The following is a 72,089-nucleotide window of genomic DNA, read 5'->3' on the forward strand; positions in this document are numbered from 1 at the left end:
CCACAGTATTCATTCAATTAATTTTTCAATTACTCTTGTCCAATAGGGAGCAAATTCATTATACAAAGACCAAAGAAACTGAAAATAAAAGGGTTGCAGAGGAGAGCTTCTTTGACGACATTGTTTTTCGAACGGAACAAACACAATTGTACTGTTTTTGCAATTGAAGCAGAACTCCAGCCAACTTTTCTTGCCTTTCAGATTTCTTACTCGACTTCTCAAGGCTGCAATTATTTCACCAGGATAAAGGCTCTGAAGCTTCCGAAGGGCCCAAATTAAATCAATCTTCCCAAATAAAGGGTGACAAAAACGCTACATATTCCTCATTATTTATTTTGTACACAATATACATGTCACAAAGTTAAACAATAATAAATTAACACAGACCAAATTGTTTCATTAACACAACTGTACACCTTGAAATTATAATTTGTCTCTTTCGAAAGACTGAGGTTTCTGAAGATTTTTAGCAATTGTAAATTATCTTGAATATAAGTGGCGCGAAGACAATTATGTAATTTATTCGTATAAATGCTTGGTATATTAATGAATAAGTTACTTATACTAAATATTTACAAAAATCAGTCATAATTTACAATCACAGAAAATATAATTAGAAGTAAAACTACAGTGTTTTCAGCCTTGCAATCGCGATTGCACTAGAGCACGTAACATTTTTATACAAATTTATACAATAAATAATCTCGAAGAATTGATTCAACAGACTTACTTAATACATAACCGGGACCGGCCTGCGGATCTCCAGGTCTGCCGAAGCCGGACTGGACGCCGGACTCGAATGCGTCGAGTACATCATAGGCGAGGTGGGTATGGTGGAGAACATCCCCATGGAGGTGGGTGGAAACGGTTTCGGCGTAGTGGGATAGAGCGACGAGTACAAGGACGAATGAAGAGAAGAGTGCAACGAGGAAACCATGGCCGGCTGGTGCGAAGTCTGCGTCTTGACGTCGAAGGTGTTGAAGTAGGGATAGGGCGAGCCGAGTGCCTCCATCGGGGGTAGATACGAGAGCGGCAAGTTCGGGAAGGAGATGGCGGTTTTGGGGTAGCCGGACAAGGCGCCCTTGGGCTTCCTCCTGGGCCGGTACTTGTAGTCCGGGTGCTCCTTCATGTGCTCCGCTCGCAGCCTCTTCGCCTCGTCGATGAAGGGCCGCTTGTCAGCCTCCGACAACAGCTTCCACTCGGCTCCCAGTCTCTTGGAAATCTCCGAGTTGTGCATTTTGGGGTTGTCGACGGCGATTTTGCGGCGCTGGATTCTGGACCACACCATGAAGGCGTTCATCGGCCGCTTGATGTGGCCGTCGGATTGCGTCGTCGGGGGTTGTTGGTGGTTGCCGAACTCTTCCATCATTCCGTTGAAGTATAGATTGGTCATCACTACGCACATGTACTACTTGGAGGTTGGTGAACGACTGGTGTTAGGTGTCGCTTGTTAAAATAGTTGTGTTTCAGAGGAAGGCGGAGTTTGAGGATAAGAGAATCGGGAATGGGCAAACCCCGCCTGCTTTTTTCTCTATTGGCTGCCGCCACCCCACTATTTCACGGGGTAAAACCGCACTTCATTATTTCTTTGTTTTGCTTTTTGCTTTTTCCTGTTACCACTGTGCTCTTGCCGAATACTTGTTTACTGATTTTCGCATTCGTTATGCGATTTTCTTCTTCGAGTGGAAAATATCCCCCCAAGTGTAAACACGCAATAATGGTTCTCGATACAACTGCAACCGACAGGTGGCGTCGTTGAGCTTTGCGTTTACGTTAACGTTAACTATTGTCATTCGTTATTTTTAGGTCTCATCCTTCACATAATCAACAATAAACAGAATAATTGTGAGCACGTTCTATGGCACCGCGCAAGGTTTCACCACCTAAATAAAAATATGTTTGGCAGGAAAGACATATGTACTTAAAATAAATTTAAATACAATTTATTCACTTTTCAATAGACAGGTATCCCATTTACAACTAGCAAATAAAAAAAAATGTTAGTCATAATTGCTTGATTTGTTTGGACAAATAAACAAGAATAAAAAATAATCTTTCTTTACTCGTACACTTTAAAGTGATGGTTTAAACGATATTTTCAATAGAGTTTTACTGGAAGTGCGATAACATTTATAATTCTATTTAAAAAAATAGTTACATGAGCTGGTGTTGCTCCGGTTTCACGAGTCGTATCATCAGGTGTTTATATTTGACGAGAAAACATATTGAAAAAAAGAGGAAAATTTAAATCTAACGGAACAGATGTGTTGATGACATTAAGGAACCGTAAGAAACTATCCAGGATGCCCTTCCATAATCATGACATCTTAAATAAGGAGGTTTATTTTTATTTATATATTTATCGGTATTGTACAACAATTGTTTAAGCGGTAATACACCTGTGTAAGTTCTTTCTTTTTTGACAATCCTTGGGTTGAACCTTCTGAGAAGTGAGAAAGAAGCCTTGTCGGCAGATTTATGACAGCACGGAGTCCCTTGCGACAGTTTATGATCAGAAAATGTCTTCTTATTGTAAGGACAAACAGTGGTGCCCAAATAAAGTGAAGTATGTCGAATGCATTTGTGCTGGAGGGATTCATTTCGGCTAGTTCGAAGCGAAAAGTTTTGTTTTTTGGTCGGAAAAAACGTCTGATTGGAACGATTGTGCTTGGAAAGAGTTATTTTTTGGGCGCGATGCGCCCTCAAGGAAACCTGTTCCGATATGAAATTTGAATAAATCGATGTCGCTTGTGCCGTCACGAACTAAAAACGAATTAAATTCGACCGAAAACGTAAACTTCCCAACTCTCGTCGACAAAACATTTTCTAACACACAAGCGAATGTGCCTTGGAGTGCACAAGTGTAAATTTTCATCATAATAGTGAATCGTCGGCTTTTCAATCGAATTCTGTACACAAATATCTGCAACATACAAGCGCCCACAGTGGATATATTGAAATCTTTTCAATTGCTTTGTAAATTCAGACCGCACAATGCACCATTTGTGTATTTTATTTGTAGCAGTCCACGTTTCTTATGCCGGGGAAATGGGTTACATTTGTTGGATTAAAGATTTTCTGTATGGGAAAAATCATTCAGTTGTACAACACACAACAAAATTCACTCTGCAAAATAAAAATCACTTCTTCCCTTAACAGCCAGAAACGTCACAACCACGTCGCCGAAGCGCACACCCACCCGCCTAATTTGGCCACCCGTTGGCCGCAAACGCCACCCCATCGCTTGCACCGTCTATAATTTGGGACATCAAGTCGAAAAAATTATTTTACACCCCTTGATGGAAATGTCAGCTCTTGTACTGAACTCGGTGGACGGTTGATGTAGCAAGGACACAGGACTTTTGTGACCCCAATGTGCCTATTACATTGTTAACTGTAACGGTCACAATACCCTTTTGTTTTCGCACAGTTCGGGTTTATTGTAAACAGGGCCGGAATTACAATGGCCTTCACTCACACACACTAGGACAATTCTCTACTCATGGACTGATATTGCGGTTAAGTTATGTAGATAAGAAGTTAATTAGTTACGAATTTGTAACAACTACAAAATTGCAAACGCCGTATCTTAACCAATAATTAGCTACTTTTTGTATACCTAATTAAATTTTACAGGGTATTTTAATTAATAAATAGAAACATAATTTACGTCCGACTTGTAGATACATATATGTACCTAATAACACTTACCTACATACCTAATGATCTTAAAATCATTTTAAAGGTAGGCAACCAACTTTACAACGAAATTACCCTGTACCTGGTTGTAAAGAAATAACTCATTTTTAGGACTGAAAATGTATTAAAATATAACATAAAAAATTAATTACTTAACTATTATATTACGATTTAGGATATTTAAATTGTTTATATCAAAATTTTCATTTTCTTTACATATTTTGTTTTTGAGAGTTAAACTGTACCTACCTTGAAATTTTGTGGCAGAACTAGATGGAATTTTCCTTACTTTAATGTCGCTATAAATTATTTAAAAAAATTTGTGAGCATCAGTGTTGAAGAAAAATGGTGGAAATAAGGTTCAACTTAAATACTGCAAGAAAGTAAAATTTATTCATCAGATGTTTTTTGTGAAAGGGCTTATGTTGAATAAAAAACTAATACTTTAGTAAAGTTTTTTTCTTATTCACATTTTAAAATAGATTTCAACGGAATTTCTGTGTATTCTTATGGAAAAAAACTTTAACAACACGTCAACGAAATAAGTTTTCAATGCCTTCAAGTAAATTATTACTCGCAATACTATTTAAATAACGTAGATACTAAACGTTAATACGCAAAACTTTACAATAATATCGACGAACTGTAAAAAACTGAAATATTCTAAAGAAAAGTATAACGTAAGCTCAGACATGTGCCGATAGAATTTTAAGATTACTAGAAGCGATTGCTTCACTGGTAACAAAGGTAACGTAAAAGTCTTTGAAACTTTTTTTTTTATATTAATTCTGTTGACGGGCTGCGATTTATAATTTTTAGAATTTAAGGGTTCTGTCTACGTTTTTGAAGTTTTTTTGATGATGAAATCCTGAATAACAATCGGTGATATTGAAACTTTCATGCTCTTAGACGTGTGAACCAAGTGTGAACAAGCAGTGTTGTGAATTGCTGCTTGTGGTTTTCTTGATGTTACATGATGGTTTTATTGTGTCAAATTATAAAAAAAATGACGATTAAAGTAACGTTATACGAGTATATCTGAAGAAAATACCAAAGCACATGAACTGATAAGACGATCCGCGTTTGTAAAAGAAAGAGAAAACGGCCTGCTCAAAAATTTTTTTCCAAACGGTAGGTTTCTGAAAAAATTAAAGAAACAAAATATTACATCTTGAGGAGACGAATACTGTAGTTAAATCTAATTTCCTTATGGAATTCTTTATAATGCCAAACGTTAGAAAAAAAATTTAAAATGTTCAACTAGGATGTCATCATTTCTCGTTCTCAACAATAAGAGAAAGATAAGGAAATTTCAATCAATTTTACTAATTTTAGGTAGTTCTCAACAAAATTAATCATCATGCAGCAAATTGAAAAAACGCAAAAACTGCTATAGTCGGAATCACGAAACAATGCGTGTACGTCATTATACGGGGTCATTATAAATTATTGTCTCATCGCAGTAGGCATTGGTCACGTAGTTGAATGTGCCGCAAGCTTTATAACATGAGACTAGCATCGCCGATAGGTAGCGCTGCTGGCGGTAGTGTAAATTTGTCTACTAGTTTGTCTAACGTTGCGAAGCTAGCGGCACATCCCAAATTTGTGTGGGTTTTCAACGCCAACTGCGATGGGACAATCATTTATAATGACCCTGTACATCCATGACGTCACGATATTACTACGTTTATCTGCGTTAGTCAACGCGAATATTCGGCATCTTCGAATGTTTTCAAACTTGCAGGGATCGTAAAAAACACAGGCAAAAGTTAGCTCTGAAAAGAATTGTTTTATTACACGGAGGAAAGCAATGAAACGAGGATCTCAAAAGGAACGTAAACACTAAACAACAGCGACGACTTCTTCTAACCTCACAATTTGCTTTAAACGTTATCGATCAACAAGATGATGTAGATTGACTTAAAACTGGTTCCTCGGCATGCCAATCCTCAGGGATAAAAATTACCAACAATTGAACGATATAATTCGCAGTTTTACAGTTTTAAGTTGGTATTGAAAAACCTTCATCGATGACGTACACGCATTGCTTCGTGATTCTAACTATACCTACCATAATTTCATTTGCTAAGTTGGTGGCCTGAAATTTTTGAGGAGCTGGTTTTCTATCAGAAACCGACATCAAGGTATTTAATACAAAATATTACCCATTGCAATCAATCACCCAAGAATTTTACTGAATATGATTCAAAAAGTCAAAAAGAGAAAGTTTTTGCACTAATGTTATGTCATTCTTTTATCGTGATCGTTTTTTTACGTTATCCTGAAAACAAGCACAAAAGAGGTAATTTGCCATCATCACCAATGCGAAACTTTCGCCGCGAATCCGTGACGGAAAATTCGCAACGGAATCCGGAGGAGACTTCACACCGTAGCAAAATTTCGTGGAGTGAAGAAGAAGCACTTTTGTTGTTTGCACATTTCCCCCTAATTCTTTTCCTATTTCAGCCTAAATCTTGTCCTTTTTCCTAATATTTTTGTAATGTTCATGTGACAGGTCGTAATTTCCTATAATCTCAATAAGTGTGTCCGTTTTATTCGTTTTCCCTTTTGCTACCGTCGCGAAACCAAAGGAAAAACGTGTCTGATCGCGAATCAGCGTCCGCTGCGAATAAAAACGATGTTAAAATCGTTGTCCAGGCCCTCTTACGTTTGGGCATAGTCCTCTTTGTTCCATTTCCTCCAATGAGTTATTATCCTGCGATAATGACGTTCAACTATCGTATTAAAACATACCTACCAACGTTTATGCAGTGTTTCTGGGAGTCGTTTTGTGTCTGGTTTCTATATTTGAACTTTCTTTGCCAACCTTTGTGTCTTCTTCTTGATCTTGTCCATTTGACTACATTCTGTACTTCCCATGTCTCGCGAGTATAATCCTTACATCAATTTATATTTATTCCCGCAGAATTTAATGCACTCAAAATATCATTTACTTTTGAAGTAGATGAACTGAGTTGAAAATTTGAATGTGAAACTTTGGAGTGCATCTGAATTTGTATTAATGGATATAGTAAAACATTTGTGTGTACCACGTGCCCAAATGATTTTGCTGCACTCGCATGTTTTATTGACTCGTCTCCGCCTCATTAAAAAACTTTCATTTTCATGCAGTAAAGTGTCATTTCACGCTCTAGGAATAGGGGCACAATTAACTATTACGCCATCTACAGAAATCCCACAACTTACTCGTACTAAGCATAAATTTCACTGTGATTCGTTTATAATTTGAATAAAAAATCATCAGTTAGGCTCACGATTTATCGTAGGTGAGCACTTTAGGTAATAAATAACTTTTTTATATAAAATGGTAAGGCTTTTATTTATTTATACAATAATAAATGTTCTTCAGTACCTACTACTCCTACTGAAGAATTTTGTGTTAATGAATTTAAAGGATGAACATTGTAAAGAGCGTCATACACATTTACGGTGAATTTGAAGTTGAGCTTGTGCACTGCACTCCAGATTTTGCATTTCTTTGAAAAGCGTGTAAATTTTCGACGTGTTCGCGATCCTGAAGTGGATTCTGTTTCGAGCGCCACTCCGCACATCAAAAAACTATTTGGACGGTCGGTCGATGGGGTTGTAAGCGAATTGGGAAATATGTTTTTCCTCTTGGATGATTATCTGTGAAAACACCGCCTCCTCGTATCTTATGCAAACTGTCGACACAAATCAATTTCCATATCATTTCCAACTCGTCGCTGGCTGACACTCTTTCAAATGCAGATGTGTATCATTGTAACTAGACACACTTCCACCACGGGCGTAGATTGAGATGTCCACAAAAGCCCCCATTGTGATACTCCCTCGCTCTCTCTCATTCTCGCTCACTCCTCGCCGTGTGTATATCACTCACGGCCCATTGTCGCTTTCTCTGCTTATTGAAATTTAAATTAGGTGTGCGAATTCATACTCACACCCCCGAACCTGGGACGTAGGTTTTTACAAATTGCCCAAGATTAATATTAATAACGAGACGGAAAGTGTGTGGGCGCCTGCCACGCTAAAACTCCGGTTAACTCCGGCATACCTATTTAAATGGCCACAAAGGACCTAATGAAATATATCGGGGCCATTAAGAGCCGCCTCATTGATGTAAGTGTAAGCGTCGACGAAAGCTCGACTTACGGCGAATTACAATGGTAAACTGGGCTTTGAACGAGGTCCTCGACTTGAGTGGACTGTGGGAACCCCGCTGGTCTCACCGTTGCAAAAAACCACAAACCACCAAACAACAGACATTAATTTCTAATTACTGGTCTGCGAGGGGTCGCCGTTCCGAGAAATTAATAAACAAAAATCATTATCCTTTCCCCGGGGAGGACGTAGGAAGATGTTCCGTCGCCGACAATCAGGATAATAGGGGCGAGGTTGTTTGTGCGGTAAGAATCTTTCTTCAATTTAATCGAATAATAAGCCATTCACGTCACAAGAATAAGATGGAAACTGAGTGTGAGTAATGAAAGCTAATAAGATAAATTACTGTGCGACATTTTCAAGTGATGACACTTTCCATTATCCTTTCGCTACTCATCCTGTACGGTAAAAAAGGGTCTCACGGTTCTGCGCCATTGGCGTAGGCAAGTCTTCAGAAAGCTTTGACCGGTCGTTATGCGTAGGTTCAATTGCAAAGCATTCAAAGTTTCTATTTTTTCATCAGAAAGCTGGAATAAAGAAAACTCAAAGGATACCTTACAGTAAATATAATATGACAATTTCTTACAGTGCTTCAAGAACAATTTAATTAGCTAATTTAAAAGATTTCGGATTTCTAAAGAAAAGTCAAGTAGAGAACGATTAATTTATTTTGAATTATATTTTCTACACAGTATGAATTGTATATCTATTCCTAGCTTGGGATGCATATTACAACTTCAAAATGAATGTCTAGATAAAAATTGTTACTTGGTGAGTTCTTCCAAGAGCTCCGACTTCCTTGTACCATTATGCAACAACTCATAAAACCGGCATAATAGAATTGTCTTGAGTAATAATGGCAAAAATTTTTGCGGCGACGCCACTGCTTTTACGATATTTTAAGCGATGAAACGGATCGTTAGTTTGCATTCTCTAACATCATTGTGGCCTGTACGAATCATTAGATTGCATTGTGTACATGCGAGACGAAATCTCGAGACATTTTTGTCAAGGGTTAATGATTAATTATTTTTACAACTTTCGTAATCCTTTTTTAATCAATTAAATTGTTCCTGAATAGGACCCTGATGGCGTAGTGTCAGGGGCTGATTGTTGGCGCCAATGTTCAATAGACCTTGATGGTTCTGGCCTACCATTCTCGCCCTTCACTCTTCTATCATGTGTCGTACAAAGTGGAATAACCAACAACCGCTCCACAAGAATACCAGTTTCTAATTGTCACCCAGCCCTTTTAAATATTGTATACCTATTGTAAAAATTTTAAAAATTCCACTGAAGTAAATTTTATAATGTAGTTCTCTCCAGTAATGTAGGTATATTTTATACTGAATTTTAAAAAAGATCAAAGAAGCCAAAGAAAATGTTCTCCAAAATTATTTCTCTCATAGGGATAACCAAATAGTTATTTACATTAGAATACGGGAGGGGTAGCGAGGCGAAGCCGAGTGCCTGATTAGTTGGAGCGCTGTCACAATCATTAAAAAAAATGTAGGTATTTAAAATATTTATTATGCAAGAAGTATATAAAGTGGTACTTTTCCTCACGAATGAGAGCTTTGAGCGCACGAGCTGTAGGCAAGTGTGGCAATCCCATGAGTGACAAAAAGACAATTGACATGACTGATACAATATTTTTTCCAGAATCGCGAGACAAGTGCAATTAATTATTTTCAATGCACAAATATACCTACATAGTTGTTTTTAATTGAAGCACAATGCTTTCAGTGTCGTGTTGAATGAATCGGAGAGTTGGATCCGGAGCTTCTTGCGGACCCGATGGTGATGGTGACGAGTGGGTTTGTACGACAAAGCCTTGGAAGAATCCGTGAGACGGCCCCGCCTTCAGCGCCATCTTGCGGCCGGCAAACACATCAATCTAATTGATAAAGATCATTACTCATTGGGAGCATCTGCTCGTTCCTCTTCAATAGTCAATCAGAGGAGGAAACGAACGCTAATGGTGGGCCCGATTGTAAAAATTACGGCCCTAAACCTGAATGCCCCGACTTGATTATGATGGTGTGGAGCATGTTTGCCAACACCTCAATGATAATTATATGTCGGAGTTTTGTTTGAAATGTGTGTTGAATGGTTATTTTCTATTATTTGTCGATGCTATCAGGTATGATTGCGGGGCCGGGCGTTGTTTGATTGATGTAATGAGAAAATAAATTAGTTTGTCCATTGAGCCGGACGTGTTTGTTTAAATAAATCAATTCGATGTGGGACAGGGCCGGATCGGTTCGGCTGGTATTTTTTTGAGGGAATAAATGGCAAGCAACAAACAACTTACTGCTACATAATGGACATTATATTCGCTCGGCTGCAAATCCACTTAGGGTCCCTTTTGTAAAAATCGAACATTTGACCGGCACACAAACAAATCGGCGAACGTCCCGCCCTTTTATAATACGGCTAATAGCCGCCGGAAGCGGGTGGCGCTGCGGGGATATATAGCGGCAGCCCTGCGCTGCGGCCATTTAGAAAAGTTCCGGAGGTACCGGAAACATTAGCCGTTTGTTGTAAGGTTATGTCGGCCCATTAATCATATCTTGTTCTCGACCATAAAGCTCCTTTGTTGCCAATATTATTATTGATATTCTTGTTTGCTATTTCGGTTCCATTTTCGTGTTATAAATGATATTTGTTGGCACGAAATAAAGATATGTTTCTTTCCGGGCCTTTGTTGACTCATAACTGCGCTAAAAGTTTGACAATAATGGGGTTGTGTTTTCAAAATAATGATAAACAGCACCGGTCGCGACGACGGAAAGCTTTCTTTGTTGCTGTTTTCAGTAATTTAGATGTCTAAGAATATCTAAAAATACAATATGTATGTTATTATTCAAAAATGAAACAAACTCTACTCCAATTATATTTAATTTAATAAAAATGGAACATGGCACCGGGGCCAGATTTATTTATGATTACGAATATTTCTATGGAGTCATGTTATTTCCTTGAAAGATCTATTTTACATTATCATTCATTTTTGCTATACGGTCACATTTTGTACATTATACGACGTCCACATCAGAGCTTATTCATTCGACATTACGGATTACAGACTATACTGAAGTAAAGAAATGAAGTTATGAGTTATTGAAGTTATAACGGAACGTACTTTTCTCCGGCGGTCACCTATCCAAACACTGACCGCGCCCGAGACTGCTTAATTTATTGGCAGAATGGTTATAGTGCTTTCATAGTAGTGCGGCCGGCGTAAGGACATTACTGTTTAATTATTATTTTATATTTTTTGGTTAATTATTTTTATTATTATTTGTCATTTACACATTTTATTCTCTTTACATTTATTAGAGAAAAATGCATATTCAAAATTTAAGCGCTTTTCTTGTACAAGAAAAATATTTCAAACACGCCGCTATTTGGATAATGTTCGGCAAATCTTTTGTTATGATTCCACGAAAATGTTGTTTTATTTGTTCAGTGATAACAAATAAAAGGGCTAAATATTTACTCGCTTTTACCCGATGTACCTATCATGGCTTTGAACTGTAATAGACGACTAATCATTAATGGGAAATGTTTTTATGTTTCTACTAATCATTTGTATATTAAGGCCGCGAAATCATTCTTTAACGTACCGAGAGAAAAATTGTCTCCGAGGCCGCTTGCGGCCGAGGCAGAACAATCCCGAGGACGTTAAAGTATTTCCCGGTCAAGGTGTACACCACATTTTTAAATTCATTTTGTAAGACATCAACTCTTTTTAATCTTGCATTTTAAAAAACCTGACAATAATAACAGTCATTAGATGTTGACGTTGCTGTGTTGTTTTTTATTATTTATTATTATTGATAGTTTAGTGATTGTGAGAGCGTCAGTGGAGCCGTGCTTTATGTCTGAGAAGCATAGACAAACAGTCATTAAGTTTGTCAGTGGCAGTTTAGGAGTCACTTTGGTCTATGCAAATGATGTTTTTTGTGTAGGTTGATCGCATGTCGTCGAGCAATTTGGTTTGTTCCGGAAGTTCCGGAGCCTTCGTCAGGACGTTTCCAGAGCAATATCGGGCAAGTCTTTGCCCGGCAGACAATCAATACAACGGCGCGTTGTCAAATTTGAAAGCCATTGCATTTAAAATCACAAAAGTTGAAAGCGAGAAAAATCCATTACCAATATCAGCTTTATTTCTGGAGCTCCTCCAACGCCAACTTACATAATGAAAACTGTGCGCCATGACGTCGACAATGGTTCCGGCGAGACACTCCAACAAAAGCTCCGGTTGCCGTGCGTCTGACAGATTTTAAAAAAGAATGCGGATAGTGTGTGAGCTTCCCACTGCAAACACATCTCGTTTATGCTAAAAATTTTCGATTTTAATATCCGGCAGATAATCCGCGTAAGGCAACCGTATCGGAATCGATCAAACGGGTGAAAAAAAGCAAAACCAATTTTAGATTCAATCAATCACAAATACATCTATTGACAAAGAACATTCTTGATTAGACGGACCTGCTCCTCGCAGGGCCGGCGCAGGGGAAGGAGGTCCATTGTTGGCGCACAGATTCGTGATTTTAATCAAGGGTACCCTCTTCTCTCTGATATGTGGAATTAAACGTCATTCAGACGATATTGTGCCCTCACAAACAGATTTGCAGCGCGACTATGCAGCTTTTTTCCAAAAAAAACCCCAACGCATTTTTGTCGGTTTTTTGTTTTATTCCGGTGTATTGGACGCGAAATCGAGTGAGACTTTCCAGCTTTTGTAATTGGCGCATGATTGACGCGTCCATTTAATGTGTTTGAGTTGGTTTCTTTTTTCATTCTTGTTTCAATTTTTGAATAAGAATGTAATTTAACGGTCACATCCCATGCTACTTGTGTCTTTGTCACACCTTATTATTCGATAAATTGGAGATACACTGTGCTAAATGCAATGTCAGGTTGACAATGGAATCAATTAAAGTTCGATCCGTGAGTTTCTAAACGCTCTCTTCGGTCCAAAACACACACAGCTCTTCCTCTGTTCGAGACCATCTCGAAACTAATTTTAACGCCAGCGAATATTTTAATTATTAGGGATGATTGCGCCCATTATTCCTTCCGGAATTAACGAAACTGCAAGCACTAGTTGTCATTGTCATTTTTTGTACCTTTTATCAAACACTACAATACCACTTAGCGCTCCCCCACGCATAAGGGTTAAATCTTCGATTAAACCCTGGAAGGCGTTAGAAATCGGGGCTGCGCCCTAGACACGGTCTTTGTTGCCGCAATCAGGCTCTCCTGCCGCTGATCTGCCCCTAATAACTCTCAAATAACGTCAGTTTTAAAATCAGTTCAACCATTCATAAATATTTTGTCGTCGAAATTATAACGTGGCGTGAGATTAAGTTCTTTACGCAAGTGAAACATGAATTTTTACATAAGTTAGAGTTAGGTAAATTTATGTTCGTGCGTTTTTCCTGCTGAACTTTGATACGTTTTTTATGGTAAAGCTCTTACTTACTATTTTATGTTGACGACATTTGCAAATTAAATTATACTCATGAAACCACGGTTTTTTGTTTAACAACAATCCACCCAGACATGTTCGTTGTGATATATGTACTTTATTTGTTTAATATGCGTAATTAATTTTTTTTCATTTATGTATTTCTTTCGCAAAAAATTCGGATGATATTATCCCAAATTAATAACTCATAAAAGTAAAAATAAACTTTTTATGGGGCTTAAATGCAAGTCTTAAATAGATATGTAGGTAAACTCGAATTTTTTTCTTTTTTGTCAATTACTTCAACTCAGTAGCGTACCTACTAGAAATTTCAAGCAATGATTTATATCTCAAAAACAAAAGGACTTTTACAAACGAAAAATTGTATTTAACCTCTATTCATCGTCACCAACTACCGATTTTCTTTTGACATGCATTTCGAGGACACCCTGTATAATGTTTTTAAAAATATATTTTAATTTTACTTTGATATTTCTTCAAATTATTATAGTTAGTCTACTTTTTAGCTCATCATAACTTTTCCGTTGTAATATTTAATCCACTTTTCTTGAAAAAGTTCCTAAATGTGTAAAATGGAGTGCTTGTGAAAAACTATGTCGTCCTCTTTCGTTTCAATTAATATACCTGACGAGTGGTTTGCTTAGAACCCTCTGTGTCTGAGATAATTAAGGGGGTGCACACCCGTCTCTAATTTCTCCCAATCGAGTGTTTTCTCCCCCGCTAGTCGACTGTTTTCATTGGAAACGATTCAATTTACCGAAGCGAATTGTGTTTGAAATTCATCATTTGCATTAACGGTATTTTTGCGAGCAGGAGAGCCCTATCGCCGACGAGATATATTTTCTTGCAACACAATGCCGACTCCTGTGCATTTCAATCAACACAATTTCCCTGGCTCAAGTTTATTTGTCATTGTGTGAAGTTTTATACTGCACTCACAGATGGCCCTGCCTCCATTAAACGAACACAATGAGGCTTTCATCTGGATTAGCGCGACTCTCCAGAGACGAGCTTCGGCTATTTGTTTTAATGTCTCGACCCTAAACCTAAAAAATAAATTTAAAAAAATCACAGGGTTGATGATTTTTTCGCATGTCTGGAATCAAATTAGGAGCGGGGACATTTTTAGGAACAAACCGTAATACGAGATGATTTCAATACGACCGTGACATAAAACGACTATTATTGTCATCAGTATCGGAACTGAATAACGTAAAAGCTTCCAGAATGAGCTTTGTTCTTTGGAGCTATAGGAAGAAACGTAAAAGTCATACAACAGCGAGCTTTCGTTAGAAAAGGTCTATTGTTGCGAGCGCGCGTTCTCTAGAGATTCAAAATAAGAAAGCACTGTGGCTGCTATTTTCTGAAAAGAATGTCGACGCATTCATGACGACTATTTGTCTCCGTCTTAATAGAAAATTATCCTAAAATAATGCTCGCACCAAACAATCTTTTCTATGAGACGGCTACGTACTCGTGCTTTTCAGCACCAACCGCAAAAATATTATAATGAGGGAATTTAGTTGTTGACGCTGCAGCCAAGACTTTACATCATTAATGTACTTGAAAATGAAAATATATTTTTCTTGGCTAATAAATCAACACAAAGAGTTGACATATTTCCAACTACTTCAACATGCTTGATATACATTACTTAGTACGCATGTGCAGTTTGTACAACGAGTTGTGTAATCATCAACTAATCACACAAGTGTGGTAATAATATAGTATCCACGTGTTTTATATAAAATTTGATCTTCGAGCACTGGGCTCGTGTATGTAAACCTCCCACTTGTAAAAAAATATACATTTTGGATGCTTTTTTAATTTGTTATTTTAGTGTGTTGATATGAAAATTGCTTTGTTGATATCGAAATATCGAAATTCAGGCATGAGTGTATTTCCTCATTGGAGATTTAATTTTTTGGAAAATAATGTCTCAGGAACAATTAGTCCAAAGCGAGAAATAAGAAGTACGGAAACATTTTTCCTTCAAAAAAATTAAATTGACCTGTTTTAGTTCTTTTTGAAAAACTCAACGACAGAGAAAATATTTCCATTATTCTTTCAGCCCAGCGAAGAGTTAAAACACTTACTCAGAAATAAAGTGCCAAAATTAAATTTCTTTGTCTTATTTTAAATTATACATTATTAAATTAAATTATTATTTTTTCGTATTAGGTTAGCTTCATCCATTTACATAACGCATCTCACTGACTGATGTTTTAAACATAAGCTTGAAACTGGAAATCTCACTTGTTAATAGATGTCACTCGATCGTAACTACACCAGGTAGAGGTGTTGGATTCTCTCATGGGCTGTGACCTTGGAAATATCTGCGAGAAGGCGGAGCAATAAACCAGTGAAAAATCTGTAAATGAAAACTGAAAACGTCGACTTCTTTACATGCAAATAGACGACAAATAGACGAGACGAAGAGGGCACTAGCGTAAATAATGACGATGTTATCGGGTCGGTTTGCAGCGCCTACTTGAGACCGATATTCGTTGTTTGCGCAGATATGACTCATAGTCCATGAGAAAATCCAATACCTCGAAGAATCAAGCTACGAACCGAGTTTTATTTGTCACAGGTTGCTGGTACTCCAGTTTTTTGATGATATGGTAGTTCTGTATTTTTTTTTGTAGGATTGTCAGCGCGGACAGGTAATATTCATTATCGGGCGTTTACGTAACGGAGAGATAATACATAGTCTCTGCAATTGCTAATAACAATCAATTTACATAGGTAATGGGTGTATCGTTTACTGAATAGTTAATCTATAGTTGTTACACCCCGAGTGTATCAATAGTTCGATTGTGCGTAACCCAATAGACACAATAGTGAACAATGCTGCCACACATGCAATTGTATGCATTGTTGGTCGCGCCATCTATCTATAACAATGAAGGGAAATGACAACCTGCTGCAGGAAATGGCACCGTGGGCACATCGAAATATCGACGTGTATATCGCGCCGGTACTCTGGAAATTTTTGTTCGGAAAGATTGGATTTTTACGTAAGCTAATGTTACCGGGGGCGGCTTTAGGGCTTCGGCAATTATAAAATTAAATCGGTTCTTGCAATCTGCGGCAAGATTTAATCTGTATCGTTTGATCTGTCGTATCGTTGGTTACCTGAAAGGTTTCCGATTTGTCCGGAGAAATTGAAACTCCAAGTTTTAATTTCGTTGAAGGGATTAATTGTCGTTTCCAGACGATGTTTTCGTGTTCGCTATCGATTATGTGCTGAAGGAAATTTGCACAAAACCCCCATTTTATGCCAACAATAAAATTCTTGCGAGTTTAATATCTTAATGAAAAGCCATTATGTTTTATTGTGGCCGGGATTGTGTGGCGTGTTAAACAAACAACGCGTTAAATATCTGATCAAGAGGACATATTTGCCCACTGATTAGACGAGATATGATAAATTTATGGCCGATTTTTACGGCCGGATCGCTTATGCAATTAAGATACTGCGTTACCATCTTTCTTCGTATCCTCTGGGCCGATTCCTCTTTTCGGAGACAGAAAAAGATAAATATTTGTATAAATTATGTCGCGTGACCCCGATGTCGGCTTTATGGCCTTAAAAACTCCCAGCTAAGTCTTAATTAATTTGAGCAGTGCGTGCTCGCTTCGCATTCGTACGGATGAATAAATTTAAATCCTCAACTATGTTTCGACCCATTATGAATATAAATGGCGTTTGTATTATATAAATCAGATTTAACATAAGTTTTGCAGTGCCACTCATACCGTAATAAAGCTATTTACAACCCAGAACCTAACCCTTAATCCGAACTTATTATATTATGGGCTCATTTCAAAAATTTACTGCGCAATACTGGAAATGGCACGAAAGCTCTGTCCCTGAAGAGACGTAATCAGAGTAATGCATTGCTAAGTAATAAAAGCATAATTGAAGAGGTTTATCTCGTCTATGCAAATGTTACGGCCTCTTTACCTCGTACAATGTAACTAAACACACGGTCGCTACGGAATTTGCATTCGTAATAATTTTAAAGAAATTATTATTTTTACACACGGTTAATTTCAATTAAAACACATTTTTAAGAAGTCCATTTTGCGCTTCTCTTCAAGAGTGTTCAAATATGATATTTTTTAATAAACGCGTTACTGTGTTTTTACTACCTATTAAAAAGTCTCCAAAGAAGCGAAATTATTACCCAATATGCGCGGATAACAAATGTTAAAATCAAAAATTGTAAGATGGCCGTTCAACGTAAAAAAGTAAACTTGAGACTTTAGTAGACTTTACTAATATTATTGAACCATAATATTCCAACAAGAGAACTAGGAATTACTGCTGCCTTAAAAGTTGAAAATTGTAAGTTTGAAAATTGTCATTTTACTGTAACTGCAGCAAAAGAAAATAAAATAGTATAGGTATATCATTCAGAGTAGAAGGTCTTTTTGTGCTTCGCCCAGTTGCAGACCTCGACTTTGTCTCGGTCTTCAATCTCTGGGCTTAGCACAGAAAGACTCACTTCTACTCTTAATTCTATAATCTACTATTCCCAGTTCATTTTCCCCTTAGAGCAATTAAACTTTCAAAAACTTATTTCAGTCGATTGTTTTAATATTGTTACTAGTACAGGGTGTTTCCGAAGTTGAGGGGTTCCTTGTAACACGAGACACTATACATTATTCTTAAGAATTTTAGCCTAAATCTTCTTAGTAAAATGTTTGTATTAAGGGAGATAATTGATTGTATATTTTTATTGTTTTCTAAAATTTTGAGTCCGGTCCTGTCTATTTTTCCGCTGTCCTAGATTAATAACTGACGTGGCCCAGGATGGTGTCTTTCTGGAAATCGCTCTGCGTACTCTCTGGACGCCGCAGCTGCATTCTGATAACGTGATAACATTGCCCATACATTAGCAACATATCTGTGAGCTCATTATTTTCGTAATGATAAAGCCATTCCGACTAATTAGATGACAACTCTGACAGTATTTTTGATTAACGTCCATGCTCATTTGATTTTTTTTTGTCAATTCTAATTTCTAACAAATCAGCGCAAATTTGAGCAGGACCGGTTTCAAAAATTTAAAAAATATCAACTTATTGTATCTTCATTGCTGTACACATTTTACTAAGGTGACTTTGCCTAAAACTGTTTAGAACAACGCATCCTATCACAGGTTAAAAGGAACACCTCAACTTCGAAAACACCCTGTATATCACCTCCAGGGTGTCTCAAAATTGGGGTGGGGAGGGACCCAGTGAAGCTCGAAAAATACTTTGAAAAAAAAATCGCTCTTCCTGAAGAAGATATAAGCACTTTAATTTTGTTTAATACATAGCAGCCTTCATATCCACAGTGACAAAATATTATTCTAGCTATAGTCCATTCAAAAATTAAAAAAAACCACCACCTGTTGCTTTAGGTTGGTAAAATTTAAAAAACCCTAGGTAGTTATTTTTTCATACTATGTTGGTAACTATGTATAAATTATGACATTTAGGTATGTATTTAATTCAAAATAAATTTCAGTAATTGCTTTGAATTTCGTTCAAATTGTTTTATTATTGCTCACCACGTTTCATTTATTTAATAATTGTTATTATTTTTACTTAAACATACCGAGAATAGAATTCACACGAACCCCCGATAAATTTGAGTAATTTGACATTTAATAAACATTTAACCTCAAAATTATAATTCTCACCAAATTCTACACTAGACAGCGTTGCCGACAGTAATTATCGAGGAAAATGCGACGTTGGTGGTTTTTTGATTTTTGAATGAACTTTACGTTGCCGTTCCAAAATTACAAAAATTTAAGATTTTTTTTACTCCAAAGTAAAGCTATTCTTCCAAAAATTGTTTTACGTTATTATTTTCCACAATCATCTACACCATAAATGACAATAAACATTGAACTTTTCAGCCTGTATTTGAAGAAAACGCACTTCAAAGAGTGCACCTTCAGACCAATGTATCTTTGTGGGGGGAGTCCCGATTTTTTTTTATTTCAATATTTGGACTACTGAAGTGATCCCCTACAACGCTTTGATTTCGGAATTCTCGAATTTTGAGACACCCTGTATGTATTCTAAGTGAATTAACATAGATAGATTCTTCCATACACTTTACAAGGTGCAATTAGTCCCATTTCTTTTTTCTCAATAACTAAATTATTATATCCTATGTATCAGCGACTTGTTCTAATGAGATGATTTTATTCGGCATTTTGTGAAATTTTTAAATGTGTCGGTATAATGTCCGAGGGCGTTTCCGACAAAGCCCCATTTTTGCCACGCTTTCAATTCTGCCTTCGCGTTCTAAATTCATTACAGAGACGTATATTATGAAGGTACACATTCACATCCACCTATACCAACATAATTCTAACAGCTTGTACGTCACGCGCATTCATTTGCATGATAAATTCCCCACTAGAACTCGAAATGATAATACGATTTTAGTTCTGAAAGGTGGAAATAAATTGATTTCGCGTTTCTGGTGACATATTAATGCACGTATTAAGATTTGTGACGTGCGCCCAAGCCTACCCAGCTCGGTACTCGATGGGGGTTATTTATTTTTGGGGCGTTTATTCCGCGGGTCGCTTGCCCCCATAATGGGATTGTGATGAATTGGCACAACACCTCCAAATTGCGTTATGACGTTAATAGGTGGATCATGCGTTCAAAGAGGCGACGCTGGATTATTTCTTGACGAGCTCGCGCCCACCTCCAATCATTTTTCACCATTATTACTATTATCAAATCTACACCGATCAAGGCATCGTGTCCAGTAACAGGGCGAAGGAAAAACGAAAATAACAAATCATTAAAAAAATATACCTGTACAGCGATACATTTTCAAAGTTATTTTTCGCTTAAAAATTTGAAAAGATCATGAAAAGTTCCATTGAAAAAAATTTTCGTTTATGGGAATTTGTTCGTTAATTCTTTTAGTTTCCGAAATAGGTATAGGCAAAGGCTTATTATGACGTTCACTGAATATTCAAAAAAAATCATAGTAGTAGTTCAATTATTATTTGACGTATTGTTACACTAGAGTCACTAGACCAATTTAGAGCAATTCATGGTGTTGATACAGATATAATTATATTAGTAAACCAATGTTACATCTAGAGCAGTTTAAAAATCGACTAATACGTTTATAATTTTTCACACATAATTACAATAATTTTTACCGTTTCCGTTCGGCACAATACGTCGACATTGACAATACTATGTTTGACGACGATGGTAAAGCGCGAAAATTGCCACAATTACACGATGCCACTTGAAAACTAACAATAATGCAAAAATAAATAAATAATTATATACAACGCCACAATGGAGCAATGTCACCGTAAAAAAATCCAATTCATATCTCCACCAACAAAACAAGCCTATTTTTTTAAAGCGACGTGACAATACCCCTCCGACAATGCAATATTGTCGATCGAACAAAGAGATTTAAATCAATGTTTACACAGCGTTAAACATGCTCTGCATCCTTTCAATCGCAGTCAGTTTACTTCTAAACACGTCAACACCAACCATGTCCGACGGTGACGGCGTCCACATAAAAAGACCCATGAACGCGTTCATGGTGTGGTCCAGGATAAGACGCAAGCACATCTCCAACGACTATCCGCGTCTTCACAACTCGGAAATATCCAAACTGTTGGGTGCAGAGTGGAAAGTGTTGCCGGAAGTGGAGAAGAGACCCTTCATCGACGAGGCCAAGAGATTGAGGAACCAGCACATGGTCGACCACCCCGACTACAAATACAGACCTAGGAGGAGACCCAAAGTCGAGATAAAAGACAACAGCAGACTTCTAGGAGCGAGACTTCAGGTGTCGGATCCGCTTCAGCAAGCTTTCAGCAAAGCTTTCTACGGCCAAAACGGTAAGACCCCCGATTTGCGCACCTCGTTGCTATTTTTGCTGTTCCAGAAAGTGAGTCTCTTGTGACTTCTCAGATGCTGGACCAGAAACCTAGTTTCAGTTTGAGACCTTTGTCGGAATTTGAACCAAACTACCCCTCGATGGCTCTGGCTCCGATCGAGTCCTCCGAACCCATAAACTTGCGCTTCTCTTATCCCAGTTATTCTGAAAGGAGCCAGGAGGTGGTGGACAAGCAGAGCTTTCAGTCGTCGCTGCCGCCTTATGCCTCCCTGGCCGGGAACGTCCACCACCGAGCCCTGCTGAGGGCCGCGTCGATTTACGCCTATCACGATTTGGCCACGAATTCGCTTCCCGTTTATTTTCCACCTCTGTAACCAGTTTGTGTGTTTTTAAATAAACCGAAATGTCATTAGCGGCGTTCCGCGTCGATAATAATTAGTTCGATTATTTCCCGAATGCAGCAGGGGTAGAGCTGGAAACAATGGTAGAAAAATGTCGGTGTCTGAACAAAGCTTTAATTAACAAAACCCATTACACATCGCGATAATTAAAAAAGTCACCGGCAGACGTAAACAGGAGTATTGTGATCGGTTTATCTCGTCTAGATGGGTATTATATGGGGTGTCACGTGTCTGTCGGGGCGTGATAAGAAAATTCCCCGGAGACTCTGTTCCTGCTGCATATTAAACCTATTTGTGTTCGGGGGAATCGATCGCGCTTAGGTGTGGAAGATTGCATTAGCGGGAGTTTGTTCTTCCCGGAATCGACGGGAAAGATGTCCCGCCGATCGTGTGAATGTGGCTTTAGACCGTTGTATTCTTTTACGTTGCAATATTACGTATTGCCGACGTACAAAACCGACAACTAAGTTATTAACTAGGATATATGCAACAATGCAATTCTGTAATGAATACCGTGTATTCAGCGTGCACCTGCGATACTCTAAATTGGTAATTAGCGAGTGAAGTCGGTGTGAAATCCGCCGCAGTTCTCACAGTCGAATGGACAATAATATAATCACGATGTGGATGGGGGCGGCGAGGCGACTGCCAAGCTTGCGACGGGGGTTTTTGCAAAATATTTTACTGTGGTGTTTGGTACGAGACGAGAATCACGGACGCACGAGCACAACACGAAAACAATATCAAAAAATATAAAAAAAATGTTCCTAAGAAATTGTTTTATGAATGGAAACAGATACATAATGTAAAACTTATAAAAATATAAGATCAAAAGCTAATTTTGAATTTTATTAATAAACCGTGTGCGATCGAAAATAAAAAAAAATCGAGATGGCCAGGATTAATACACTTCAGTTGGTAGCACGTAAAAATTTAATTCAAATTTCATCAGATGTCATTAATTACAATAGTAACTGTCATTTCGGACTTTCAAGGCACTTATCAACAACTTGCCTTGATTATTTTGTTTTTCCGTACCTGAAAAACAACGTGTTCAAAAACAAGCCCGGCACAATTCCCGAATTAATGCAAGTAATAACTGATAACTGCAATTGATGTCCCGACGATGCGAAGGTAATTTGAAAACATGAAGCGAAGAGAGTAGCATTATGTTTGGAAGCTGAAGGCAGACATTTCGAACATTTATTCTAGTTCGTAAATACGATTGGAGCTCCTCATGATTCTTTTACACCCAACAGGTCACACATAATGTACACCTTTATGAAAATCAAGATTTCAACGTTCTCAAAATCACTAACCTAACTTTTAAGACTGATAATTGAAATTTTAACGAATTGCCAACTGAAATTTTTGGTCACAGCCAACTCTATTTTTTTTTTATCTCACGGTACCACGACAAGGTAATTGTTCCTATCTTGTTAGATTTTTGCAAGATTTTTTTAGAGACGTTCTCAGAGTACTGTTACAATGGCATTTCAGATATTATAACATGTTGTTCAAATGGGGAATCTAAGATAATCATCTTAGATGAAATTAGACGGGAAAGTGGAGTGAATAGGGGTGTCGAGTGAGTAAGAAATACAAACAAGTTGTAAAGTTAAGAATAAGAAAAATCGCGACAGGGTAGGTTTATTCTGGTCACGTCAGGTCAGATCAGGTCAAGTTTGTCCGTCCTGGCTCTACATGTTCTTCGAGAAAATGGAGAAGATGAAAAAAGTAAATAGAGCATACTCGATCTCTGGATGGCGGGGTTAGATAGGATAAGATTGGCATTAAAAGCTGCAAGAAGCTCATGAGATGCCAAAACGCCATTAAATTCCTTATGAGTGATCCATCCGTGTAACGATGAAATCTTCAAGATTATCTGGATTAAATGCAGAACTAGATGGTACACAAATAGATAAGAGAAACAACACCGCAGCTCTGTTTTCTTCAATTTTTTTCTAAGAAATAATTATGTCTTTTGCAAAATGTTTCTTCGACCACCGCCACATCTGGAGTAGAACGAATAAGAGACTAGGTGTGGTACATTTCAATGTACATTTTTGGACAAAAGCAAAGATAATGAGAAAAAGGCAAATTAAGCTTTAAATTGAAGCAATATATCTGATCAAAGTTATAGATGATTTCTCAGCAGTAAAATATTCATAACGCGTAGGTAAAATTTCATCTTGGACGTCTTGCTCGAGATTGTATCGGTAGAGGTGTTGGATTTTCTTATGGCCTATGAGTCATATCTGCGCAAACGGCGAATATTGGTCTCAAGTAGGCGCTACAAATCACATATGGGTTTATAGCTCCGCCTTCGCGCAGATATTTCCATGGTCACAGCCCATGAGAGAATCCAACACTTCTAAAAACAGTTACCGAAAAGACAGGAAAAGTAAAGCAACTCTTTGTCAAAGATAACCCATAAGAACAAGGGACTATCAAAAAGCCGTAAATTAAAAAATTAAAAAAAAAAATACTAAAATTTTAACAAATGATTCTCTCGTTTTATTTCTTTTTCCTCACTCTTTATTTTAAATTCTTTGATTGTAGAAGGTAAAGATATGTGGAGTTGTTTTTAAGACGTTTTTACAATTTTTGTGTTTGTGTAAAAATACGTAGCACCTTGAATGCAAACTGCAAACTGGAGTCATAATGAAGGGTAACTAATCAGTGAAAATTTCCAGTTTTGTCTTTGAGTTGATATTTGACGTAGAAGGGTAAGATAAGATGACATGGAGAGTACCAAAATTTACAATTTCCTGTAAACACACAGGCGTAAGGGTCTGAGGCGTCGTAACATATGGTAAGCATAACACATGGTCGTCCGTAGTTTTTATTTGTGAAAGTTTAAATGCAATCGATTACATAACAAATTTGCTAGTGCGATTCCTTGCCTGAAGTAGTTAAATCAGCCACTATTTTAGCAAGATAATGCATGCATTAGACACACACAAGAACGACAAATGTCAACGAGTACAGTACATAACACACATAACACGGTCTGTGTCTAAAGTAACACAAAAAACAAAGAACGATCCTCAATGAAAATTTAAATAGTCACCCGCTATTTAAATTATTTTATTTCCATTTCCCGGAACGTGAAAATACTGACTGATTAACGATTAACAACGGATGTAGAGAAAAATAAAAAGGGTAGTTTTTGAAACTGAAATTAGAAAGAAAAATAAATAGAAGGCGTAAAAATAAGAAACCTGTTAGAAAGTAATGAAGCAATTTCATCAAACAGAAAAGAGCGAGATTTATTTGCAAGAGAAATGGGGTACAAAAAACATACAAGAAATAGACACTAAAACACTAGAAGAAAAACCGTGAAATACGAAAAGAAATGAAAGAACAACATAAATTATAAACAAGTTCTGAAGCAGATCAAGAGTGAATAAAAAGAAAATTATGAAACAAATTTATGTAAAAAATGCTCTTGAAAGCATAGAGTGGAAATATTGGAAAATACAGAAGGAACAAAAAAAACAATTAATCAATGGAAAAGCTCAGCAAAATGAATAAATTTCAGGCGCAGAATTCATATCTAAACAAATTTGCTAGCAGGACGAGGAAGGTGTGTATGAGAAAAAATAGAACGTCTTTATAGATATAGTTTGTCTAGCAAGAGATTGATTGACATAAAAATCACTTAATTCTACGCAGAGAAAATACTACCTGGCGTAAATTATTTATTTATTTACCTTCAAGCAGTAACATTTTTTGCCCTAAAATTATGCTCTAATTAATGTATTTTAGTGCATTTTGTGGTGTTGGGTTACAAGTCTACAATTTAAAATCTCCCAATCTCTCGCTGGACGGAGTTTATCTACATGCGTTCAAAAAAAAAAAAATAATAAGAGAAACTAGAAAGTATAGGATAGACATAACCAGAAAGTTGTTTGGAAAATGACAATTACAAATTATATTTTGATCGTACAGTTTTAACTGACATTCATATTCAGCATAACAGACCAGACATTATTATTTTAAATAAACAACAAAAGCAAGCATATCTTTTAGATATAGCTGTTCCAAATTCACGCAATATAACACAGACATATGTATAACACAAAAATTAATGAATATTTAGAACTCTCCGTTGCTATGAGAAATCTTTGGTGTTTAGAAAAAATTTCGATTTTACCACTTATAATTTCAGCAACGGGAATAGTACCGCAATCTCTTTTTAAAAATAAAAAAAAAGGTATATTATGTATTACACTCATGTCATATCGTCAGGAAATTCCTTAACATTGACACAGAACATAAAAGACAAAAAAGTCAAAATGTGGAGGCGAGACGGCGGTAATTATGTTGATAAGCACTGCACTATTACTTGATAGTATTATCCGTAATAGTGTATGTACTCCGGCAAAATTGCCGTGCCGCCGGGTGGTGGAGGGTTATTGACAACATTTTACAAACCATTAAGTTAGTCAATTCAAATTGTTACTCGCAATGTCTAATTTGCCTTAGTTCTACATTTGTTTCTTGTTTCTAATTGTTAAATGTGTACTAGAATATTTTTTCAGAAATTTATAAGTTCGTATCTCTCATAAATTTACTGTCGGTTGCACACGCCCCAGATTATTCCAAATGATAGGTATTTGCAATGTTCTAAATAAAATTTCGGCAAAAATCAGGACATAGCTCAAATAGGAACATATTGTAAATACTTATCCATTTATGTTCTGACTAATTTTGAAGATAATCAAAAAGTGTAATTGATATCAATCTGCATGGCAGAATTGAATCTAAAAAATTAAGAAGTAAAAATGTTCTTGTTTCTTTAAATTTAATTCAAAATTATCTTCTCCTTACATTTTTTGTTAACTTGTCTGATTCAGCTGTACTGTACAGTAGATCTGAAGTGGATTTGAAGGACATATTTTTGGTGAACATCTCATACTGATCATCAAATAAGATCAAAAACATGTCCCGGATCGTAATAATGAAAAGGGCGAATTATGATGGGGCAACAAAGCCAATTACTCAAGCAAAAATCAATAGATCGGTAAAATTTAGTCGTGGGTTTAAAGGAAGAGTCCTTGTCAGATCTCCGGTGGACACTTGTAGTGACATAACGACAATACCGCCGATGACAGACCCGTCCACCCATTAAAATCGGTCCATAATGCACAATGAAAAACCGACCGTTTCTAAGCACTTACTGTTAAACATATATTAAATTCCATATCGCATTTAATATCAAAGGAACTAAACAAGATATTTCATATATGAGCTTTAGAAAGAGAGAGAATCGTTTGTGATTGTGCGAGAACCGTGGCCAATCCAGGAAGGGAAAATGCTTTCCGCCACAATAATTGTTTTATTCGCAGACAAAGCAGCGAGTCTGCTTCGCCGTTTTCAACCCCCTTGCGCACGACCAACATCCGATCTCATCTCGCTCAGGTGTTTGTAATGCGACTACAAAACACTGAAAATGTCAAACTTCATTTTCGACGGCCTCGTTAAATACGCCGCTCTACCGGAAAAAATTCGATAAAGGTAGAATTGGTGAGTGAATTCACGACTCTTACCGAAAGCCGTAATAAGGACATTATGACAACGAAGGCGGCTGAAGTGAATGTGTCAGGAAGTGGGTGAGACCAAGGCCGAAATAAAACTCATTGCAAATTCAACCAATTACTCAAATAACACTTGTTAGAACCGTTAAGGTAGGCGTTCACTGGTTCTTGTACGCATCGCATGAATTGAACCGAAAAAAATATTCTTTGCATTATTTTCAATGTAGATGTGTTCACCTACTCCGTCTTCGTCTTTTTTTCAATCCGGAAGGCAAGCTTTCCGATCCGTGCCATACAGAGAGTGCAAAAGATTGGAATAATGAACATACTTTCTTTCTCGTTGAGCTTCCTTATTTTTTTTAAAGAAACATTTTTCGATTATTTGCATTTTCCGCGTCATCGCAACCATTTTTTAATTTTAAAAGTAAAAAAGGGATTGCACTGATTGCAGTGAAATTTGAATTTTATGTGGAACGCCAGGTTTGTTATGGCAATTCTACTCAAACCTTTGATTGTTCTGACAAGAGAATATTGCAAATTAACATCACATACATACTCGTACCTACTAAAAAAACAAGAAACAATAAGTTTGCTGCTGTAGGTAATTTTATGAAGTATAATCCCACTAGTTTCCTCATAACAAATAATTTCACTTTTGTTTATTTATTTGATTTTTGAATTAAATTAAAATAGTTATTTATTAAAGGAGTTCGTGTGTAAATTGGGCTTTTTTTGGTCATGAGTGCCAAAAAAGTTCAATTTACACAAGAACGAGTTGAATACAACGGTTTTTTTTTTCGACGACCCCCTTAAAGGCTCCAAATCGCTTAAAATCTTTAAAATTAACTTGACGTTTCGTTTTGACAAGTTGTGACATTTATCAAAATCCGTTCACATAGGAGAAAATTCTCAAATTCTGGCAGTGTCCAACAAAAAAATGCATTATTTGCATAATTTATTTTTATTATACAGGTTTTGTTTTTAATTACAATTTGTTGTAAATTTTGCTAAATCAGTTCTTATGTGAATAAGGTGATGCAGCTTGTAGCGTTAATGTGAACAGGTATTAGCAGGTTCACAAAACGATTTCTAAGTTCCAGAGAAAAAAGGAATTCCAGTTTTTGTAATGCTTATTCTGCATACACTGAGCACAAAAAAATTAGGGATATCAGATAGGGTAAATAAAAATACAAACAACTCTAATGTGCATTCTACTTGTAGGTTGGTGTTTTTATTTAACTTTTTCTCCGCTTTGAAGACGTACTTAGGTATATCTACAGTGTGGAATCAAATGATTTACATCTAGTTACCTTTGGAATTTTTGCACATGTAAATTTTCCTGTACCGCTCTACTTTTTTTTTTCGAAGTGCCGAACTATTAGTTCTGTCAATAAATGTCATCAATCGAATTGACAATTGTTACAATTTACTAAATTGAATTAACAAACGTTGGTGGCCACTTTCAACACTAGCTGTGACTTGCTTTTGTTAGCTCCTTTTTAATTTCAATCTCAACTTTGCATTCATATCATCCCTTCGCAATAAATCACATTTGGAATTTGGATATACATATATTTTGAGGTTAGGCTTTCTTTTTTTGTAGAGCGGCATTTCGTATTTTTACAAGGGTAATGCAAAGGTAACTAGATGTAAATCATTTTATTCCACACTGTATATCAGATTCAAAATGTAACAATGGACGTCAATAAATAAGTAAAGAGAAAGAAAGGGCGTCATTAAAGAATGACTAAGTATAAATAAAGCGGTTTGCAATTACGTTCCTGTATGAAATGAAATATGTAGGTGCTTATTTGTAAATATTGCTTTATGGACTTTATTTAATTAATCTTCCAATATAAGTTTAAGCAGCTATAAATAGTATGTATGTATGTATGTTAACCATGTAATTTTTAATAATAGGAATCTTAGTAAAAATAAAAATAATTTAAAAAATTTAATTGTAATTTATGTTGTTTTAAATTTAATTATTAATAAGTCTTAGGGCCAGTTTACAGTAGCTAAATTAAGTTAATCGTAATCAAATGCGAGATTAACTGAACACGTGATCAGATTGAACCAATCGAAGTTTCGGATTTATGGGTTAATCGCGCATTAAAATTTAATTCCAATTAAATATTTAATTCTCTTTCTATAAACTGACCCGTAGTATTCAAATAATATTAATTTTGTATTAAATGTTTTGGTTTATTTACGACAATAGAAACCAATAGTTTTGTAGACCGTGTGGCCTAATGGATAAGGCGTCGGACTTCGGATCCGAAGATTGCAGGTTCGAGTCCTGTCACGGTCGTCAGCAACTTTTTTTTTCTCCAATTTATTTTCATAAAAATGTGAATCAAGTTATAAGTGTTATAAACAACTCTAATAATTATTTAGTTATGGCTATTTATCGTGCTGTTATATCTACCTGTAAGTTATTTTTTAAAATGACTCCTTGACTTTTACTTTCAATAAAGTAACACAATTGTTAGAAGTTAGAAGTTATCTAAAATACACTGACTTTCACAAAAAAGGACTCACTTTGAATTTTATTATCTAATATAATTAAGTATTTCATTGTCTTAGAAAATTATTTTGATGATGATGTTGTATTGATAAGTGTTATTTAAGTTATTCTTTGCCAAAGAATATCCGACAAACAAAATATTAAACACAGCAAATAAAATGTTAATGAAAAAAAATAAAAGTAATTTTTTAGAAAAAAATTAATGTTATGAAAAATTACAAAAATTTTAACAGCATTTTGAATTATTATCTCGTATTGTCAAATTAATTTTTTCAAAAACACAACATGGAAGTAGCGCAAATTTTCTAATAATTTATTTAAGCAAAACAATTCGGTTGCCATGGTGACCATAGCACTCCCGATCATTGAAATTTAACTATAATAAAGAAAAATAAGCAGAAATATAATTTCAAGATAATTTATTAAAGAAATCATAATGAGTCGGTTTTTGTGCCGGTCAGAGTATATGGATTTATAAATCAGTTTCAAAAGTTGTAACAGCTAGCTTACTTCTGTATAATTTAGTGATTATTTATTTTATTATTAATAAAATAGACATTTAAATACCATATTAAATTATTAGACTAATGAAAGGAAAGTTATGATTAATGAAAAAAGTTAATATAAATGGAAATCTCAAAATCTCATTAAACAACACGCCAAGTTAGGGATAAACAAAAATCTTCACGAGTGGTGCCCTCTAGTATTGAGGGTTGCAAATAATATCCTTGCTACTGAATTTGTGGTTGAAGAAAATTGCAGAAAATATACATTTGTAAATGTCTTCTTCGACAAATTCAAGAACCAAACCACGTCTAGTAGGTATAATATTTTAACGACATAAAAGGAGTCGATACATATGTTTTATACAGAATCATTATAACTGATTGTCGTCGTAGCAACATGCCCATGTTATGAAATTTTTGCCGCCTCACTGTGAACTGTCAATTTGTGTCACTGTCAGTGTCAGTTTTTAGGTGAAAAGTGCGGTGATGAGAATTGTATTCATTTCTTTCTAAATTAACGATTGAATCTAAAAATATTGTGTTGTTTTGCAACCAATTTAATTCCTATGTGTGAACCTTGTGTATTCACTTATTCATAATTTTTTATGTGAAGCGACAACCATAAATTTTACGTTCAGTTTTTAGGCCAACTTGGATCACAATCATTTGTATAAAACAAACAAAATCGTAAAGTAGGCAACCGTCCACGGGACGTAATGTGGTGCCATCTGGTGGCTTTATTGCAAGTTATAGTACAGAATTCTGTAACGTTTGTAATCTGTAGCAGGACCCGCTGTAATATAGCCGGCCTGTTTATTTGATTAAAAATGCATTATGAAAATGTTTCTGAGAAAGAGCCAGAACGAGGAGTTTTTTGAGTTCAAATTCAAAATGTCATTTGAACAAGAAAAATTCTTCGTCACAAAAACTTGAGATGAATAATTTCCCCAAAAAGCGCCCGTTTACTTACGCTCTGCGGGGATCATTCAAACTACACTTCTGAACAGGACGGTTATAATACAGCAGGTCGTGATCTGTAAAATAAATTGTATTCATTGGAGATATTACAGGCTCACATCCTTGAAGATTTCTCAAAGGTGTCAATGCTTAAATACAGAGGACGCTAGTAATACCGAAATTAACCAATTGTGAAAATGATAGGCATATATGTTTTATACTTTCGTTTTGAAATAAAAAAATTGTTATACTTGGAATGCATGACAACATAACAAATAATTTGAAATAAAAAGTTTAGCACAACAATTAAATTTGGATCTTAAAGAAAAAGAAGCAGTCACTTGGTATTTAGGTACACAACAAAGTTCTAGCACAAATTCTGTATTCGTAATACCGTGCGATCAACAATTACTTAGATAAGGGGCGGCTATGAGTTTGACAGTGTCAGAATTTTTCGTATCTCTCAACTAATAAACGTCAAACAACTGCCACTGTGAATCAAATTTTAACGCAAGATTTTTACTTCAAAACATAAAAGATTCATCATTGGATCGTAATGGTGTTTTCAGTAACGGTTTGTTTGGTCGAATTTCGGTAAAAATTTCCAAATCTAAATTGAAACAGGTATATGCAACGAAAACTTCCCTGCATCCAGACCATCTGATTGTCTAGGTTCGGACACGTTCTTTGATCTAAATAATTGTTTATCGCACGATATATTTGCATACTTACCTACAAGAAAATCCAATAATTAGCAATGTAGAATACTAAATTATGTTTTTTGAAATTCATAAGTTCATAACAGATTGTTCCTAGGGAGTTGCAAAACAAAAAAAATGTTGATAGAAGAATATTTAGTTGGAAAGGTAAACGCCACAGAATAGACGATTTTTGATAATTTTTTACTTTGTATCAACTGTGATATTATAGAGATATTTTTCCCACATGCATCCAACTTTGTCGTTTACGGTAAAGTATAGATCATAATGTAACATTAATAAATTTTTAACTAAAAATTGAACAAAGCTGGTGTAATACTTATTAATACATTTTTAGTTTAATATTTATTAATATCGACACCAAAAATTTTATTTAACTAAATGAAATTTTTGCTCTCGAGCTGAATGGCATTTCTGCCCTCATACGGATCTATACCGCACGTGATTTTCACTATTTGTTTAAAGATCCTTGAGTTTCAAGATGGTGACGCATTTAAAATTCATCCTGTATACCAGGTACGAAAAAACAAATTTCAAAAAGAATGGTGTGACATTGCAAGTTTTAATGACTTCGCCATTTTTAAGAGGAGAGATTCAGGAAGAGTTCCAAGGTTGAAACAAGCGTGACGAGGTAATTTTCAATTTTTCCGGATTAACGTGCTTTACTGTTTCGTTCATTACAAACAGATAATAATCCGATTTGGCGTAATTCCACGCTTCGGTAAGTGTTTGTAGGGAACGTGTCCAAGCCGGGTCATACAACACCATCATGAAATAATTGCAGATTCCAATCAACTTACGTTCGAATAACGGAGAGAGCAGACCGAATAAATCACACACCCTGAATAATTAATAGAGATGATCGGTTGCAATCACGTTTGTTCCATGAATCAACTGCCCGGGGCCAATGATAGATATTGGTGCTTCGTGTTCCAGCAAATGGCTCCAGGTGCTCGCCACGAAGCGGACCCAACTTTACATACTATCCCTATGCGATTCATTAGCTCCGCGGAGATACCTTGCATGAAGCTATCACCTGGAGATATTCCAAAGACTAAATTCGATGGAAATCGATCCCTGCTTTTTGCTCAGCTCACATTTTCCGCGGTAATAAGTGTTACATATTTAACACCGGACGTTGTAAACTCCACCGAGAGGTTTCAAAATGAAATAGTCTTGTAACTCCAAAGATTCAGACAGGCATACGTGGTTACATTACTTTTATTGCTATCCTATCTTTATTGTCAGTTTTATGTCGAAGCAGTGACCAACTTCATACTTATTGCCACTTATCAGAGTTTTACACGTTGTAAGTGCCGTTTCTATTACAGTTTCAAAGCTCTGACACACACTAAAATCTAGAAAAGTACTAAGAATGTAAAATAGAAATTATGATTTTGTTGCTAGAAATTGTACGTTTTCTGGGAGTTCTTGTAATTAATTATGGTCTAATTGTAAAACTTAAGAACTCAAGAAGAAATTTCCCGCGTTCGCATTCCCTGCGGTCGTGCTGTAAACGAAGTACTTACGCGAAAAATTTCTCTTCCCGCCTACGTTAGGTAAATAAGTATTACCGTACTAGCTTGAAGAATTAATCTCACATAGGCAACAAAAGTTAAATATTTTGATAATATTTGTGGCGTTAAGAGATTTCTCTAAAGTTGACGGGAGTATTTTGGTCTTGAATCTGTTTAGCAAAAGCAAGATGGAAGGTGGAAACCACTAGATAAGGTACTCCAGTTTGAGACTTTGAAATAAATCAGATTGTGTGCAAAAAGTCCAAGCTGCATAGAGCATATAAAGAGGAAATTGATAGATATTGTGAGAGAAATTCGCCGGTGCAGTTGCAAACTGCACGCAGAGTTACCCGAACTGTTCTTGATGGCATTAGAGTAGTCAGTGCGCTTGGCATTCGGCTCCACGGATTCGTAATTAATCTAATTCTGATGGTTTGTTCGGCGTAAATCGCATGTAAATCCAAAACAGTTGTCATATTTTCTTTGGCTGAACAACAACGACTCCCGCCGATTTACAGTCGAATAACACAATCCTCGGACCGAATCAACACATTTAATCAAATAGGCAGATAGGGCCGTACATCCGGTTTATTTGTACATACAATTATAAATTAATTCGTTAGTTCTCCGGAATTCAAATTTGCCCCAACCGTGTGAGGTATCCGTGTAAATATTAAAAGCCGCATTAAATCTAAATGGCGCGTAATTACGTTTGCGCTATCGCTCTTGTCTATCACTGTGAAATATGAGCAAGAGCAACCCCCAGATAAATCCACATGATTAATGAAGAGATTGGAATATTTGCGCCTCTCTATCGCCTCCACCTGAATGCAGACCCATCACCAAGGTAATCTGGATCATAGCGAGCCTTTTCTGGCAGAGATGTATTAAAAATAATTTGTTCATTAAAAAAATTAGATTTTTCGTTTCATTTCCAAGACTTTCCCGCTTTTGTGTATCTCTTTAGAAACGGTTGAAGTGGCTTTTTTTGTAAGCGGACTTGAAACATTTCAAATCCAAGGAGTTGAAATGTCCACAGTAGTGTTGGAACGTTCAAAATTTTGCGCCACTTCTGAACTATTTGACAGAAGTGAAAATCTTCTTTCATTAATGTTTACTTTTTTATTCACATTGGGTACAAGCAACGTTGAAAACTACAATACAAGTTAAAGGTCTGTTCTTATCAAACTAATTATAAAGAAAATTAATTAGTGTGCGCCAACTTCTTGGTGCTCTGGTGTAAAACTTCACTGCACTCCCATTCGATGTCTCCCCGATGATAGCGGCGCTAAGGGCGGAACTAGAGGGCCCATTAAAAATAACGAAAATATTAGCATACCGAGCACGTTTTTGAGTGACATCGTCACATTCAACATAAATATCTACTCCGTTGTGATATAAAGTTGTAGAATGCGCCCGGCATTCGAATATTTCATAAACACCACGGCAAAGAGGGGACGTGCCCACATTTAATTAACTCCGAGATGATATTTCACACTCTTTCCGAAACGCACTTTATTAAAAACACGTCTGAATTAATCAGTGACGTGCCGTTGTCTCCGAGAAAGGATCTCATCCTTCTAGGCTGGCAAATTGGGTTAGGAGACTTATCGGCCGAAAAAAATCACAGAGGCGGCCGTAAAAAACGTCCCGGGAATATAAGATTATCATGGGAAATTAAAAGTGGAGTTATGGAATAACGATATATATGCGTCGGGAGTGACTACATCAAAATTCGTAGCGAGTTGCGACGAGGGGTGGAATGGTAGATTGCTGCAATATAACACGGTATAACTAGACCGCTATATTGTCCTTCAGTTATGTATGTATATTGCTAGATTATATCCTTTAGATCACTTATGACTTCAATTATGCATATAGTGAACGGTGACGTTGTAATGTATTCGTGCATTCTCTTCTGACCATAATACCCTCCTGATGCATCGACCTAACGAGCCTCGGATGGTCTTCCCCTAGAACATTATTACAACAGACTTCGAGTGGCGTTTTATGATGTTCATCGCCAACAAAATTACTCTAGATTGCTTAACAATTAGCTTACGTGCAATTTGAATTCAAAGTTTCTGCTATTCGTTTTACAACGATTTATCGATTTTACAAAATCATGGACAACGGCGACATTTTCTGTTGAAATCAATCTTCAAGCTCTGTTTTTTTACACCGTTGTTGGAAACGTCTTATCAAAAATTTGCAACTTGATCGCTTGATCACTAAACTGTACTCTGTAACTGTCTATATGCGTTTTGTCCGAACGGTTTTAAAAAAGTAATAATAATTCCAAAACGACCGAACCATCTAAAGTCAATCTTTGCTCCTGATGTACTTATCAATGTCTATACATAGTGGCCAGGGTATAGGTCTTGGATTTTCTCATGGGCTATGAGTCATATCTGCGTAAACGACGAATATCGGTCTCAAGTAGGCGCTACAAACAGACCGGAAAACATCATTCGTTACGTTAGTTTCGTCTCTCTCCCGTCTATTTTGAAAGTAGTGGACGTTTTCAGTTTTCATTTACAAAATTTCGCCTTCGCGCAGATATTTCCAAGGTCACAGCCCATGAGAGAATACAGCACCTCTAACTGCATTCTTCCTTGTTTATTAGAAATGACCAAGGCTAACTATTTTATCAATATGTCCTCGTTTATTCAACTTGAAAACCTCTGAAAGAATATTTTTCAATTTTTTCAACACCATAAAGAAACGTCAATGGGTAATTCCTTGTCTGACCTTGCGTGTTCAGTTTACAGTTTACAAAGGATCAATTTTACAAACACTGATTAAATTTGACGACCGATTAAAAACAAACTTCCCAATGAAAATAATAGTCGGTATAAATTCATTTGAATCTAAATTTGCTCTCAGGCGATGTATCTGCAAAATAATTTGTCAAAAACATTCTATTAGGTAGCGTCTGCTTTGCCTTTGGTCATTTATAAAAAATATCATTTTAAAATTGTGTTTACTTTGAAACGAGATATTTTGATGATATGATTTAAAAACACTTTGTTAAAAAATTTCGTTTGATTATGATTTTGTTTTTTTTAACTTGTTACTGTTTATTACGTTTTTGTTGGTCTTTCATAAAAGGATTTGCCGTTGTTATCCAATTTTTTTAAGTGCTCGTAGGCGTTTCCCCTTCTTTGCCCGTTTCTGCTGTGTTGTCAGGTCACCAGAACCAAATGATTTTATTAAATTTAATTACAAACATTTTTCATTTACACCACAAAGCATGTCCTTTTCAATTTGCTCTTCTCCGAATAAAAATAGAAACTATTATTTATTTATTATAAATTACAGAAATGGAAAATAACTTGATTGATCTTAATTTTAACTCTTTTCTATTTCATAAACCAAGAAACCAAGAGCTTTTTCTACTGCAAGCTTAAGAAACTTTTTTAGTTAATTGTACTATAAAGTAGCGTTTTCGTCAAAGCATTATTTTCTGTCCTAGGCCGAAAAATATGTTTTGTCCGCAATGAATATCATTCAACAATCGACAACAGTTAAATTGTCAATAACACCCTGGCACCACCCTGGATTGTTAAGGAAGTTTTTAACAGTGCGCATTTTTTCAAAATTATTACTTTGACAACGGAATGAAAGTGTTTACTACAATCGACTAATAAAGTAATAAATATTGTATGATTCACGGACGAAAACAATATTTCTGACTCATTGCTGTTGCGGACTCGGCATTGCCTCGTTCAGCAATTTCCAGCAAATCGTCCCAAATATTTTCTTTTTCGTCCTTTTTGGAATTTGAGCTAAATCTTTTTTTAGAAATGACACTAGATAGATATCAGGATCGAAGTAAAAAAATATTTTTAACTGAAAATATTAAACACGCCCCAAATTTTCGCTTCGTTTCTGATGTTGTCCCAATCAACTGGGATTTGTGTAAAAAGCTCGCTGCTGGCAGATAATGACCTATCTCAGCTTAGCGCACCATATAAAATTTGCGTTAATGGAAGATTTTGTTTTTATTTTTCGCTAAATGGAGCACTGAATCCATAACAGGGGAATGTTTAAAAATAAAAACAGCGACAAGCTTTTTCACCCCAACATGGCGTAATATGCGTAGTGTTGTATACAAGACCTGCAAACAAGACCGCAATGAAGATTTATTATTACTCTCAATTAGCAGTAGAAACCTCGCGTGTAACATTTCCTGTATAATAACGCACTTGGAGGGATGACTCTTTGTTGCAGCTTTGACGACACCCGAGCCTCCTTGGCGTACCTGTCTCATTACACGGAAACTGATTACTATGACGAGATCAGCTCCACCGACACTGATTGACACCAATTTGGGTACCAGTTGATATCATCTTCACATTACAAATACGCGTTTTAGTAGGAGGCTGTGATTTCCTTGCGGCTGGGGCAGATCACGGGAGGCGGCGAAGTGGCATTTGTCATCTCGCAGCCTACTCTTCTGTCTCCAATCAGCATTTTACGAGCGCCACAGCACACCAGAGCACCATAAACCGATTCCAGTTCACCCGTTTTCTTTCAGCGTTATATAAAACTCAGAGATTTATACTGAATTTCGTTTACCTTTGTGTGTATGCAGAGGAATAAACAAGTGCAAGTCCAGGTTAGCCGGACCGTGATCTGTGGATAATTTTTTGCCGTTGTTTGCCAGACCGGCGCCATTTGTCTGACTTCTTCATTGCAATTCTCGCAGAGTGACCTCAGATAGGCAGCAGAGTGTGGCCGGAATTTTAAGTCGGGTTGTGACACAATAAAAAAGCTCTAAATCTTGCGCTTTTTGTAAAAGTAATTTTTACTTGTCTTCAATGAACGCAGAAAGACACATAAAGCCCGAATTTATACGCGCTTTTTCCAACCAATCCGGATAAATATTCAAACAGGAGCAACAAACCAGAAGAGAATTCCGGATGGTTCCGGCTCTGACCCGACACTTTTCCTTTCTGAAAGTCGGTGTTAATTGCAGTGGGCAGCTAGTATTTATCAAGATCGGGCAGGTTTTTACAATCTCGACTCTTCTTTACTTGTCTTAAGAGGGATCTGCAGGAAATTGGCTTCGGACAGAGAAATATAAGTTTGTTTTAGGCAGATAACGCCAAGATTATACGAAACTTTTCAGGTCGACCTTTTTCCAGCTCTGGAGATACAAGATGTTACGGGAAAGTTTCACATGTAAAAAATTTCAAACAACACTCTTGAATTTAAAGCAAGTGCGATGACACAGTTGGTAACTTGTTTTTCGATGCATAAAATTGTTTAACACGTGAAAATGATATTGCAACTGTCTAGTCGGGACTCGATTTTAATTTGGAACCGAGTGTCGACTCTAAACTTTGAAATACGCGTTTAGCGTCCGCTATAAAAACTTTCTTTGGCAGTAAAGTTTCAGAAGGGCTCCCTTTACTTTTTTTACAGCCCACTTGGCGTTTCACTCGGAACATATTTACTGTACACTCATATTGGTACCAAAATATTTTTAAGACGAATTACTTCGCGCTAGAACGAAAAGTTAAGACGACGTTTTAAAGAAAGACTCATTCAAACCGGAGAAGACTGAGGAAGAATGTTGCCTCATAGGTAAAATGCGTTTTGTCGTCAGTTTCAGTTTGTCTAATAATGAAACTTATTTATCAATTTCTCTTTATAGTCGTAGAAAAAGTATAATATTATACTCGCGAATAATGGCAATTACTCGGTCGGATGGATTACGCCACTCGCCTGAGGCCCGTGACACATCCTCACGAGTATTTTCTCAATAAATAGAAATACATGCGGATAATGCCAAGTCTAATATCTATACTCTGGAAATTTGTTGTCGTATATCTTTGATATCTTGGACTAAAATTACATGGTGGGAGTGGAATTGGTTTGCTCTTATAATTCGAGAAGATGAAGAGTTACTAATTTCAATTTATCTGGCTAGTCGTAATGTCATAGCAGATTTTCTCGATTCGTAATTGTCCAGATAAATTTGACAAATACAAAAAATATTGCGAAAGTTGTTTTGGAAGCTCTTTTTATTTTTATTTCTTACGGTCTTGAATTTGGATCCCAAACTATGTCAGGGCTGACATTTTATGTGAATAACCTTATAAAAAGATTAAGCTTATTTTTATAGAAACTAATACTAGATAAATGTGTACCAAACAAATCGCATAAGTTACAAAATGATAAATGATAAGGCTAACACTAAAATCGTGAGATTACTATTTTCATTGAATTGTCAATAAGAACGGAAGCAAATCATAAGCAATAAAAATGAAAAAAGATTATCTAGAATCAATTACGTATCGTATAATCAAGAAAATTTGTAATCGAGTTTAACCGAGAATTGTCAAACTAAATTTAAAAAAATACAAAAGAAAAAATGACGAAAATGGCTACTTTAAAATAAGGTTATCAAAAATAAGTGCATTTATAAAAAAAATACAAGGACTTGTATGGAGAAAATCCAAGCGATTTATGGCAACTGAACAGTTCTGCAAGCAATCTGGTGCTCAAGCAATTGCTTTATAAAGTTAAGTTAAAAGGAAAATATTCAGATAACCACAAAGTGTATCATGGTGTCCCGCAAGGGTCTATACTGGGTTCTGCAGTTGAATTGACATGTTTCCATATTGCCCGTGAGCTGCGATTGTGGCTGCAAAAAGTTTTACAAATTCGAGCATGGCAAACTAGTTTTCGTTCTATTTGTAGAGGTGTTGGATTCTGTCATGGGCTGTGACCTTGGAAGTATCTGCGCGAAGACGGAGCAAGTGAAAAATCTGTAAATGAAAAGTATAAATTAAAAAATTGATGTGTATTCAATTTTATCTTGTTCTTGGTCCTTATTCTATATTCTTTTTATGTTTATTTATGGAATTTCTAAGTTAGTTATCATCACTAATTAAGCTAAACAAACAAGACAGTTTGTATAAGTTTGTTTTCGAATGAATTTTGATTCCAACCTTGTTAAGTCAGAACTGGGTGATAATTTTTATAGTCCTGTGTTTAATTGCAATTTTTTGGCAGAAAAATGGATTTTTGCGTTAGTTATTCAATTGATTTTAGTCAATTCTGTGTTATTTCTATTGTTTAGTTGAATTATGGCATGGTGCGGCAATGTAAAAAACAAGAAACGAATCACGTTAGGCCATTTCAATGTGGATTTATTGTCAAGTCAATATCGTCCAAATGCTTGTAAACATGTCCACCATCGACATTAATAATCGACGGGCAGAAGACCATCGGCTCTGCCTATTATTCCCCGTCCATGTTAGTGTCCCTGTAATAGTGATGATCCATCACCCTGAGGGAGAGAACCAATCATTGTTCATTTAACAATTAGAGAATGTGATTTTAATCTATGGTTTTAACCATTTAATTTATAGTGTATCATAAATAATGTCGCTTGAACGCCCGAAAGGCTGACAATTTTTATACGAAAAACACAACTACATTTATTAATTGCTGTTATATTTTGATGTAACATACCCAACTAAAATAGGTTTATCTCAGCTACATAAATAACGGCGCGGTGTACTCTCATGATTTATCATCAAATCTGGCTTATAATCGACAGTAAATCTAAACAAATATTATTTCATTTGAACGCTGTCATGATACTGTTTGTGCTCGAAACAGGCAAAAATTATTAATCGGCTTCCCCATATAAATCTAATTAGAACCAACTGATTGCGTGACAACTCCAGCACAAGCATCAATCACGAATTTGCTCTGACAACTAATCTTTTCGACGAAGTCCTACATTTTTTCGCTTAAGATGTAAAACTTGTTTTGTCATAATACCTATACGTTATGTTATGTGTTTTACAACGGTTTTCATATCTGTTGAAAATATTAGATATAATAATACTTGTTTAATATGGTTTATATTTTTTTGAACTCACTACCTTCAAAATGACATTTCGCGACCGCAACAGTCAACCGCGAACGTAGATTTCCCGCACTAGTGTTTCAAAAGAATTTGTCTTTTTGAGCATTCTGAAAATAATTTGACTTGATAATAATAAAATCTGGTTTACAAAACACCATTTTTCCAACTTGTATGTCAGCCGATACGTTGATTTAAAATTTGTCCCGAAACATACGTTGGCGTTTTATTTGCTGATTTTTGTCCACTAATATGAGGTGCAACTAAATCGCACCTTCCTCATGGGCGACATTAGCTATGTAGTGTTAGCGGTAGACACTTTGAGCAATTATTATAATTTTTAAATGAGAAAACTGTTTGTGTTAGCCTTAAGAGAGTAAGTAAAGTAGACATCTCACGCTTACTGCACCTTGGGGGCTTATTTGGTGAATCACTCAACACAACAGTAAACTTTAGTGTATTTTTTCTTTCACATAAGTAAATGCTACGAAGTTTTATTTTTCACTGTGCGATACAATAAAGTTTAATAAACTCTGTCCACTGATAGATTGCTTGACATAAATGTTACTAAAAGTGTTCACTCTACGCTATAAGAAATAGATCCGGCGCGAAATTTAAAAAAATGAAAGAACAGGTTTACACGTGATGTTTTATTATTATTCTGTATGTTTGCACTTAGGAAAGACGAAAGAAAACTTCTGTATAGCAGGGGTAATATATTAGGTTTTATTAATACAGGGTATTTCAAGAGTGATAATGTGCCCGATGGATTTAAAAATGCAACGCACAATACATTTTCGAATTTCTGAAAAAAGCTGGGTACAGAAATGAAAATATCCAGCTTTTTTCGGAAATGGCTAAAACAAACAAGAGATTATTTAATATTTAATGCATGAAGAAAAATTACCTCTGTATCATTTTCGATGTTTGTAATGTCACTTGAAGTGTTCATTATGCTAGATTCTTGAGGCACGCACTCACTTCACAAATTCAAAGAAATCAAAAAAAATCGCAACGGAGGAGATCAAAACAGCAACACGATCAAAACTAATAACTTTTAAAACCAGAGGAACGCAAAACAAAGCTCTAAAGATGAAAAATCGCAAATCTAAATGCTTAAATCACTTGACAGCACTGACAATTTCAAATTTGAAACGTCATATAATTTATTTTTCGCGTGGGTTTTATAACAACCAATGAGAATCAGTGGCGCGAATGCTTCAAGATATTACCAACACAATCTATGATACTTTCTTAATATTTTAATGTTATGGTTTGGGGATTTTGTTATCTAAGGATATTTAAAAAAATGCATTCTATCAGTGGACGTAGTCTACTAATTTTATTAGACTAAGTATATAGTTATTTATTTAACGAGTTCGTGTGTAATTTTGGCTTTTTTTGGCATGAGTGGACCAGTTTAAAACTCGAGTGAAACGAGAGTTTCAAAGGTCCACGAGTGCCAAAAAAAGCCCAAATTACACAAGAACGAGTTGAATACGTTTTTTTGTTCGACGAGCCCCTTAAAGGCTCCAAATCGCTAAAAATCTTTAAAATTAGCTTGACGTTTCGTTTTGACAAGTTGTCAAATTTATCAAAATCCGTTCACATAGGAGAAAATTCTCAAATTCTGACAGTGTCGAACAAAAAAAAAATATTATTTTAAATTATAAAAATAGAATAGGAGTTAAAAAGGTGAAAATTGAATAGTTCAAAGTACCCTATCTTCTATCTGAACTTTTATAACTTATGAGATTCTTTACTACCTTGATATTCAGTTCGATCGTCTACTTTTGAAACACCTGTATTTTAAGTACATATTCGTATGCGACGTTTAAAAATTGTGTTTCTATGGAAGAGCATGCGAGTATTTTAATAAACTATAAGAGTCTCAAATCGAATTCTTTATGACAAGAACTACAAATAATATGTGGCCGTTAGTGCAATAATGTACTGTTCGGGAATTGGTGCTGTGAATTGCTGCAGCTGCGCCAAACCACTACATCGATGCACAATACAATTTAGATTCATTCAGAACATGTTTTGTATTTTTTAAGTTGAATTTAAGCTAAAATTCGAAATCTACCCTAAACGTGTATCTTTTAAAGGTTCACTGTGTATAAGTAACTGTGATGAAAATATTGTCAAGTGTTCTTGTTGCGTCACCTGTAATAGATACGTACTCATTCCTGTGGAGTTTTGTAGTCCAAGGAATAACCCCCGATTTGTGTACATATGTATAAGAACGTTTCCGAAAAAATGCCACAAGCCATAATTATTATTTATTACGCGATTTTAATAAACAAAAAGAACAGGAGAAAAATATATTGGCGTTTGGAAGAGAAGTTGTCTGTTGCTTAAGATTTTAAGTTTATGTTTAAAAAACAAAAAATAAGACCTCTTTAGAGTACTTTGAGAATCATCAATTTTATTTTTTGTTTACTGAAATGCAACGATAAATAACGGACAGATTATATTTCAAAAAAATTTTCTTGGGCTGCTACATAGGCGTATTATGAACAAAAAAGTACACACCTATTTAAACATTTACTTTGTATTAAATTAATAAACAAAAAAAAAATAGATTGTTTAATAAAAAATGCACGCAAAATTTTTGTTGTTATAAAATTAATTGAGATAAAACTTTTCAATTTAGGCAATATTTGCAACGGTTTGTATTAATCGTAATTAAAGAAATTTGTTTTATTTTCAAATGGCTCGATTAACAAATATCTGCTGTTCAGAAAGAAACACTTAACAATCCTGCACATAAAAATACCAAATACTTATTATTACTACCGAAAAGTTCTGGTTTTGTTTTATAACCCCCAGAGCGTTTTAAACTGTGCTTAGTGAATGAATTTGAAATGTGTCCTTTTACGTCTGTGCTTTAAATCCATCACCTTCCATCACATTTTCCGGAACGTCAATACCAAGAGTTTTTGAGTTAATACAAAGCCTACTGATTCACAGAACTTCAACGGCGGCACATTGTTTATTGTCTTGATGCCTTGTATCTTGTTTGGCAGGAAAGTTAATATGTTAAAGGTATTCGGAAACCTTCACTGAAGTTTTACTTGTTTAAATTTAGATAGTAATCGATTTAGCTTTGTGTGATAATGATGTTTTAACTTACAGCACAACACTGAAAAAACGAAAGCATTCAGTGCTTTTTTAAATCCGAATATAGTCATATCAAGCAACATTACGATATTTACCTAAATCCAACCAAGACAAGAATTCTGTTCCAAATTTAGTATTTTTGAATAACAATAAAAGAATACTGATAAGTGTAGGTATTATCACTTATCAGCTAGAAAGTACACACCTATTTGTACAATTTTTCCCGTTACCAATGATTTTATTAGTCACTGTTATTTAACTATATCTTTTCTTTATAACTTAAACCACTTATCGACAGAATTTCCTTTCTGTCGTGATCATTTACGGGAAATATTACTTGACTATCTTAACTTTCCTGTCGTTCTGGAAACACTAAAATGATAGATAGTGGATTGAACTTTATTTCCTTGTATTTGTCATTCTTATCAGTATCATCTGTATAAATACTCGCTCCCATCGTACAGTTAAACCTAGTTGCAAAAATGTCTGGTAAGTGCAATAGTTAGGTTTATGAAATTATATTAATATTAATTTTTTGCAGGTTACGAGTGGGTTCACTGCGATAATTTCAGAATTCCACATAATGCCCTTAAGTGTGGACAGGATTTGGATCGTAGTGACATTTATATAGGTCTGAGCTCTTACATGGGCGATGAACTCCCATGCAAGGTAATCCCTGCTCGAAGAGAAGCGTACGTGTCCCATAGTGAAAAAGAAATAAAAGTGAACCAATTTAAGGTTAGTTCTAATAATACATATTTATATTGTAGAGATTCATTTTTACATTATATGTACTTAGATTTTGGTAGAGAAAAAACCGTCTTGGGTGTATGACGAAAACGGACGTGTACCACAAGGAGCGGTACCTGCAGGAAGGACAGTTTCTGGCGAGACTTTATATGTGGGAAGAAAAATCGTTAATAATGTGACATACGTAGGAAAGGTGTGATTTAAAAATTAAAATTGTTCAAATATGTAATATGCATGTTTTAGGTGCACCCTTCACACAGATGCATGTATGCGCCCTATGACGGAAAGGAAGAAGCTTTCCGTCAGTATGAAGTTCTAGCCTTTAAATGATACTTTTACAAATCTTGAATATTAGAAGCTACGTAATTTTAAAGTTTCAGAATAGACATGTAACACTCATTTAATTTTAGTGACTTAATAGTAGTTTATTTAACAAGTTCGTGTGTAAATTGGGCTTTTTTTGACATGTGTGGGTCAGTTTTAAAGGCCCACAAGTGCCAAAAAGAGCCCAATTTACACACGAACGAGTTGAATACAACGTTTTTTTGTTCGACGAGCGTTAAAATTTGCAAACAACTGAATAAATGCATTTTCAATCAATAGTGCTTTTATTTTCTTCCTTTAGGAAGAATTTTACCTCGTGACTTGCAAGAGCATTGTAAAATAATATGCAATAATATCTTGATCCACCTCTAGCGCAAGATGAATAATATGTTTCTAAATTTCTCTTAGATAACTCGACAAATATATACCTCATATGTACACAAGCGTCGCTTTGCGATTCATAAAAATAAAGTCAAACAGTTCTTGTCTCGTTTTACACCCCCTAATGTGTTTTAAACTTATGTTTACTAGGAGGATTTGAAATGTTTCCTTTGCGTCCATCTTGTTGCTTACATATGCATATTATTCCGTGTATTTTCCACATCTATTTAACTATGTCTTCAACGGTATTGTTTCACTTATCTATTTCTACTTTTGTCCTAGTATCCTTACTAATATAATTTTATAACAATTTAATCAATTAAGCCATGTTGTGAAAATAATAAAAAAAAATTTTTTTAATGGTCAACAAATCGAAAAGCTGTAAAATTACAAACTTTATTAAGCTTCCTGGTAGAAATTAATTTGCTACAACAGTACCTCCCTATTGTTTTGAAAATTAACATAAAAACATTTCTTGTTGCGTATGCTGCTTTACTACAATTATTCATTGTAATTACTATTAGTATACATATTTACAATAACGTAAATGTTTTATTTTATTTTTATTCTTCTCCAGGAAACCGAATTAAAAATAGGAACTTAATCGTAGTACCGCTTAAGTTTAATCCATTTCTTTTAACAAAAAATATGTTGTGGGAACATCGCGATCTCTTTGTTATCGCAATAACTTTTTTTGAAACTGAATCATGCAGGGGCACTTTTTTGTTGGTAACGATACCCAAGATAAGAATCCGCAGACTTTAACAAGTTTTTACAATCTCGTTTTCACTCGAGGACATTTGCCTCTTGTAAACAGACCTAGTGGTGGTGCATATGTTCGAAAACTTGATCGTCTTATTGTCTCTTCTCCCTCGCTCTCTCGTGAAGCACTAGGTAAGTACTAATTTTGTAATGATAATTATCTCGGTGCTTATTGATTATTCTACAACTAAATTTCAGTACTGTACTGGTTTTGAAATGTTTCCTATCAAGGGTTTTAGTCCACGATTTCAACACTTTTTGCTTTGCTTTTGCTAATCACTTCTCAGTTTATGTCATTTTATGTTACGTGAATTTTTTTTTTTTTAGATACGTAAGGTTACAAAATCCTTTATTAAGTAATTAGCTTGAAACAAAATTAATTAATTAAATTTCATTCTGACTGGGTGTTTATACTGGATGAAATTTAACAATCAAAAACATTCACGAAAAAAGAGTTTTGTTTTTAATAATTGTCATACAGAACTTCTGTTGCTGTTATTCGATGAATATCAGGGTAAAAATGGAATATATATCCTTCCCAAGAGCACAGATTTCCCCAAAGTGATATCTGAAAGAACTGTTCGCTACAATTTGTTTACTTCAGTAGGTACTTGTAAACTACCAACAAATCTTTGTAGATTTACAGCAAATAATTGATTATGAAGTTAATGTACGTACCATTTCCCAAAAAAAGTTTTAATACAAATTTCGGATAAAAAAAGTCTAAAGTGGTTGCAACATTTTTGATTTCTCCGCATCAAGTTTCGTGCACAAATTATTTTTGTTTGGACATTTTCTAGAATTCGGTAATAAAGCAGATATTTAATTACGCCTTGTGATGGTAGATTTCAGCGATTGTTGCCGTTATTGTGGGCAGTTTCGTGGATAATTTGCTAATGAAAGTTGAGACTTATTAGAAAATGTGGCTGTGTCACATCTGCCGCTGTAAGTCCGCCGGTGGTCTGAAAGGCCTCCGAAAATGCTCGTCCATCTGTAGGCACGTTAATAAAAACAAGAATTATTTGGGTCCGTTAAACGGGGTCATTTTTCCGGTGGGAGCTGGTCGAAGATGTCAAGTCAGGAATCCGACTACCGTAAAATTGTAATCCTTTTAGTTTTTGTGGGTTTTGAACTTCTACTGTAAGCATTAGTGTAATAAATTCAGCACTATTATAAGGGTGGCTTTATAAAGGAAATCTATATAGGTATAGGATAGACGGCGGCCATAGGGTATTGGATTAAGGGATTATGGCATTGTCAAATGGCATTAGCCTGGATAACAAAGATTGGGAACCGCGCACTGCCGACTTCAGACTGACAGCTCGATCTTGATCCCTGAAGCGAACGCCAATTCTGTTAAAAGTCCGAAATTGGGCGTCGGGACGCATGCGTCGTCCCACTAGGAAAATCGTTTTCATTTCGACATCGTACCAGATTTGTATCCCATTCGGCGAACCGGTGAAAAAGCGGCAGATCTGAAAAAAGAGGTGAGATTTATGCCGGAGTTATTATCATAAAATCCGGCGGCTTGAGAGACATGTTCCGGAAAGAAAACACAAAACACGGCCGGCTCGTTATATATCCACTAATTAAAATATCATGGTAGGCCGAACTTGCTGAATGCTCACCGCATTTTCTGATTGCATGAATACTGAAAGCTCGGATTTTAATTCCATTGTCGGCTGCTTTGTATAAGTGTATTTAATTTATTAACCCCCGACCGGAAACACACGCGTCGGAAATTAACTGTGTCCCGATTAGAGCCGCAAAATGTTTTTTTGTTGTTTTTACTAACAGTGGAATCATCGTTGTGGCTGCTTTTTCACTTTTTGGTCGCTGGATTTTTTTTCAAAAATATAGCACGTCGCAATAATACTTTCGAGAGGTTGGTAATACTTTTGAAATATTGCTCTGACAAAGCCAATATTTAAATAATTTATCATTACATATTTATATTTTCAGTTATTTTAATGCATATCCTATTTTAACTCTTTTCGTATTATACGAACTTTTACTTTTATTTAAAATAATTATTAAATAAAGAAAATTATGGTAAATAAAATAAAGAAGAAGATTTTCTTAAAATTGCAACGATGGTTCAGTTGTTTATTTAGAACATTTATAGAAACACAATAAGGTTTTATGGAATGTACTGTACTTAATTACTGTAAAGAAAGAAATAAAATTGAAACGGGTTCCTGAAACATTTTTTCTCATTAAGGAACGGTTATTAGAAATAGCAATTTATAGTGGAAGTAAAAATGTTTACCGTTTGCTGGAAATGAGAGAGGGATAAACGGACAAGACAGCGAGAAACTAAAAGAAATACATACCTCCAGTGAGTGAAATTAAAACAAAGCCTAAGTTTTTTAATATAACAAGATTAAAATGCTTTCGGGCGTAATGGGAATACTTTTCTCTGTCAACTTGTTTTAATGACTTCTTTTAAATTACGCGGAAATTAAATTGGGGATTATTACGAGAAAAATTTAGTTTACACAAATTCTCAGGTGATGGAGATTAGGTGAATTCCCGCCTGGAAATTTGTGCAATAAGTTAAAATTGTTCAAACATCGGTGGGGCTCGGGCTAGGGAATTTCGTTAAACCCGAAACCGAGGACATGCTTTATCTCCTAGGAGCAAATTCGCGTCCCGAAACAGGCCCGAATAAAAATAAAATCGTTAAAAATTAAGTAATGGGGAGGGCGTCAAATGAAATTATATTTATTTTGGGGTTCGAGTTTAAATTAATTTCGCGTCTCGCCAATAAAATAAGCACTAAAAAAATATTTACTCACTTAGGGCTTTCCGGCAGTGAGCGTCTAAGGAGGCAGTGTCAATATTGGTTGTCTGAATAATCCGCCCTACACAAGGAAAGACACTGATTCCAGTCGATAAGCAATTTAAAAGGGATATTTATGAAAATGAAAGTAGGTGTTCGGGATAACAGGCTTTGATATTCCGGGCACGTCAGCAGGGATCCGGGGTGGTCCCCGGATTCGCAGATACAAACTGTGCCACTCGATATATTCTCGCTATTTGTGAACCTCGTTCATGGAAATCAGATCTTTCGGACCATTCCAGCTGAATCAGTTAAATTGTTCTGTTTAGAAACGCTGCCTTGCAAGGTCCCGGAAACATCCCCTTAACTGTGCCGTTATATTATTTTCTCTCCGGCATCCCGTCTGGATTATATTATTACGCAGTATGAGGTGGCCACGTTTCTTGAATATCTCCGAGGCCGGAACACTTTTTTCCTTCGAAAAATTAATAAACGGATCCAGATTAGAAAACTTTTGTGCGGCCTTCAGCAATGCTATTAATATCAATTGTTCCACTTGTTTATTATTTGTCTTCAGCAGGATCCAGATGAATTTCTGCAAAACGTCGCAACTTTAAAGTAGTTTGGTTTCTGTCAGACACAACTTTCAACTTTGTCGTTCCCGGAGTCCCAACTCGAAAGTGAAAAACTTTATCCTGGGATTTTTTTAAATTTTCGTCTGGTCACACATATCCGCTCCGATTTATTTGTTATTCACTCGTCGTGGTCACAGAAAATATTCTATTCAGACCATAAACTGATCAACCGTTAAAAGCTAAATAAAATACCTGTTCCATTAATATATCAATAATATTTGTAAATCGACACTAGATAATGGCAGTCGAACTTTATTGTAATTATCCCTTCAGTGCGAAATGCAAAAGCTGCATCAACAAATTTAAGTGATTTTGTCAAATGAGATTCATAATTAACATGATATTAACAACATTAATATGAGAGAATTGAAAATCCAACCTACAATACATTTGCAAAGTTAACCTGGATATTTTCCACGTACATATCCAGGTTTACTTTGCAAATGTATTGTGGGTTGCATTTTCAATTCCGTCGGGCTCATTATCACTCGTGAAATGCCCTGTATATCTAAACTGCTACATGATTTAAAACGTTCTGAGGATGTAAGTATAACAACAAAAGATTTATTGATATCTTATTTTTCTTTTTTTAATCTTTATTTCAATCAAAACACGACGTGAATTAATAGGTTCATAAAAATCTCCCCTTGAAGGCTCGTTCCAAACCCTGTAGAATTAGAAGCGTAGTCTATCGCCGACAAACTGTAAATTAAATTGCAACTTCATCAAATTAAAGTTGGATTTAATCTTTCAGCTCCTGAGAAATGACCGCTTTGAAGAAATATATGAGGATGCTCTGATGAGCATACATTTACCCCGAGTTAATGTAATATTTTATGCAGCGTCGTACAGGTGTGCAATTACTGAAAGTCGAAGCTTTTTACTGCCTGCCAGGTCAGATATCCTTCGGGAAAGTTTTAATAAAAATTTTACACGGGTTATAGAAATGTGGCGGAGCTCTTTGTTATTTGTGTCAATGATGGGGAAGGTTTATTGTTGCAAAGGAAACGGAAGTGCCACGACCATTACACTAGACCAGAAGTTAGAACATGAAAATGTTTCCCGAAAGGATACAAAAGCAATTTACTCTATGAAAACGACTCTGAGATATGAACTTCGGACATTGTCATTAAACATATAATAAGCACCGAATCGCTTTACGCCGTAGTCTATTTCTCCATTTCATTTGATTACATTGCGGAGAAATGAATTAATGGGCTAAAGAGGGTCGCAATCTGTGTACAATCGAATGTGTTTGTGTTAACTAACTGATTTTGGTTGAATGAATTTAGGAAATGCTGAAAGTACTGCGTAATTCGCGGGAAAATTCGTGTTCGCCAACGTAAAGTCTATAAATGAATGTGGGATCCTAGTAGGCCTTGAAAGTTTGCAGACTCTTTCACCTGTACCTAATTGAATAATACTTTGATTGCTTTGATCAATAACGCCATCTCTTGCCTGTTGTTAATAATCCACGTCAGAGAATGTTTTCTCTTAGGATATCAAAGTAGTGTAAAGACACGAAAAAAGTTTATAATTTTAGATGAAATTTTTCAAATGACGAAAATTCAGTTGTTTTTGTACCGAACAAAACCGAATTGATGTAGCATTTCCGTTGTTAATTTTTAAAGTTAGAAGCGGAAATAAATAACACAAATTAGGTCTGTGTGGAGGATATGTTTCTCGACTTAATTGAGAAATTTTTCTCGAGGAGTGATTTGCTTGTCCATTATTCGGGTGGAAGGCGTTGTGTTTTTATCATGCCATTTCCTGCATCCATTTCGCAAGCGGAGCGATTTTTTCGTGCTCTCGTGTTTCCGGGTAAATATTTGGCGGTTGTGTGGATTTTTCTGCTTAATTAAATTCGTTTTGTTGTTAGCGTGATGCGATGTCAAAGATGACGATAAATGCGTACGATACGTATAATTCGTATTCCGGCCTTAATGAGTTGTCCCATTATATCCACGCGTGTCTGTTTCGGCACAGTTGGCAGCAATGCGGGGCACTTTTCATCATAAGTATTTGGCGAATGTGTCACTTCTTGCAACTTATCATTTCAACATTCGGGTTTAGTTGGATTCTTTTTATATCGTTCCCATTATGTGATGTGATGAGCATTTTTGTGGATTCTTTTTTTGCTCCTTTCTCGTTATTGCAGCGTTAAAAGAATTATTTTCGTGATAAATCGTTTCCTTTACCCTAACAGTTTTTACCATTAAATCTCCTTTCTTTGCTATTTTTATTTACAAATTGCGAATTCTCGACTAGAAAATTGCTTCGCGTCAGCTGCTGCAATTTTCTAATTCGCTTAAGCCAGACACGCACCCATCCCTTCAACCCCAATGCAACGATTGTAACTACTTCATTGGACGCCACCAAAGGAAATCAACATAGACGCGAATACGTAAACTTAATTCGAAACTACTTACGAAACTAAAATATGCTCGGATCAGAAGTTCTGATCCGCTCTGGTATTCATTGTTAACAATGTTGACTGAAGTTCCTTCGTATTTCGGTTTATTAAATTGCTATTCACATTATTTTGAACCGAATAAATTCTATTGTTAACGTAACTAATATCCCACAAATAAAACGCAGAACTGCATTTTATCCGACTTCTGTTCCTGTTTTTATTCTTCAAATAACACAATTTACGGCTAGCTGATGCTTCTAATTTAGCTTTACATCTTTATCTCTTCAATTTTTACTGAAAATGGTCTTTATAAAAAGCTGCGCTGTGCAGCGTGCATTTAAGGTACTGACATTGTATATTTTTTTATACACTTTCCCAAAAGCATTAGCTAAAAGCTTCTTACGGTGGTTAAAAATATAAATCAACTTTTTAATGGTGTTTATTATTTCATCCATGATGCTACCAAAAGTACAATTAACAAATTTCTCGTTATAAAACCAGAGTACAGAATCGACCTAGAAAATGGATACCTAGGACTAAATATAATTATTAGACAATTATAAGTTCCTTCATAGAAACTAGATTATGTTTTTAAACCAGGTAAAGTTCTTTTTTGTTAAATACTTTCTGCTCAGTCGAGTAAATTATTTTAACTTTTGAAAAATAGATCATATCATTAAGAGTAGAAGTGAGTCTTTTAGTGCTAAGCCCAGAGATTGAAGACCGAGACGAAGCCGAGGTCGACAACTGGGCGTGTAATTATTGATAAATAAATCGTGAAAAATTACCTTACATTTGACTCGGTTGAGTCGTCTGTGAACATTTCAACTCCTAGGATTTGAATTGTTACAAGTCCGGTTACAAAAAGAACCGTTTCAAGATACACAAAAGCGCGATTTCCGACCGCTTGAAGATAAAATCCACTTTTGTGATGGTTAAATTTGATCATATTATGTTCTAATGTATGAAATTTAAACGCAGCAACAGATAGTTGATCACTGTAATTACAAAAATATTTTGCCACGGGTCTTGAAGATATGCCAGAGGCGATAAAAATGTGCAACTCTAGGTCTTTAAATTCTCGAAGTAAGTATGCAATGCATTTCTCTTGTGAATCCTGGTAAGTAAGTAGTAATGATAAGTGGACTTTATGGGAACGAGAAACAATGTACACATAAAGTACTACAAGCGAGCTAAAATTGCAGTAATGACTAATAAAATGAAGCAAAAGCTCTTTAAAGCTGCATCAACGGTTTTGCTGTTTATTCCGTTTCTTGTAAGTATTCTTTTATGTTAACTTTCCACACAAACTAACTTAATAACGAATTTACTGTCTCAATAATGTCTACTTTGGTACATAATTTAAATTTACCAGTATTTACTCAAACTTGTTTTATGTTCGTTTCAACTGGGAGATCTTTACACCTATTAAATTTGTTGAGCATCTGTGCCTTACTTCAAAGAAATAAGGAACATTTTAATGACATGTGCGGCTTCAATAACTATAAAAGCAATGAAAATGGAAATGAAGCTATTAAAACATGCTCTAAAACACAAACGGCTTGAAAGTGTTTTACTGAGATCATTAAAATTTTTGTTCCGTTTGAAAATTTTCTTCGGGGCCGCTTCGTTTGAAAATTAACGCTCGAGGCAAAAACTTTAACTTTATTCCAAATCGATGAGAATTATTTTTTATGAATAATATTTCGCGTATTCATTAAATTAAATAAAAAACATTCACCGTCTGCAAATGGCAAATGAATTTTTGTTGCGATTATTATTATTTCAGATCCAACCAGCTGTATTAACTTCCTTTGAGCAGCTTGGCACGGAATCGATACATATTAAACATATTTTCGCAAAAAAACATTTCTCTTGTAAAATTAGATGTTTAATTCCATCCTTTGATGTCGGGTGCTTACAGTTTGCTTTAATGCTTTATTTATTTGCTTCTGTTTCAAATTAAAAGAAAAGATCTGAAACTGTAGAATTGAAAAACCGAGTAAAAAGAGATCCAGCTCATATTGTGTTTGACTGGAGGGATTAAGAAAGAACGGGTTTGTTGTTTTACTTCGTTTTCTCCTTGTTATCGCTAAAATTAATTACTTTCAGCAGGAATAAAATTAGCAAAAACCGGCAACACCTCGATCGGTGCAGACTCCGGGTGTTGTGTAAGGTGCTATTAAAAATAGATTTCCGACCGCGGAATCTTCGCAAATGCATAATAAATCACACTGAATGCGATGCAATTAAAGCGAGCTATGCAATGAAGTTCTGAAGTTCGCGGAAGTTTTTAATCAAACAGCCGCTGATTCAATTCTGGGCCACAGAGGCGCTATTGTCCTTTCTTGTGTTATGCAACGCCTCTGCATGCAAACTTAAAATTACGTTCTTATCAAGTTAGTCTTTCTTATTCTCTTCCCAGTTTTATCAAGTCATCTGGAAGCTATTTAAAATGCTGATTAAATTTTAATTAACGCCGGAACTGGTGCTGGGAGTTACATGTGGAGTTTTTTCAAGGAAGTTTCGATATTTCGGTGATGTGTTGGAGGGCAGAGTGGTTGTGGTTTATTAAAGTAATTAAGCAGAGACAAGTGTAACGCTAATGGGCAGACTTACAAAAGGACCGACCAACTATGTGCTTTAGCGGGTCATGGCTGAAAGATATCTGCCATTAAACCCTCTCGCTTCGTCCTTTGTCCCAAAATTATAATTTATTGCAATCGCCTAGTTTATTCATTTAATCTAGTTTATCAACCCCCTGTTGAGCTTTGATAAACACTAATATTTTTTTTAGACTTTACCTGAAAGTATGTATTTTCGCACCAATTTACTCCACTTTAAAGTTCAATTTTCACCATTGGTGGTGAAAGTTTGCTTTGCTATGAAAATGAACTGTATGCAAAATTATTTTTAGCTTACCTGACACTTTACCGCACTAATGCGCTAAAGTGTCACTTTACCGCACTAATGCGCTAAAGTGTCACTTTACCACATCGGTACCGTAAAGTGTTTAGTAAAGATCCACATTCATTTGAATATCATAACGTGCATTGATAGCAGAGAAAATATCGTTATTATTCCAACACTTTATAATATTTTTCATTTTTGTCTAGCTGAGGCATGCAAAAATTTGGTAGGTACGTTTGGGTGTATAAATAAATAAAGCAAAAGGCCCACTCTGCTTTGCCGTAAATAAACCAAGCGGTACAATTCAGTATTCCCCATCTGCCACGATACATATTTTCGTTTTTCAAAAGAACAGCAATACTTTAGTTCTGGTGTAAATAACAGGAAGCTACGTGCCCGGAATGAGGTAGAATCTCCACTCCTCTGCTCGACTCCGGGAAACAATTACAATAATAACCCACTTCAAACAACAAAATGAGTTTTTTAAAAAAGCACAGAACGCCTCTAATTTTCAGAGGTACTAATCTAATTAGGCGATGGCGTGCTTGTTGAAAGTCAGCACGCGACCGGCGCAAAGTCCGAAATTGCAACCTCGTCTACGTGCACAAGTGCACCGCACACATCATTAGCTACTTCTTTAATTACTTCCTTAAACAAACACTATAGTCCTTCCTCGAAAAACGCTAATACTCGTCCTGGACCTATAATTAACCTTGTTTCCTTCTTGAACTATCCGCGTGTTTGCCGAGTGAAGAAAGACTTTTTATCGGCGGCAGCGGTCGAGTGTTTGTCTGGAAGCACTCCATCAAGTGGACTTTGCAAAATTTCAGTTTTTCAGGGCGGCTAAGTATCGTGAATGGACAGGGGGTGGCGGTTCAGTTCTAATGAATTTGGACGGCCGGGCTCAGTGAGGGGAAACAATGCGAATAAGACGGAAAGAAATTGAACAGAAGTCAAAGTGACCTGTTTACTTTGTAGTACAGATAATTGTATTTGTCCGCTGAACGTTAAGTCTTTGACTGAGAAGTGAGACGTAATTGCGACGTCTTTGAAACAACACAATTAGTTATCCTTATTGACGACTGGTTCCGGAAAATTAAAGACGTGTCTCTGTGGAAAACGACTCGGTCTGATCAAAACTACATCTCTGTGGAGGCGACGTGTGTTGTTCTCTCTGAAAACATAATTCAAATTGTACGTTGCGAAAGAAATTGAAACACTGCTGAAAGCTCTTCGCTCACAGACTGTATAATTTTATATTTTGTTGTTTCGTAATATCCACAGACATTTTCATATTTTCATTTTAATTTTGTGTTTGTTTAAATAAATATATTGTGAATCAGAAATCGGCTGTTGCTCTTTAATTTTAAATTCAATCCCGAACCTGCATTCACTAAGTAAGTGAAATATTATTACAAAGAACAAGAAACTCAATGAACCATCTATTTTCTTAATATTTCTCCGATCAAATAGACTGTAAAATAAGCTACTTTTACTCCAGTCTTGTTATAGGTAAACTAAGGAAGTAGCTTTGCACGGTTAACAATTTTCATCTACGGTCAATACATACAAATTTTTTGATATTGATTTGAATGCTATAATGACATACTTACTGCACGACATTACCGCTAGTTCTCTAAACTAGTCACATCTCGATGTGTGAGCAAATACTTTGGTAAAGGTATTGGATTCTCTCATGGGCTGTGACCTTGGATTTATCTGTATTTTCCCAGTGTTGACAAAAACTTGACAGAAATAAGAAACATGCGTCCAGCCCAAACATTGCTTAGGCTTTCCGACACCTTTTCAGCCACGATGACTGGAAGATTCGGGTTGGGTACGGTGAGGATGGTTGCGGAAGGAAGGTGTAGGTAGAGGTACTGACGGTTAGTGCTGCACACCCAGCATTCCCCTTTATCTGTGATATGAGACCTGTGCTAATATCAAAACCCTTGAAAAAATCCACACCAGGTCCGAAGCGGCCCCGGGATTTGAACTCGGCACCTTCTGAATGCAAAGCGGCGCGCTAAGCGCTTGGCCACGATGCTCGGTTAAAATCAGCAACAACTTCGGGTTTATATCTAGCAAAATTCTTCTAAATTTATTTTTGTTGCAGGTATGAAACAGTTAGAACTTTTTTAACCCAATCTTAGAGTAATTTATTACGTTATTCAAATATCATCAGAGCAATTTTTTCCTAGTCAAATATTTTTTCAGTTTTTTCGTCAAGGTAGCAAAATTATAAGAATTTTGAGTTAAATAGGAAATAATAACCCAACACTTTTAATTGTGTAGAGAAGAATTTCAAAGTAGGGCAAAGAAATAAAATAATTAGAAAAATTACAAGTTACTCCTTCATTAGAAAGTAATTACGTTATTAGTTTTACACAATAACATACTCGACTCCTGTCGGGTAAAGACGTGTATTATTGTGTTATTACAGTAAAGGATTATTTGCGTTCTGAAGATAGGATAATGTAGGAGAATACTCAATTCGGAGATGAGGGGATAATATGGAGAGTTCCTATTTCAAATCCAACGTCACTTGGTGGTGCTTTAATTACATTGTAGTTTTTAAATAAATTAATGTAATTTTTTGATAACATTTAAAAAATTCTACGTTGCGTTTTTGGTTACTGGAAGATTTGTTTTCTACCCCTTGAAAGATAAAAATCGAATTCAAATAAGGCGAACTGGATGGTGATGTGCTCGGAGAGTGGTCTATTTCCGGTCGATTATTACAGATTTTCCTTGGCGCCATTTTACAAAGGTATCGTGAACGTTCTTTATGTTTGGTAGTAAAGCTCAGGCCGGATCTTCCCAGCCCCCGAGGGCGTCGCAGGATTAATACGTGTGTAAGTGCAACCGATTGCATCGGCCCAGCAGCAGGAAGATAGAGTCGGCTAAATAATGTAGCTATAAATCAGGATGGTTATGTCGGCATCCGGGTTTTTGCGAGCATGTTGCTGTCTCCAGTAAACATGAGTGTTGATTCACGGGCTTTTGGGCCGAACAGACTTCTCCCGTAGATCATTCTATTGTCAACAGAGGCGAGAAGGGTCGTTAAGAAGTGTTAATAAATCACGAGATGGACCACAGGTGTTGGATAAACGCCCTGTTTGCCACTCTCTCCATACACCTGCAATTCAACAACGTAAATATTTAAGAAGTTACATTTAGCCCGAGGAAGGCTTACGCGGGGGCCGTCTTTAAAGATGCATGCCCAAAGAGAGCCGGGCAATTTGCCACCTAAATAGCGACGCTAAATTCTTACAGAAAAATTTCAAGCTACTCTACCACAACACCCTCTTCATAAGGATCAGGTCGATCGATTGGTTCTAGAAAAAAATCTACATAAAAATAAAGCTTTTTTTCTCATACATGTTGTGTAAAATATCTCACCTGTATAGAATTTTTTTCTTGAAATTTTGACAGTTATTCATACTTTCTTGTATAGCTGTCGAAAAATTTCTCTGGTAAAAAGCAGAACCTAAAATATATAAACTGTATAATATAAAATAATATTTTATTATATTCGTTTAATAAATCTCATAAAGAGATACTTTGCCGCACTAGTGTGGTAAAGTGACACTTTGGTAGAGATATGGATTGTTAAGCGATTAACAGGAACTCGTATCTTTAAAATTAAATAGAACTAGCTTACAACTTTTTTTTTTATTGATTTATAAGGTCAACTGTATACGAGGCTTCACATGCAAAGATCATTGGAACCCAGGAGTACGCCAGTTTAACGGCGCAAATATTTGTGGCAGCAGTTAGTGGTTCCCCCGTTTCAATCAGCTCTCAACTAGCGCAGAATTTAACATGGCGTGAACTGCACTAGTTCATGCAAATATTAATGTTGTAGAGCAAATTGTGCCTCCAGAGCTCCAGAAAATATCAAGAAAAGAGGCGGAAGCGATATTTCAGTTCGCTAACAAGCCCAACCAAAATCAATTCCTCATAACTCCCAGACGCCTCAACGGAAAATTGCCATTCAAATTTTGATCAACCCCGCTTTCACCCCCTTTTCATCACACCTCGCAAAATTAATTAATCGCTAATTAATTTCACGACTCCTGTCATGCACTTATGCTCGATTTTCTTAAGTTTTGTTGGGCTTAAGCGAGCAGAAGACATTGCATCAAAATTACACCGGATTATTACTTTACTGACGCAACGATTGGTGTTACCAGCTGAGTGGCGCCAGTTGAATTGACATGTCTCCACATGCAACTAAATTGGAGCCAGTCGGTGCCGCCAATAATCTTTGCAAGTGAAACCCCGCTTTTATTATCCCGTCTCTGATCTTTTAAAATTATTAATATTATAAGACCTTCGTCCAAAATGAATTACATTCTTTTGGAAATGGATGGGTCTTTTGCAAATGGAGACAAAACGCAGGTCTTAATGCGAGCTTTGTGCTTTTTGAGTGTTTTCTTTATGCCCAAGACTGGTAGAAGAGTCTGCGGATTTATTTTTAAGTCGTCTAATCTTAACTGTCCACTAATTGCGAGTCCTTTGTTTGTGTTGAAGCGTGAACGGCAACAATCGAAATCCGTGATATCAGAAATGTCTGCTCGGATGCAACTTGAAGTCCGTTCGTGATTATCGGCTTTGAGAGTCGAGTTGGGAGACAATGTCAGTGTCCGTCGACTATGTGTTTTATCATACCAGCAAGCGAAGGCATTAGAGGGAGAATTGTTCCACCCTCGTCCTTACGCTCGAACGAGCCCCCGATGATATGTTCGTGTTGTCTAATGCAACGTTCACCAGACAGTTACGCAACTTTCTTCTGATGATCTTACTGTACGTCCTGCTCGTTTCTTATTACATTGGACAGTTTTCACCCCCTTGTGTTTTATGTAGGGCTTATCTAGTACGAGATGATGAAGGCACGCGACTCGGAGGGGAACTGAAACTACGTTTTCCTCCAAATTTGACATTTTCATAGCTCGTTCATAATATATAGACCAAAACTACGCTTTAGCATAATGGAGAAATGAAATGAAACAGTTGTCTCCATGCGTGTTTCGTGTCGTGCAGAGACATGTTAACTGTGATGGCAGCTGACTATTAGATACAAAACTAATTAAATATTTAACGGCTACTTTCCGGAGGCATTTTTACAGCGACGTAAACAAAGGAAATTCCGACGACTCAATTATTTCTGATTTTTAAAGCTTTTTAAAGCAACATATTTTATAAATAATATCTGTACGATATACATACAGCATAACAAATTGAAAGCTGTCATGAAAGCTGCAGAGAATGTTTCTCATAAATTTGTAATGTGTAGATACACATGTGCAGCTTGTAGTATTCCCTGCCATACAGTACAACTTCGTTTAATATTTTTAGCTTCATTTTTATGAAAAGGAAGTGTTTTGTTATTTTATAAAAATATCAATTATGGTTAAAAAAAGGGATTTGTGATAATAAAAACGCCGAAACAAAGAATTCTGGAAATTAAGAGCTTTATTTGAAAATAATTTTGACAGGTGTCTGTTACTATAACAATTATATCATGTCATCCATCATTTTTTAAATGGAGCCACATGCATTTTTGTACATTACTAAAAGTCTTGAAAGCCTCGTCGAGGATTATGATACAAAATCAAAAATGTTTTTTAAATATCCATCCATTTAAGTATACATCTGTCAAAATTATTTCCAAATAAGGCATTTTTCATTTTTACCTATTTAGATTGTTACATAGATTATTGGTTATTTATTTGTCATCACCCTATGTAAATTATTAATGTACAGGGTGTATATAAATAGCATCAGGAAAGAAAGGATACATTTTTCATTTCCTTCCGAAGGAGGCGGGCTGCTGAGGGTTTCCAGAGCCTTTTCAGCCACACTGACGGGAAGATTCGGGATGGGTACGGTGAGGATGGGTGTGTACATCCTGAGAGGTTGATACTTATCTGTGATGTGAGACCTACCACGATGTGATGGTGTGGGGAAACCTCAGAAAAAAACCCACACCAAGTCAGGCAGCACCGGGGTTAGAACCCGGGACTCCCGAATGCAAAGTGGCGCGCTAGGCGCTTAGCCACAGTGCGCGTTCTAAATATCATCAATTCATCAATGACACATAACTCAACAAGTAAAATATAGTATTTTACAGTAGAAGTCCGTTAGGATAGCCTTTACTGCCGAGCCAGAAATTTTGTGAGACGAGCTCGCAGAGCGAGTCGAATAATACTGGCGAGGCTGTAAAGGCCCTAACGGACGTGTATTGTACAATAGTTTTTGTAATATCTCTACGATTCGTTCAAAATTATCTTTTTGAAAAACATTTTTTTCAACGCCATCGAAAAAACCGAATGATTAATAAGTGTGCGGAGGACGTCGTCATGTCAACCGGTGTTTGTGAAAAAAAATTGTTTCAATGTTGTTTGTCAGATTTGTTCAACGCTTAACTTTCCGTTGAAAATAAGTGACTGAAATCAATAAAAAATCGCAATCAAGATATTCCCGATGTCCGGAAGTGAGGTCATCGTTATTGCCTGCAAAATCGCGCTTGTGTTAGTGAAGCATCATCTTCAATCTTGTCTCCATTTGCTGCTGTTTGTCAGATTTGTTCAAGACTTAACTTTCCGTTGAAAATAAACGACTGAAATGAATAAAAAATCGCGATCAAGATATTCCCGATGTCCGGATGGCCGCAGAGCAAGTGAAGTCATCGTTATTCCCTACAAAATCGCGCTTGTGTTGGTGTTAAAATTCTGAAGCATCATCTTCGATCTCGTCTACATCTGCTAGTGGCATACGGATTTCGATTAATTCAAGGTGTGTCCCATAACATTAAACATTAATTATTGTACCAATTGTAAAAAAAGTTGAAAAATAAAGTTTTGATTTACGTTGCTATAGTTATTTAGTCATTTATAACGGCCGCTCCCGCTCATAACGGACACCTATAACGGACTCCGGCCGTTATGAGGTTGTTTACATGGTGACAAACAGTCCGGAAAGCCACCTTTAACAACTAGATATTACAAAAAATATATTACAGCATTAATTTTACCATTTTGATTAATGGTTTATTTGTAATGTCATTTTAAAAATTCTGTTCATAAATTTTGAATCTATTACAACATTGCAACTAAGCTCGAGTGATTTTTCGGACGTGAGTAAAGTCAGAAAGTAACAAGGACCAAATTCAAATTCGATTTTTTTGTTTAATAAATATTTTGCTCCATTTTTAATACACCCTGTGTAATATTTTTGACCCCGGAATAAATAAATGAAAAAATGTACATCAACCAGTATTGAGTACTTTGTTGTGTAGTCCTTGTAAGTAGCAGGAATTGTTTTGAAACTTCAGCGATTGCAAGTTATAAAATACGAGTTCCTTGGCAGGGCAGGAAGCGCGGTTGAATCGGTAAAAATTGAAACTTGAAAGTAGTCAGTACAATGATAAATGTACAAAATTCAGCAAAACAACTTTTTAAAAATGGAAAAAATTAAATATGAAGCCAAAATCCAACGTAAACAGGATACGTCCAAGTGTCGTACAATAAATTTACGAATCGTCTTCATAGATCAATAAAAAGTATCATAATGACCCTTGATATTTCGCATTCAAACTTGTAAAAATGATGTTCTGATATTTGAGGCGGTATTAAAGTGCGACCTCTTTTCGAATTTAGCCCGAACCCGTCCTAATTCCGTTAAAGTCTGCGGCGAGGACGCGGCGCAATAACTTGGAATTCGGCACGAGGTAAAGTATTTTTTGGGGTCCCTGGGGTGTGCTGCTTGTATTTGTACGGCGCGGTTGGCGCCCCTTACGTTCTGCAGCCTGGGCCATTATATAGTCCTGCCGGATCCTGCAGTGAATCACTCTCCTGCTGCCTGCTATAATAGTGCCGCCGCTTCTGGCCCACATATGACTCAGTTCGTGCTTGTTCTTGGGGCAGACGTGACCGACATCCAACTGGGTTAATGTCTGGAGGGTGCAGTGGGTGACGGTATTAATGTCGGAAAATTCGTTCCTGCGGGGGTGACAGGTAGCAGGTTGTTGCGCCCTCCTCGGAGACCTTTTTCTCACTGATTTTTCACGACAATGGAGATAATCAAAGGAGGACTGGAAATGGGATCTTATGTGGACCCATCAGTTCTTGTCGTTTGCAAAAATTGTCGAAACAAAAACGAACTGACATTTTTCAGAGGGAAAAATTGTCGCTAGGTACATGGGGAGTTATGGTTGTACGGCGTAATTTATGGACACGCTATGACATCCTAACTTTCGAAATTCGATAATAAACAGTTGGATAAATTATAGGGCATGTGAAAAAGTGCACATGAAGCGGACAGAATCTGCATGCGAACGGGTTTCGTGTCGACTTGCACGAACTTCCAATGCAGGCGTTGTTTGACATGAAAGAATTATGAAAGCGGACAAAAAAGCGAAAACAACAAAATGGTATTTCCTTCATGTCGGAAGTTTAACTCGTATTGTTTTTCGTACTTTCTTCAAATTCTATCAACTTGTTTGCGTGCGGGAAAGAACGAGACATTATTTTATGTTGTTATTTATAGAAGAATTTTTATTCTAGATGCTTATCTAGCTTGTCTTTTGAAACAAAATAACAAAGTAAATAGGATTAAATTCTGATTAATAAATTTGATACTCTAATCGCCTAATCTAGGAGATTAGCAGCCTCAGCACATAAAGCTTCATTTATACTCCTAATAATATAATAGTAACTTTCTGAGCTTGAACTTTTATAATTAAGAATTTCTGGTGGAGTAATGAAATGGTGAATATTAACAAGAGATTGAGTAGACAAGGGTACACATTTGGGTCTGGCAAAGGGAGTTTGCAATCTAGTAAAAACTATTTGAATCAAAATTATTTATGATTTAATCAAGTAAAACTGCAGGTGACTAGCCGTGCTGTCCCCCAAAGGAAATTAAAGCTTTTATTTGTTCACCTTACTTTGAAGTACAGATAGTTGAAAGCAAACAAATACATTATTAATTTTATGAAGTCAATTAGTTAAAGAAAAAAGCGCTTATGACCGAGCTGTTACACTCAGAACGGCAACTCTATATTCAGTCGGAAAGCTCCGCTGAAGGAAACTTGAAGCCAAGAGTGGGTAAGCTTTAAAATCCGATGTCCGGAGACGGGAATATTACCTTACTCAACTCCAGAGTACTTTCCAACCACAGCATGCATAAGATATGTGTTTTTTTATTTAACAACTCGTGTTGGCAAGAACTATTTGTCACATTCTATCCCGTTGGAATATTTAATGTGGAGATATTTTACGCAGCGATTTAAAGTGCAACCCCACGGATTCTTTCTCCTTTTAACTATTAACGCTTCCCGAATCCGTTCTCAACTGGCATCGATAAATCTTCCTTGTCCCACTCTCCGTCTGCATTATTTAGTCAGTTTTCAATTAGCGCAATTACGAGCAAACCCCAAGCCGAAGGCCGCATCAATGTTCGATCGGTGCCAAAGTTGCTTTCCTCGGACACGTCGTCCATAAAATAAGTGCAAATCCCCTCATTTGTCTTTATGAGGGAACAAAAGACTTAACTAACCAGTAAAAGATTGTTAGATGCGCTGACCTCGGACGTGTCTTCCTATGAAATCCAATGGAGGCGCGATCAGTTAAGAGTGGTCATAAATTTCGTCAAGTGACTCATCGTCTCCTGCTAAATCCGATCGGGCAACTTCTTGCTGAATGGACAGGGGTCGGTCCAATCAGTGACAAAGTTTCCCCAATGATTGCTGATTTTGTTAATCTTTGACCGGTGGGAAGGCAATATTTGATCGTGACGGCAATAAACACGATTTTACCGGCGAATTAAGGCGGCTAAGGAATTATCATCTTCAAACAAGTCTCCCCTAAAAGACGACTAAATAAACAGGGGTTTATGGCTCCAGATGTTTTTATTGTTATTATTATTCAGGGCGTACCGCGCCATAACTAGGGCTTGTTTGCAATCTCTGGATTCGCCGAAATCTGAAAATTAAGGTAACAAAATTAACTCACAAAGACAAAGATAAGGGCGATCGGCGCCGACTCTCTAAGATCGATCCTATCGATTTCAAACCGTGTTTCTTGTCATCGACGCAATAATTTTTTATGCTGTAGGTATTTGTTGTTACATTCATTTATCTTTCGACATATGTACTTAAATAATCCAAATGGCTCAAAAGAAACCAGTCTTCTTCTGAAGGATTTGTTTTCTTGAAAAATGCAAAAACACGTCAAAAAGAATAACAAGAGGGGTGCGTTTAGGCGTATTTACATTTAATATAACTTTCACTCCCTTTCCTAGACCCACCCCACATTTTTTTTAATAGGACTACAATATTATGTATGGTACAGCATTTGATGAAAGGTAATTTAATGAGGAATACGGCAATATGGTCTTTTATATTTCACCATGAATTAGGCTGAAATCCACAGCTGTCGGCCAATCACATACCTCGTATTTTCATTCTTACACGGGAAAATCGTCAATCGGAGGCATGATTTTAATTGTCAAATATTAAAAATCAAATTAAATCCAATTTTCAAAGATTGTTTTTTCTTGGTATAGTGGTGGAGAAAGTATAGTCTTCAACTCGTGTATAGTGGCTATCATTCACTCAGATGATTCCACTACTCGCCTACGCCTCGTGTTGGAATTTTTATCCTCTTGAATAATAGCTATCATTATACGCTCGTTGAAGAATGTACTATTCTCTAAAATTTTTAAGAGAAGCGGCTGCTCCTGGATTTTCCAAAGTTCCTGAGCAGATACTACTGCTGTAAAATGAACTAACAATTTTCTGTTCACATTCCTCTACTTGCGTCAATATTTTGATTTATAGGTTGAAACCAGCACAGCCTTAAACGATCTTCTCTTGTGTTTTTCTCTGCAGACTGACAAATAACAAAGAAACAAAAAGTGAGGTTAATTTTAAACAGCTGATCCGTGATGCGTTCACAATCGACTCTTCAAGGCCAACTTTGAGCAGACATTTAAATGAACACCTGATATTAATAGATATTTATATTTTGACACGTAACTTGCCTATTTATAGGTCAATTTTCACAAATAAGCACATGACTGTAATCTTCATTGAACTACCTTTCAGATGATGTGCCACACACTATTCCAAAAAATCTATTGCGTGTCTTCAGGGTCCATAAAAGTTAGATCAAACGCGAATACGCCAAGCTACGTCCCCTTTGTTATTCTTTAGACATATTTTTGCACCTTTCAAAAAGATGAATCTTTCGTAAGTTCATAATTTAATGTGGCACGTTTTGGTCTTACCACCCTGTAAGCATGCAAGCATTCCAGATTCCTTTATGGTATTTACATTTCTGAATGAAATTGTTGTTTGATTTCTTATATCAGATACTGCTATTTCAATCATGCAAAATCAACACAGCTAGCCACTGCTCGGGAACTTATATAGTAATAAAATTACTGTACACAATATCGAAGAGTAAGTTTAGTTTTAGTTGCCAACGTTTCCACAAATAACCTTCTTCTCATGTTTATTCACTAGAGTTATTTACAAAAACGGTATTTCCTCCTGTCGAATAACTTCAAAACAAACATCATACAGTATTAAATGTTCTAAATAAACGACAAGGCAAGCATCATCGTAAACTGTTTGTGAGAATTTAGATTAAATTGCTGTTGATACATTATACAGTGTGGAATAAAATGATTTACATCTAGTTACCTTTGCATTACCCTTGTAAAAATACGAAATGCCACTCTAGAAAAAAAAGAAAGCCTAACCTCAAAATATTCCAAAATTCCAAATGTGATTTATTGCGAAGGGATGATATGAATGTAAAGTAGAGATTAAAATTAAAAAGGAGCTAACAAAAGCAAGTCACAGCTAGTGTTGAAAGTGGCCACCAACGTTTGTTAATTCAATTTAGTAAATTGTAACAATTGTCAATTCGATTGATGACATTTACTGACAGAACTAATAGTTCGGCACTTCAAAAAAAAAAAGTAGAGCGGTACAGGAAAATTTACATGTGCAAAAATTCCAAAGGTAACTAGATGTAAATCATTTTATTCCACACTGTAGGTGTTGTTTTGATATGCAGAGTTCCTTCATATAGCAAATATAGACTGCACATAGAAAAAATTAATATTCTAATACTAACTTTGTTCTGAAAGGTTACACCAAAGATAGCACAAAGCCATTTCGTAATTTATTTTGCAAGATGAGATCCGCACAATTAATCAAAACTTTGTTCGGTGCAATTCCCTGCATTTCTGCTGGCTGCAATCGAAAACGTTTCATTTAAGTCGCAGTTTACAGATTAACACACGAAACGTGCTAATTTCTCATGAATTTAATTGTACTCCACGATTCATTATTTCAGCCAATAATCAGGCGTTTTAGTCGTTAGCAGAACAACGTGACTGCTTCAATATGTTAAAGATTTCGTTCGCAGTTGTGTTCCTTTCGTGTTTATTGCTGAGCCGCAGCGCGAGTGAAAAAAATAATGTTTGCAAGAACATGTTCGATTATCTCACAATCGACCACAATAAAAATTGTTGGTACAATCCGGATGTTGGTAGTTCAGCGGTAACATCCAAAATTGAAATCTAAGCATATTTACATAGATATGGTGTAATTCCAGCAACAATTAATCACAAGACGAGGATATCCTTTCGAATCCTACGACGTCATTACTGAAGACGGTTATGTAAACAGTGTGTATCGCATTCCTCACAACACAACAAACCAAAATATCACGAGACAACCAATTTTGTTGCGCGCAGGCTTCAGCGGTAGTCCTTCCACTTTTCTCTCAATAGGAAATCGGTCGTTGGGTAAAGAGAACAATGTTGTTTTTCAAATTTGAAATGGATTTTTGAAGCTTTTTTTCTCGTGAACAATGGGTTTGACGTGTGGTTGTCCAATCGCAGAGGAAGTGCCAACTCCAAAGGACATGTGCGTTACAACAGAAGTGACGAAGAGTTCTGGGATTTTAGTTTTCACGAATGCGGCTTTTATGATATCAAAGCTGAAATAAATCTCATCGCGAACAAAACCAGAAAGTCTCAAAAAATAATTCTTTTGGGGTATTCTATGGGGAGCACTGAAACCTACATCTATGCAATTTTGCGGAAGAAGCATGCCAGAAGACATGTTGCTGGAATCGTCTCTTTGAGCCCGATCGCTTTCATGAGATACTCGGGTGGTTTGGTTGCCAAGTTGGCAATCGCATCAAAAGCAATCCAGGTGAATTTTTAGATGTATTGTATTAAAAAAAACTTGTGTAGAAATTTTTGAGCCAAAACAAAGTCAACGCGTTCTACAATGGATGGGAAGTGAAGGAAGTGAAGGACACTCGGGTCTCGTTTGACGCGCTAGTCCTGGCAAAATCGCTGATTATGTTTATCACAGGATACGACCCTTCCCAAATTAGTGCAGTAATAGTTTCACCATCTACAGGGTCAGGGCCCGGTGCAGTAAATTTCTTGTTCCAGGCCGACCTGCCTGTTTATTTGAAAAACAGACCCTCCTCGTCTTCGGTCAAGACTCTGGCCCACTTTGCTCAGGAAGTAAATTCGGGAGGACGGTTTCAGTACTACGATTATGGCCCACTAAAAAACCTGATGCTGTACAATTCGACCAATCCCCCTTTATACAATATATCGCAAATCGAAGTCCCGGTACATTTATTTTACGGAGAAGGAGATCTGATATCCAACAAACGAGTAGGTTGTTTGGCGAAGCCGGACCAGGGAATAATTAATTTTGCGTTTCAGGACGTTTTGCGGCTTTACAACAAGCTAACAGTCGAGAATAAGTCGCTAATTGGCATTTCGCAGGATAAAAAGATAAAATTTAATCACGTCGACTTTACCTTGGCTAAGGACATCAAGGAGTTGCTTTATGAAGTGTTGCTCAAGACAATTAACGCGAACTTGAGAGGGTGAAATAAAGTGATTTTTTTGTGTCGAGGTGTTTCCCGCTTTTGTCAGGGCTTAATAAAAAATCTAAATAAGTTTGTATTGTGCAGAAGCAAAGAACCAGCGTTATTAATTTATTTTCGGTATAGAATTCGGCCGTCAGTGTGTTGTCATCAATCTTACGGGTCGTTTGTCTTTTGTCGTTGACCGGTGGTGCAGGTCTCTGCGGTCTTTCCGCCTATCCGACCTTCTGACAACTTGGGTTTTCTTCACGGCAAAAACACAAGAAAATGCTTAATTTATCACAAATTAATTACACGTGAATAATAAATTGCCCTATCACCGGCGAGCCCCCATAAAAAATTTAATGTAATCATGACGGGGCAAAAATCAATTTAAAGTTTAAAGGTCCTGGCAAATATTAGACGTCCTGATAAATATTAATTGCCTTTTGCATATAAAGTGGACCCTGTCTGCTAATTCTGCCAAAGGACCGATCGCTCAGTAGATCTTAGATTTGCCCCAATCCTAGGCCAGAATTGACCATTTTCAAACTGAATTCGCCCAATCAGGCTTAATTTAATTTAGCTTCTGCACTGTGCAAGTGCTGAGGTCCGCCGGGAAGTTTTTAAAAACTTTTGTCTCAACTTCATTCTTCTGCTCTTTTACGTTTATGATAACTTGACGGTATCGAAGATGTTTTGGAGGAGAGAATTTGGGAAAATATTGATTCAAGCGGATGGATTGCTTTTGTTTGACTTTCTTTAGTCGTCGATAAAGTAACAAACATCCTTGTCGCTCGTACAACAATTCTTTCGCGAAGTTTTCGTCAATTCGTCAAAGTGGAGGACCTGTTTTCGCGGATACACCCACAGGATAAATGTAAATATGTTTGTATTATGCAAATTAGGGGTTAGATTAATCTGAATTTTTCAGACGAATGCCATAAATTTTGTTGGGTTTCTTTCGTGCAGTTTGAATCAGTTCCATAGAGGTCTAAATTGTTTGACGTAAATTTTTATCAAGGGAACGTAATTCGTCTCTCGGATTTATTGAAAGTTCTCGTCGCTCGAGATTCTCTCTGTATGTCACCAGGGTGCCAAATGAAAGTGAGTAATATTGGGGTGTATTGAGGGCACTTCCGTTACTGCCTCTACCATTATCCACTCAATTTCCACATTTATATCTAAATTTTCTTTCAACTTATTTTCCTGTTTCGACGTTTTTCTCTCGTTAATATTGTTTCTTAATACGCACTTTAATTAATTTAACAGCAGGAAGTACCTTATCATTAAATTAATCTTTCAGTTTCAATTACTTTATTGTTACATTTTATGATGCCATTTTAACAAATATCCATCGAATATCGTAATGTGAAGTTATGATACGAATATTTTAGCTATTATCAGTTATTATCGTAAGAAGTAACTATTAATTGAAAAAAATATGATATTAATCAAAGTAGTAAGGTGGAGACATTTTTTTATTTTTGTTGAACTTGTCTTGAACTGTCATCACTATCAAAATGCAAACGATATACATGATACTATACATGACACTATTGCAAATTTGATACCAGCGAAGTCACGATGAAACTATGAAAAAATCACTTTGCATGACACTTTACCGTACTTGAAGCGTCACTTTACCACACTAGTGCTCTAAAGTATATCAATACATATTAGATTGAAATGTCATAAAAATATATACAGGGTGTCCCTGAAATGCACGGCAAAATTTTAACCACGAGCTACTGGCTTCATGTAGAACTCGGATAAAATATTTAAAAAATTCTATGTCAAAAAATAATGTGACATTTAATTTTTGAGGTTAATGTACTTAGTATTATTTTTAATAAGAAAATTATAATCCAAAAATTCTGATTGTCCTTTTTAACTAAAATTCAAATTTTTATTTTCATATTCTCTCGCTTATCCATTCCAAGATTGATTCTCTTTGAAAGGTACCTTTCTATGGCCACTGCTTTTATGGTTTTCATCTATCTGCTTAATAGAAGTTGAGATGTTTTGATCGGGATATTAAGTGGTAATAAACACCGCACATTACTTGAAGGCGTTCCATTAATTTTTCACATTTAAAGCTCCTTTGAGTGAGTAGAGCGGAGCCGTCGTCAGCATGGGCTGCGGCCCATTTACTCCCATATAAAACCGCCTCTGCCTTTAAGAACCATGAAATAACCCGTCTGTTTGTTTGATAGATTCGGTGACATGTCAACTTGATAAATTACACCTTGACGTTTAATCTAGTCGAGCCCTAAGCCGTTTGACTGGGATTTTTCACGTAATTACCGCAAGTCGGAAAAACCGTCATCCGAGTAAAAGTTTCCACGTCTTCCTCATTGTTTGTAAACAAACCGGTAGTAAATTAAAAAGTTTCGAATTATACGAAATTACAGATGCACCGAACGAAATGCTTTCGGCTTGCGTAATGAGTGGCGCTACTGTGAAAGCGAAATTCAATTTCCAATATTACGTAATTACTGGGGAATTCAAGTCCTGATTGATCGGAAAAGTAAATTTATTCGTGCATTCAAATGTAATTCATTTAGCATTGATTCACATCGAAATGCGTGTCTTCCGTTGGACATTTCATTATTTATTATGCGTTTCGAAATCGTCGGATGTATTAGAACGAGTGTAGAGTTCAGTTTTTCGGAAGGGAAACAATTTCCGATTGTATACGGCCAATATTTTATATGCGAATATCTTTTTCAATCGAGATCCTTCTCCGGGATGAGTATTTCGGGATCATATTTC

At 36.1% G+C, this 72,089-nt stretch overlaps 4 protein-coding genes, 1 long non-coding RNA gene and 1 other non-coding gene across 6 annotated transcripts; 4 read left to right on the forward strand and 2 right to left on the reverse strand.

Moving 5' to 3' along the window:
• Positions 1–317: 317 nt before the first annotated feature.
• LOC138131652 (SOX domain-containing protein dichaete-like) lies at positions 318–1,459 on the reverse strand. The gene has a single exon (XM_069048785.1). It carries the CDS (start codon positions 1,403–1,405, stop codon positions 731–733), a length of 675 nt encoding a protein of 224 aa, XP_068904886.1. The 5' UTR covers positions 1,406–1,459; the 3' UTR covers positions 318–730.
• A 19,412-nt stretch (positions 1,460–20,871) lies between these two features.
• On the forward strand, positions 20,872–22,421 carry LOC138131955 (transcription factor sox-3-like). The gene is made up of 2 exons (XM_069049245.1): positions 20,872–21,261; positions 21,309–22,421. Exons 1-2 carry the CDS (start codon positions 20,910–20,912, stop codon positions 21,632–21,634), a joined length of 678 nt encoding a protein of 225 aa, XP_068905346.1. The 5' UTR covers positions 20,872–20,909; the 3' UTR covers positions 21,635–22,421.
• Positions 22,422–29,442: 7,021 nt separating this feature from the next.
• TRNAR-UCG (transfer RNA arginine (anticodon UCG)) lies at positions 29,443–29,515 on the forward strand. Its single transcript has one exon. It is a non-coding gene; the product is annotated as a tRNA-Arg (tRNA).
• A 10,298-nt stretch (positions 29,516–39,813) lies between these two features.
• On the reverse strand, positions 39,814–44,784 carry LOC138131429 (uncharacterized). The gene is made up of 2 exons (XR_011159812.1): positions 44,647–44,784; positions 39,814–40,209 (listed from the first exon to the last, which is right to left on the reverse strand). It is a non-coding gene; the product is annotated as an uncharacterized lncRNA (long non-coding RNA).
• Positions 44,785–44,786: 2 nt separating this feature from the next.
• On the forward strand, positions 44,787–45,791 carry LOC138131428 (natterin-3-like). The gene is made up of 4 exons (XM_069048412.1): positions 44,787–44,930; positions 44,983–45,179; positions 45,241–45,384; positions 45,435–45,791. The coding sequence occupies exons 1-4, from the start codon at positions 44,924–44,926 to the stop codon at positions 45,519–45,521; spliced, it is 435 nt and encodes a 144-aa protein (XP_068904513.1). The 5' UTR covers positions 44,787–44,923; the 3' UTR covers positions 45,522–45,791.
• A 22,012-nt stretch (positions 45,792–67,803) lies between these two features.
• On the forward strand, positions 67,804–69,381 carry LOC138130273 (gastric triacylglycerol lipase-like). Its single transcript, XM_069046709.1, has 6 exons — positions 67,804–67,978; positions 68,034–68,226; positions 68,274–68,638; positions 68,680–68,829; positions 68,887–69,117; positions 69,169–69,381. Exons 1-6 carry the CDS (start codon positions 67,823–67,825, stop codon positions 69,337–69,339), a joined length of 1,266 nt encoding a protein of 421 aa, XP_068902810.1. The 5' UTR covers positions 67,804–67,822; the 3' UTR covers positions 69,340–69,381.
• Positions 69,382–72,089: the final 2,708 nt, after the last annotated feature.

This window comes from Tenebrio molitor, chromosome 5 (genome assembly GCF_963966145.1).
Source record: "Tenebrio molitor chromosome 5, icTenMoli1.1, whole genome shotgun sequence".
Taxonomy (NCBI): Eukaryota; Metazoa; Arthropoda; class Insecta; order Coleoptera; family Tenebrionidae; genus Tenebrio; species Tenebrio molitor.

Excerpts from the sequence above, each read along its gene's own strand:
- LOC138131652 (XM_069048785.1), bottom strand. The coding sequence starts at position 1,405 with ATGTGCGTAGTGATGACCAATCTATACTTCAACGGAATGATGGAAGAG.
- LOC138131955 (XM_069049245.1), top strand. The coding sequence starts at position 20,910 with ATGTCCGACGGTGACGGCGTCCACATAAAAAGACCCATGAACGCGTTC. Across the intron at positions 21,262-21,308 it reads AGCTTTCTACGGCCAAAACG|AAAGTGAGTCTCTTGTGACT; the intron begins GTAAGACCCCCG and ends TTGCTGTTCCAG.
- LOC138131428 (XM_069048412.1), top strand. Across the intron at positions 45,180-45,240 it reads TAAAAGTGAACCAATTTAAG|ATTTTGGTAGAGAAAAAACC; the intron begins GTTAGTTCTAAT and ends ATATGTACTTAG. Across the intron at positions 45,385-45,434 it reads ATGTGACATACGTAGGAAAG|GTGCACCCTTCACACAGATG; the intron begins GTGTGATTTAAA and ends TGCATGTTTTAG.
- LOC138130273 (XM_069046709.1), top strand. The coding sequence starts at position 67,823 with ATGTTAAAGATTTCGTTCGCAGTTGTGTTCCTTTCGTGTTTATTGCTG. Across the intron at positions 68,227-68,273 it reads AATAGGAAATCGGTCGTTGG|CTTTTTTTCTCGTGAACAAT; the intron begins GTAAAGAGAACA and ends GGATTTTTGAAG. Across the intron at positions 69,118-69,168 it reads ATCTGATATCCAACAAACGA|GACGTTTTGCGGCTTTACAA; the intron begins GTAGGTTGTTTG and ends TTTGCGTTTCAG.